This window comes from Heterodontus francisci, chromosome 32 (genome assembly GCF_036365525.1).
Source record: "Heterodontus francisci isolate sHetFra1 chromosome 32, sHetFra1.hap1, whole genome shotgun sequence".
Taxonomy (NCBI): Eukaryota; Metazoa; Chordata; class Chondrichthyes; order Heterodontiformes; family Heterodontidae; genus Heterodontus; species Heterodontus francisci.
In genome coordinates, this window is record NC_090402.1 from 2,287,611 (window position 1) to 2,358,884 (window position 71,274).

At 50.6% G+C, this 71,274-nt stretch overlaps 3 protein-coding genes across 14 annotated transcripts in view; 1 reads left to right on the top strand and 2 right to left on the bottom strand.

The window, feature by feature from the left end:
- vav2 (vav 2 guanine nucleotide exchange factor) overlaps positions 1–3,193 on the bottom strand; it is a 292,220-nt gene extending 289,027 nt beyond the window's left edge. For 6 of the 7 annotated variants that reach the window (XR_010968976.1, XM_068012004.1, XM_068012006.1 and 3 more), the window contains exon 1: positions 2,618–3,193. Coding sequence is in view for 5 of the 7 variants with exons in the window: in XM_068012004.1 (XP_067868105.1) it covers positions 2,618–2,821 (204 nt within the window). In the remaining 2 variants the exon portion in view is untranslated. Of the gene's footprint in view, positions 1–166; positions 188–2,617 lie in introns of those variants that run through there. The other variant, XM_068012007.1, reaches the window with a different exon arrangement.
- Positions 3,194–30,070: 26,877 nt separating this feature from the next.
- On the top strand, positions 30,071–40,036 carry LOC137347546 (putative uncharacterized protein BRD3OS). Its single transcript, XM_068012016.1, has one exon. The coding sequence runs from the start codon at positions 30,301–30,303 to the stop codon at positions 30,613–30,615; it is 315 nt and encodes a 104-aa protein (XP_067868117.1). The 5' UTR covers positions 30,071–30,300; the 3' UTR covers positions 30,616–40,036.
- Positions 40,037–43,538: 3,502 nt separating this feature from the next.
- Positions 43,539–71,274, bottom strand: part of LOC137347545 (bromodomain-containing protein 3-like) — a 78,468-nt gene continuing 50,732 nt past the window's right edge. For 4 of the 6 annotated variants that reach the window (XM_068012015.1, XM_068012009.1, XM_068012012.1 and 1 more), the window contains 4 exons: positions 65,997–66,289; positions 63,143–63,271; positions 49,461–49,589; positions 43,539–46,483 (listed from right to left, as the gene is read on the bottom strand). In XM_068012015.1, the coding sequence (XP_067868116.1) occupies positions 46,356–46,483; positions 49,461–49,589; positions 63,143–63,271; positions 65,997–66,289 (679 nt within the window). In that variant the 3' untranslated portion in view covers positions 43,539–46,355. The remainder of the gene's footprint in view (positions 46,484–49,460; positions 49,590–63,142; positions 63,272–65,996; positions 66,290–71,274) is intronic. The other 2 variants (XM_068012013.1, XM_068012014.1) reach the window with 2 other exon arrangements.

The following is a 71,274-nucleotide window of genomic DNA, read 5'->3' on the forward strand; positions in this document are numbered from 1 at the left end:
ATTCAGTGATCAAAACCAGGTCTGGGCTGGATCAACTAATTTGAGCCAGTGTGCGTTTGGTAAACAACAATCAGCTTCAATGGCGCTGGGCGATGGAGAAATCGCCACAACTCTTGCCCACTGTCCAGTGAGCCGGCTGGAGCGTGATGTATCTACTGATACTCACAGTCTAGGTAAACAGATGGAGTGAGTGGTCAGTTGGAGGAGGCCCTGTATCCCGAGCTGAAATGGAGGGAGGAAACAATCCCACTGTGCATTGACCCAATCACCGGAGACCTTTTACCAGTACCTCCCATCAAAGTGCTCCTGCGGAGCTCAGCTCCTAATCTTTGACCCTAGCCATCCCTGCTGCCAACCTGTCATCAGCTGTTCCCCATATCATCTGCAAATTCTCAGCAGAGGTCAAAACATCTCCCACAGCAGCTGGGCAGCAGGTCAGGCAAGAGCATAGGCGGCACCCTGGCAATCAGTCTCTCCTGAACTTTCAGCACCATCTTAATGACTCTCACTCCCAGCAAGTAGCAGCCAAGTTTAAACTTCCACCTTTCTCCTGTATTGATCCAAGTTTGCCACAGTGCCCTGATCAACCCAGCACAAGGCCTCAATCCCATAACAATGCTGCTCCCAAAACCTAGCCAACAGGACAACCACTGACTCTTCAGCCCCCAATATTGTCACACTTTTTTATTCATTCATAAGATGTGAGCATCACTGGCCAGGCCAGCATTTATTGCCCATCCCTAATTGCCCTTGAGAAGGTGGTGGTGAGCTGCCTTCTTGAACAGCTGCAGTTCATTTAGGGTAGGTACACCCACAGTGCTGTTAGGAAGGGAGTTCCAGGATTTTGACCCAGCGACTGAAGAAATAGAGATATAGTTCCAAGTCAGGATGATGTGTGACTTGGAGGGGAACTTGCAGGCGGTGGTGTTCCCATGTATCTGTTGCCCTTGTCCTTCTAGGTGGTAGAGGTTGAGTGTTTGGAAGGTACTGACATGGGTACAATCCAATTAGACTAGCAACATAACCCCAAGCGAGCAGGGCAAGTAAACGCTGCACTCACCAACCACAGAAAGCACTGTGAGAAAATCAATTTACTGCCACCCCCAGTGTTGAACAGTGTCAGACCTGTCCCCATCAGTACTGTACCCGTATTGTACAGTGACAGACCGTATCCCGGTGATATACAGTGACAGACCTATACCCCCATTTTATACAATGACATAGCTATCCCCCAGTACTGTACCCATTATCCAGTGACAGACAGATCCCCCAGTACTGTACCCCATTGTTATACTGCAACACACCTGTACCCAAATATCATATCTCCAAAACCCTAGGGACAGGTTCAGTGATGCTCCTGCTGATAAACCATCACATGACATTCATTGAGGCAAGATCAGGCTTTTTAGGAAAAGGCCACTGGGCCCAGAACCAATCCGACTGGATTATCAGTCACACATCTCCTCCTCTTCATCTTTATCTCCAGTTAACTGCTCTTTGAACTGAGAGGGCAAACATACATCGAGCTACACTTCATTACAGATGTGCTCAATCTGTCAGAATAGTGAGGTTACTGAACACCTCCCCCAACAGTACATCATTCCTCAATAGAGGGAGTCTTCCCCAGAATCCTATCTGATTTAGGGAGTACAAAGATAATGAAACTACTCCCAACTGTTCCACAGCGTGATGCATCACCAAACCAATAAACCCGCCCTTCAAACCTCCAATCAACAGCAGCTATTACAACTGACACATGAAAGAACCTTGGCAATCCCGTTACAGAGGGCAATCACTGAAAAACTGGTGGAATGCCCCAATTACAGTGCACCCCATAATAGATCACCCACCCATTCCAGAGCCCAGTTCCCCAATACAGTGCACCCCATAATAGATCATCTGCCCAATACAGTGCACCCCATAATAGATCACCCACCCATTCCAGAGCCCAGTTCCCCCAATACAGTGCACCCCATAATAGATCGTCTGCCCATTACAGAGCACTTGCTGCACATTACCGAGTGTCCCCCATTACAGCGAGCAGCCCCCATCACAGAGCATTATATATATTTTTTAAAACAAGCATTAAATGTCTTCTCCCAGTTTCAATCACCAGGTAACCAATTAACACAGGAGATGAAATGAAAATTAAATTCAGGCAATTACACAATACAAAGCACTTAACCAGGACCCTGCTCCCTTTAAACCAAAGCATTGGTGCATCAAAATGTAATCGACCACACTGATAATCGATGGGTCATTCACATTCCCAGAAGAGGCACCTGCCCAGTATCAGACTGAGCCACTGACACAGTGATTGGAGCATCACATCCCCAGATAGTTCATGGTACTGAATTCCTTTCAGTGAGCTGAGTATTGGTCAGTTGGCCATTTACTGTGGAAATAGGCTCCCTCCTTCCCAAATGATTCTTTCTCCAAATGATGATTCCTATTTCAAAGCCCATCAACGCGTGAATACTTGGGCTTTGGGTCACTCCTGTTTGCCCCAGGGAGCTGCTCTGAGCTCCTACTCTTTCACCTTGGGCTGCGTTGCCCAGAAACCACATCCCCCCCACCCCCACCCCCACATGTTGCCCCTTCCCCAGGCCACTCTTACCTGGGACATCTGTGGTCTGAAGTTGATGTCCTTGAGTTCGATGGATCCGGGGCTCAGGTTGTGCAGGAGTTGACACAATAACACGCCATCCCTCAGAGCCTGCGCCAGGTCAAACACCTGAGCCGCTGGCCACACCACCCGGTGATTGGGGGGCAACACCTTCGAGTCGATGAGCCAGCGCCCACACTGCCTCCATTCCTCCATCCTGTAGGCAGGGGAGTCAGCAGGAGTGAGGGGGCAGTGGGGTGAGGGAGAGGGCAGGGGTGAGCCCGGCTTGAAGCTCAGTGATTGGGGGTGTCCGGGAGTCCCTGCCGCTGAAGCGCTGCTCAGAGCCGGGGCTCAGGCTGGCGCTGGCCGGGGCGGGGGTCCGGGGGCCGGGGCGGGGACCCGGGGCTGTTCCCACAGACCCTGAGCGGGGAGAAAGCGGCCTCTCCAGCAGCGCGGAGCCGATACTCAGTCACTCCTTCCCCGGATACAATGTATCTGCGGCCGGCCGCTCTGTAACTTTGTATCCGAAGCAGACACTCGGTGGCAACGACTGATCGGCGGACACCAGCAAACAGCGCGGGGGCGCGCCGGAGGGCGCGTGTCCGCGGGGGGGGGGTGCGCGTGTCCGCGGGGTGAGCTGTGCGCGTGTCCGTGGCCAGTGCTTTGCTCTGATTTTACTCAATGGGAAGTTTAATCCGTGCGTTTCGCAGAGACAGAAAGGGCGGGCAGTTACAAAGAGGAGCTTTAGAACCACTGCTAATTCCTCAATACTATTAGAATGGTGACAGCACAGGAGCAGGCCATTCGGCCCGTCCTGTCTGTACCGGCTCTCTGCAAGAGTAATTCACCCAGTCCCACTCCCCCGCACTTTGCCTGTCGCCCTGTAAATGTTTCCTCTTCCGATATTTCTCCAACTGCCTTTGAAAAGGGCCGATTGAATCTGTCTCCAGCACACTATCAAGCAGTGCCTCCCACTTCCCAAACACTCACTGTGCTGTGTAAAAATGTGTTTTCCTCACACAAAAACAAGAAATGCTGGAATCACTCAGCAGGTCTGGCAGCATCTGTGGAAAGAGAAGCAGAGTTAACGTTTCGGGTCAGTGACCCTTCTTCATGTTTTCCTCATGTCGCCTCTGGTTCTTTTGCCAATCACCTTAAATTGGTGTCAATGGGAACAGTTTCTCCCTATCTGTTCTGTCCAGATGCTTCAAGAAGACTGGAAGAGCGATAGTGATAGGAGATTCAATAGAGGAATACACAGGCATTTCCGCCACCGGTATCAGACCCACCGGCCATCCATGTCTCCGCTTTAAAGACGTCTGCAAACGCGACATGAAGTCCTGTGACATTGATCACAAGTCGTGGGAGTCAGTTGCCAGTGATCGCCAGAGCTGGTGGACAGCCATAAAGGCAGGGCTAAAGTGTGGCGAATCGAAGAGACTTAGCAGTTGGCAGGAAAAAAGACAGAAGCGCAAGGGGAGAGCCAACTCTGTAACAGCCCCAACAACCAATTTTATCTGCAGCGCCTGTGGAAGAGTCTGTCACTCTAGAATTGGCGCTGCTTCACAAACCACTGTCCACCTCTAGGCACTTACCCACTGTCTCTCGAGACAAGGAGGCCAAAGAAGAAGACGACGTGAATCCAGAATGGGGTGGTTCCTCACTCGTGCCAGGGTCAAGGATGTCACTGAACGGCTGCAGAGCACGCTGAGAGGGGAGGGTGAACAGCCGGCAGTCGTGGTCCACATTGGTATCAACTACATAGGTAGGAAGAGGAATGTGGTTCTGCAGGCAGAGTTTGGAGAGCTAGGTAAGAAATTAACAAGCAGGACCTCAAAAGTAATAATCTCCGGATTACTCCCAGTCTCACACACAAGTGAGTATAGAAATAGGAGGATAGAACAGATGAATGCGTGGGTGGAAAGATGGTGCAGGAGGGAGGCCTTTAGATTCCTAAGACACCAGGGCCAGTTCTACGGGAGATGAGACCTATACAGGATGGACAGGTTGCATCTGAACAGAGCTGGGACAAATTTCCTTGTGGGGTGATTTACTAGTGCTATTGGGGAGGGTTTAAACTAACTTGGCAGGGGTATGGGCTCCAGGAGATAATACAAGAGAGGAACACCAAGGTGCACAGAGAATTGGGAGAGACTGATTGTGCTAGAGGAGGAAACAGTAAAGTATTAGGTGGGGTCAGAGTTAGATGGAAAGTAATAAAGTCTAAATTAGGATTATTGTGCATGTATGTGAATGGGCGGAGTGTGGTAAATAAGATTGGTGAGTTGCAGGTGCAGATAGTCACATGGAAATATGAAATTGTGGCGATAACGGAGATCTGGCTCAAAGAAGGGCAGGACTTGGTACTAAATATTCCCTGATACAAGGTGTTCAGGAAAGTAAGGAAGGAAGGAAAGGGGGAGGGGTGGCAGTATTGATTAAGGAGAACATTGTAGTGCTGGAGAGAACACAAGAACACAGTAAATAAGAGCAGGAGTAGACCATTTAGCCCATCGAGCCTGCTCCGCTATTCAATATGATCATCACTGATCTTCGGCTTCAACTCCATTTTCCTGCCTGCTCCCCATATCCCTTGATTCCCTGAGACACCAAAAATCTATCTATCCCAGACTTAAATGTATTCAATGATGGAGCATCCACAATCCTCTGGGGTAGAGAATTCCAAAGATTCACAATCCTTTGAGTGAAGTAATTTCTCCTCATCTCAGTCCGAAATGATTGGCCCCATATCCTGAGACCGTGCCCCCGTGTTTTAGATTCCCCGACCAGTCGAAACAATCTCTCAGCTTCTACCCTATCAAACCCTTTCAGAATCTTGTATGTCTCAATGAGATCACCTCTCATTCTTCTAAACTCCAGAGAATATCGGCCCAATTTACTCAGCCTCTCATCACAGGACAACCCCCTCATCCCAGGGACCAATTTAGTAAATCTTCACTGCACTGCCTCCAGAGCAAGTATATCCTTTCTTAAATATAGAGACCTAAACTGTGCACAGTATTCCAGGTGCAGTCTCACCAAAACCCTGTACAATTGTAGCAATACTTCCTTATTGCTGTACTCCAATCCCCTTGCAATAAAGGACAACATTGCCATTTACCTTCCTAATTGCTTGCTGTACCTGCATGCTAACTTTCTGTGTTCCTTATACAGGTGCACACAAGTCTCTTTAAACATCAACACTTACAAGTTTCACACCTTTAAAAAATATTCTGCTTGTCTATTCTTACGACCAAAATGAATAACTTCACACTTCCCTCCGTTATACTCCATCTGTCATCTTGTTGCCCACTCACTTAACCTGTCTATATCTCTTTGCAGACTCTCTATGTCCTCCCCACAACATACCTTTCCACATAGCTTTGTATCATCAGCAAACCTAGATATATTACTCTCCGTCTCTTCATCTAAGTCATTGATATAGAGTGTAAATAGCTGAGAACCCAGCACTGATCTTTGCGGCATTCCACTATTCACTGCCTGCAAACTGGAAAATGCCCTGTTTATGCCCACTCTTTGCTTCCTGTCTGTAACCAATACTCTATTCATGCTCTTATCTTACTCCCAACTCCCTGAGCCCTTATCCTGCCTATTAACCTATTGTGTGGCACCTTAATCGAATGCCTTTTTGAAATCCAGGTATACTACATCTACTGGTTCCTCCTTATCTACCCTACTAGCTACATCCTCAAAAACTCTAATAAATTTGTAAAACAGGATTTCCCTTTATTAAAACCACATTGATTTGTTCTATTCATGCTGTGCTTTTCTAAGTGTATTGTTAAGACTTCCTTAATAATAGATTCCAACATTTTCCCGACGACTGTTGTTAGTCTAACTGTCCTGTAGTTCCCTGTTTTCTCTCTCCCTCCTTTCTTGAAAAGCAGTGTAACATTTGCCAACTTTCAATCTGATGGGACCGTTCCCGAACATAAGGAATTTTGGAAAATCAAAGCTAACGCATCCACTATCGCTGTAGCTATCTCTTTTAGAACCCTAGGGTGTAGGCCATCAGTTCCTGGGGATTTGTCAGATTTTAGTCCCTTAAGTTTCTCCAACACTTCTACTCTGCTGATAATTTCCTTAAATTCCTCTCTCTTTTTTGGCCCCTAGGTTACCGTCTAAGTATCATCACCTCATTCCATGACAATATGAAAGGCACAATTCAACATGGTGGCTCCTCATCAGACCCCTTTCCTATCATGAGTGGCGTGAAACAGGGCTGTGTTCTTGCACCTACACTGTTTGGGATTTTCTTCTCCCTGCTGCTTTCACATGCGTTCAAGTCCTCTGAAGAAGGAATTTTCCTCCACACAAGATCAGGGGGCAGGTTGTTCAACCTTGCCCATCGAAGAGCGAAGTCCAAAGTACGGAAAGTCCTCATCAGGGAACTCCTCTTTGCTGACGATGCTGCTTTAACATCTCACACTGAAGAGTGCCTGCAGAGTCTCATCGACAGGTTTGCGGCTGCCTGCAATGAATTTGGCCTAACCATCAGCCTCAAGAAAACGAACATCATGGGACAGGACGTCAGAAATGCTCCATCCATCAACATTGGCGACCATGCTCTGGAAGTGGTTCAAGAGTTCACCTACCTAGGCTCAACTATCACCAGTAACCTGTCTCTAGATGCAGAAATCAACAAGCGCATGGGAAAGGCTTCCACTGCTATGTCCAGACTGGCCAAGAGAGTGTGGGAAAATGGCGCACTGACACGGAACACAAAAGTCCGAGTGTATCAAGCCTGTGCCCTCAGTACCTTGCTCTATGGCAGCAAGGACAACGTATGTCAGCCAAGAGTGACGTCTCAATTCATTCCATCTTCGCTGCCTCCGGCGAATACTTGGCATCAGGTGGCAGGACCGTATCTCCAACACAGAAGTCCTTGAGGCGGCCAACATCCCCAGCTTATACACACTACTGAGTCAGCGGCGCTTGAGATGGCTTGGCCATGTGAGCCACATGGATGATGGCAGGATCCCCAAGGACACATTGTACAGCGAGCTCGCCACTGGTATCAGACCCACCGGCCGTCCATGTCTCCGCTTTAAAGACGTCTGCAAACGCGACATAAAGTCCTGTGACATTGATCACAAGTCGTGGGGGTCAGTTGCCAGTGATCGCCAGAGCTGGCGGGCAGCCATAAAGGTGGGGCTAAAGCGTGGCGAGTCGAAAAGACTTAGTAGTTGGCAGGAAAAAAGACAAAAGCGCAAGGGGAGAGCCAAATGTGTAACAGCCCCGACAAACAAATTTTTCTGCATCACCTGTGGAAGAGTCTGTCACTCTAGAATTGGCCTTTTTAGCCACTCCAGGCAGTGCTCCACACATCACTGACCACCTCCAGGCGCTTACCCATTGTCTCTCGAGATAAGGACGCCAAAGAAGAAGAAGAAGGTTACCGTCTATTCCTGGTATAAAACTTGTGTCTTCGACTATGAAGACGGACTCAAAATATTTGTTCAATGCCTCTGCCATTTCCTCATTCCCCATGATAATTTCTCCTGTCTCTGCTTCCAAGGGACCAATGTTTACTTTAGCTACTCTCTTCCTTTTGATATACCAATAAAAGCTCTTACAATCTGTTCTTATATTACTGGCTAATTTACTCTCATATTCTACTTATTTTCCTTTTCTTTCAACTTTTTGGTGGCCCTTTGCTGGTTTCTAAAACAGTCCCAATCCTCAGACTTGCTACTATTTTTGCAACATTGTAAGCCACTTCTTTTAATCTAATACTAACCTTAATTTCCTTTGTAAGACACGGATAGGGTTTTCTTGCTTAGTTTTTGTTTTTAAATGGAATGTATTTTTGTTGAACATTTTGAATTGTTTCTTTAAAGGTTTCCAATTCTTCATTTACCACCATATCTTTTAGCCTATTTACCCAATTTACCTTAGCCAGTTCTCCCCTCATGCCTACGTAATTGGGTTTGTTTAAACTTAAGATTCTTGTTTGTGATTGGAGTATGTCACTTTCAAACTTAACATGAAATTCAATGATATTAAGATCACTATTTCCCAGTGGATCTTTTATTATGACATTACTAATTAACCCTGCTTCATTACACGATACTAGATCTAAGATAGCTTTATCCCTAGTTGATTCCACAACGTATTGTTCCAAGAAACTGTCCTGAAAACATTCTACAAACTCATATTCCAGACCACTCTTTCCAATTTCATTGTCCTGGTCTATATGAAAATTAAAGTCCCCCACAATTATTACATTGTCTTTGTTGCAAGCTCCAATAATTTCTTGTTTAATACTCTGTCCAATGGCATAACTACTGGTAGGGGCCCAACAAACTACTCCTACCAGTGTTTTCTGATTCTTGCTATTCCTTATTTCCACCCATATTGATTCTACTTCATGACCTTCTGAGGACGGATCCTTTCTCATTAATGTCGTTAAGTCCTTTACTATCAGTGCTACTCTTCCTCCTTTGCCATTCTGTCTTTCCAAAATATTGTGTATCCTAGAATATTTAACTCCCAACCTTGATCACCTTGTAACCATGTCTCTGTAATGGCAATTAGATCTAAGTTGTTTACCTTTATCTGAGCCACTTGTTCATCGATCTTATTGCAGGTGTTTCATGCATTGAGATAAAGAACATTTAATTTCATTTTTTCACTTCTATTCCCTGCAATGACCTTATTTGCTGATGTACAATTTTTGTTAAACTCTCTGTCCCTTCCTGTCCCATTCTCTTTACCCACAACACTATACTGTTCCGATGCCTCGACCTTCTCTTTGGATTTCCAAGTCTCCCTTCACCTGAAGACTACACCCACCACCCCCCTTAGTTCACAACCTCCTGTCTTATCTGCTAACGCACTCTTAAATTTGTATGCTCTGTCCCTTCCTGCCACACTCTGATTATCATTACTCTTACTGCTATCTTGCGCTTGCCTTCTCCTCTCTCTTTAAATGATCACATCTTCCCTCACTTGATCCCTTGCCCCCAATATTTAGTTTAAAGCCCTCTACCGCCCTAGTTATATGACTTGCCAGAGAGAGGATGTCAAGGACAGAATCTATTTGGCTAGAGCTGAGAAACAAAAAAGGCAAAAAGCAGGAAAGATGTAGAGGAACATATTTGCAAGGAAATTACAGAGAGATGCAGGAATTATAGAGTGGTTATAATGGGGGACTTTAATTATCTGAATATAAACTGAGATAATAGTAGTAAAGGGCAGGGAGGAGCAAGAGTTCTTAGAGTGTGTTTAGGAGAACTTTCTACAACAATATGTTTCCAGTCAAACGAGAAACGAGGCACTGCTAGACCTGGTCCTCGGGAATGAGGTGGGCCAAGTGGATCAAGTATCATAGAAACATAGAAAATAGGAGCAGGAGCAGGCCATTCGGCCCTTCAAGCCTGCTCCACCATGTGATCATCCAACTCAGTAAACTGTTCCGGCTTTCGCCCCATACCCTTTGATCCCTTTAGACCCAAGAGCTATATCTAACTCCTTTTTGAAAACATACAATGTTTTGGCCTCAACTGCTTTCTGTGGTAACGAATTCCACAGGCTCACCATTCTCTGGGAGAAGAAATTTCTCCTCATCTCAGTCCTGAAAGGTTTACCCCATATCCTGAGACGACGACCCCTGGTTCTGGACTCCCCCACCATCAGGAACATCCTTCCTGCATCTACCCTGTCAGGTCCTGTTAGAATTTTATAGGTATCAGAAGGGGAACATTTAGGGGACAGTGATCATTGTATCATAAGGTTTAGGCTGACTATGGAAAAGGACAAAGAACAATCCAGAGTAAAAATAATTAACTAGGGGAAAGCCAACTTCAATCGGGTAAGAATGAATCAGGCCCAGACAAACTGGAATCAAAGGTTGGCAGCCAAAATGATAACTGAACAATGGGCTGCCTTTAAAGAAGAGATAGTTGGGGCACAGTCAAGGTATATTTCCACGAAGGGGAAAGGTAGGGCAAACAAATCCAGAGTAAAGGCCTGCTACCTGACCTGAACCCGACGGGACCTAACAACATGTGTCGGGTTCGGGTCAGGTCCAGTCGCACTTCCGGGTCCAGCATTCGGGCTCGGGTCAGGTCAGGCCAGATTACACATGCTCTATCACCATCTCAGGTAAGTGACTCTAATGTTAATTTACTTTTTGGACTTTAAAGGTGGTTTTGTTACAGTTATTTTAAGCTTGTGCAGGTAAGGAACAAAGTGAAAAATGGAAGGTAAGTTAACTGATGGTCGGTCAGGCGCGGGAAAAAATGGAAGGACTCGGGCCGAGTTGCGCTCGGGCTTGGATGGGGTTCTGTTGGGCTCGGGTCGGGTCTCATTTGCAGACCCGAGCAGGCCTTTAATCCAGAGCTCTCTGGATGATGAAAGAGATAGAGATTAAGATGAAGAAGAAAAGGTGTGCTGATGACAGATGTCTGATGAATAATACAACCCAAGAACCAGGCTGAATATAGAAGGGTCAGCAGGGAAGTGAAAAAGCAAATAAGAGAAGCAAAGAGAGCGTATGAAGAGAGACTGGCAGCTAATATAAAAGGGAATCTAAAAGTCTTCTGTAGGCATATTAATACAAAGAACAAAGAACAGTACAGCACAGGAACAGGCCATTCGGCCCTCCAAGCCTGCACCGATCTTGATGCCTGCCTAAACTAAAACCTTCTGCACTTCCGGGGTCCGTATCCCTCTATTCCCATCCTATTCATGTATTTGTCAAGATGTCTCTTAAACGTCTCTATGGTACCTGCTTCCACCACCTCCCCCAGCAGCAAGTTCCAGGCACTCACCACCCTCTGTGTAAAGAACTTGCCTCACACATCCCCTCTAAACTTTTCCCCTCTCACCTTAAACCTATGTCCCCTAGTAACTGACTCTTTCACCCTGGGAAAAAGCTTCTGACTATCCACTCTGTCCATGCCACTCATAACTTTGTAAACCTCTATCATGTCGCCCCTCCACCTCCGTCATTCCAGTGAAAACAATCCGAGTTTATCCAACCTCTCCTCATAGCTAATGCCCTCCAGACCAGGCAACATCCTGGTAAACCTCTTCTGTACCCTCTCCAAAGCCTCCACGTCCTTCTGGTAGTGTGGCGACCAGAATTGCACGCAATATTCTAAGTGTGGCCTAACTAAAGTTCTGTACAGCTGCAGCATGACTTGCCAATTTTTATATTCTATGCTCCGACCGATGAAGGCAAGCATGCCGTATGCCTTCTTGACTACTTTATCCACCTGCGTTGCCACTTTCAGTGACCTGTGGACCTGTACGCCCAGATCTCTCTGCCTGTCAATACTCCTAAGGGTTTTGCCATTTACTGTATACTTCCCACCTGCATTAGACCTTCCAAAATGCATTACCTCACATTTGTCCAGATTAAACTCCATCTGCCATTTCTCTGCCCAAGTCTCCAACCGATCTATATCCTGCTGTATCCTCTGACAATCCTCATCACTGTCCGCAACTCCACCAACCTTTGTGTCATCCGCAAACTTACAAATCAGACCAGCTACATTTTCCTCCAAATCATTTATATATACTACAAACAGCAAAGGTCCCTAGTCACATCCCTCCATTCAGAAAAGCACCCTTCCACTGCTACCCTCTGTCTTCTATGACCGAGCCAGTTCTGTATCCATCTTGCCAGCTCACCTCTGATCCCGTGTGACTTCACCTTTTGTACCAGTCTGCCATGAGGGACCTTGTCAAAGGCTTTACTGAAGTCCATATAGATAACATCCACTGCCCTTCCTTCATCAATCATCTTCGTCACTTCCTCAAAAAACTCAATCAAATTAGTGAGACACGACCTCCCCTTCACAAAACCATGCTGCCTCTGGCTAATAAGTTTGTTTGTTTCCAAATGGGAGTAAATCCTGTCCCGAAGAATCCTCTCTAATAATTTCCCTACCACTGACGTAAGGCTCACCGGCCTATAATTTCCTGGATTATCCTTGCTACCCTTCTTAAACAAAGGAACAACATTGGCTATTCTCCAGTCCTCTGGGACCTCACCTGTAGCCAATGAGGATGCAAAGATTTCTGTCAAGGCCCCAGCAATTTCTTCCCTTGCCTCCCTCAGTATTCTGGGGTAGATCCCATCAGGCCCTGGGGACTTATCTACCTTAATGCTTTGCAAGGCACCCAACGCCTCCTCCTTTTTGATAATGAGATGACTGAGACTATCTACACTCCCTTCCCTAGGCTCATCATCCACCAAGTCCTTCTCTTTGGTGAATACTGATGCAAAGTACTCATTTAGTACCTTGCCCATTTCCTCTGGCTCCACACATAGATTCCCTTCTCTGTCCTTGAGTGGGCCAACCCTTTCCCTGGTTACCCTCTTGCTCTTTATATATGTATAAAAAGCCTTGGGATTTTCCTTAATCCTGTTTGCCAATGACTTTTCATGATCCCTTCTAGCCCTCCTGACTCCTTGCTTAAGTTCCTTCCTACTGTCTTTATATTCCTCAAGGGATTCGTCTGTTCCTAGCCTTCCAGCCCTTATGAATGCTTCCTTTTTCTTTTTGACGAGGCTCACAATATCCCGCGTTATCCAAGATTCCCGAAACTTGCCAAACTTATCCTTCTTCCTCACAGGAACATGTCAGTCACGGATTCTAATCAACTGACGATTGAAAGACTCCCACATGTCAGATGTTGATTTACCCTCAAACAGCCGCCCCCAATCTAAATTCTTCAGTTCCTGCCTAATATTGTTATAATTAGCCTTCCCCCAATTTAGCACCTTCACCCGAGGACTACTCTTATCCTTATCCACAAGTACCTTAAAACTTATGGAATTATGGTCACTGTTCTCGAAATGCTCCCCTACTGAAACTTTGACCACTTGGCCGGGCTCATTCCCCAATACCAGGTCCAGTACGGCCCCTTCCCTCATTGGACTATCTACATACTGTTTCAAGAAGTTCTCCTGGATGCTCCTTACAAATTCTGCCCCATCCAAGCACCTAGCACTACGTGAGTCCCAGTCAATCTAGAGGAAGTTAAAATCATCCAACACTACAACCCTGTTACCTTTACATCTTTCCAAAATAGTAAAAGAGTAGTAAAAGGAAGAATGGGGCCGATTAGGGACCAAAAAGGGGATTTACAAATGGAGAGAGGGGCATGGCTGAGGTAACAAATGAATACTCTGCATCTGTCTTTACCAAGGAAGACGATGCTGTGCGGTTCATAGTGAAAGAGGAGGTAATTCAGACACCTGAAGGGTTTAAAATTGATAAGGAGGAGGTATCGGGTAGGTAACATGATCAGCCATGATCGTATTGAATGGCGGTGCAGGCCCGAACAGCCGAATGGCCTACTCCTGCTCCTATTTTTCTATGTTCTATGGTAGGCTCGCTGTACTTAAAGTTGATAAGGCAGCAGGACTGGAAGATTTGCATCCAAGGATACTGAGAGTGGAAATTGCAGAGACACAGGCCATAATTTTCCAGTCTTCCTTCGATACAGGGGTGGTGCCAGAGGACTGGAGAATTGCAAATGTTACACCCTTGTTCAAAAAAGGTGCAACGATAAGCCCAGCAACTACAGGCCAGTCAGTTTAACCTCGGTGGGGAAGCTTTGAGAAACGATAATTCAGGACAAAATTAATAGTCACTTTGGAAAATGCTGGTTAATTAGGGAAAACCAGCATTGAAGGGCAAATCATGTTTAACTAACTTGCTGGAGTTTTTCGATGAGGTAAGAGAGAAGGTTGATCAGGGTAGTGCTGTTGATGTGGTGTACATGGACTTCCAAAAACATTTGATACAGTGCCGCACAACAGACTTGTGAGCAAAATCATAGCTCGTGGAATAAAAGGGACAGTAGCAATATGGATATGAAATTGGCTGTGCAACAGGAAACAGAGAGTAGTGGTAAATGGATGTTTTTTGGACTGGAGGAAAGTTTGTAGTGGAGTTCCCCAGGGGTCGGTGTTGGGACTCTTGCTGTTCCTGATATATATTAATGACCTTGAACTTGGTGTACAGGGCACAATTTCAAAATTTGTGGATGATACGAAACTTCGAAACATTGTGAACTGTGAGGAGGATAGTGTAGGCCTTCACAAGAAACATAGACTGGTTGGTGGAATGGGTGGACAAGTGGCAGATGAAACTTAATGCAGAGAAGTGTGAAGTGATTCATTTTGGTAGAAAGAATGTGGAGAGGCAGTATAAAATAAAGGGTGCAATTCTAAAGGAAGTGCAGGAGCAGAGAGACCTGAGTGTATATGTGCGTAAAAATCATTGAAGGTGGCAGGACAGGTTGAGGGAACGGTTAATAGAACATACAGTATCCTGGGCTTTATTAATAGGGGCATAGAGTACAAGAGCAAGGAAGTTATGTTAAACTTGTATAGAACACTAGTTCGGCCTCAACTGGAGTATTGTGTCCAGTTTTGGGCACTGCGCTTTCGGAAAGATGTGAAGGCATTAGAGAGGGTGCAGAAAAGATTCACAAGAATGGTTCCAGGGATGAGGAATTTCAGTTACATGGATAGATTGGAGAAGTTGGGACTATTTTCCTTGGAGGAGAAGGTTGTGAGGAGATTGATAGAGATGTTCAAAATCATGAGGGCTCTGGAAGGAGTAGATATGGGAAAACGGTTACCGTTGGTGGAAGGATCGAGAATCAGAGGGGACAAATTTAAGGTAATTGGCAAAAGAAGCAATGGAGACATGAAGAAAAACTTTTTCAGACAGCAAATGATTAAGGTCTGGAATGCACTGCCTGAGATTGTGGTGGAGGCAGGTTCAATCGAGGCAGTCAAGAGGGAATTGGATTGTTATCTGAAAAGGAAGAATATGCAGGGCCATGGAGAGAAGGTTGGGGAGTGGCACTAGTTAAATAGCACTTTCGGAGAGCCAGCACAGACACGATGGGCCAGATGGCCTCCTTCTGTATTGTAACGATTTTGTGATGTAACTGAAGTCTCACATCCCTGGAACTGTTCTCATAAATCTTTACTGCACCCTCTCTAAAGCCTTCACATCTTTCCTAAAATGTGGTGCTCAGAATTGGACACAATATTCCAGTTGAAGCCAAACTATTGTTCACCATAACTTCCTTGCTTTTGTACTCTATGCCTCTATTTGTAAAGCACAGGATCCTATATGCTTTATTATCTGCTCTCTCAACCTGCGGTGCCACCTTCAACAATTTGTGCACATATACCCCCAGGTCCCTCTACTCCTGCACCCCCTTTAGAATTGTATCCTTTATTTTATATTATCTCTCCCCTTCTTCCTACTAAAATGTATCACTTAACACTTCTCTGCATTAAATTTAATCTGTCATGTGTCCACCCATTCCACCAGCCTTGAAGTCCAGCACTATCCTCCCCACAGTTCATAACACTTCCAAATTTTGTATCATCTGCATAATTTGAAATATGCCCTGTACACCCAGATTTAGGTCATTAATATAGATCAAGAAAAGCAGGGATCCTAAGACCGACTCCTCGGGAACCCCACTATTTACTTTCCTCTAGTCCGAAATACAACCATTCATCACTACTCTCTGTTTCCTGTCACTCAGTCAATTTCATATCCAGGCTGCCACTGTCCCTTTTATTCCACAGGCTTCAACTTCGCTGACAAGCCTGTTATGTGGCACTTTATCAAATGCCTTTTGGAAGTCCATGTACACCACATCAACCACATTACCCTCATCAACCCTTTCCGTTACCTCATCAAAAAATTCAATCAAGTTCGTTAAACACAATTTGCCCTGAACAAATCCATTCTGGTTTTCCTTAATTAATCCCACTGTCCAAGTGACTGTGAATTTTGTCCTGATCATCGTTTCTAAAAGCTTTCCCACCAGCAAGGTTAAACCGACTGACCATTGCTAGCTCGATGTTTTAATCCCAATTCCCCGTATCCCTTAATGGCTGTACATCCTAAAATCTACCTCTTAAACACCGGACTTCAACACCATCCTTTTTAGATGCCCTTTTTTGACAATCAAGAGAGATTGCACTGGGTTGCCCCAGGGACATCTCATAAAACAATTATCTCCCCTTCTAACAGGGCACAACTAATAAAGAAATTCAGGTTGGACCTGGGGGTATACGTGCACAAATCATTGAAGGTGGCAGGGCAGGTTGAGAAAGTAGTTAAAAAAGCAGATGGAATCCTGGGCTTAATAAATAGAGGCATAGATTACAAAAACAAGGAAGTTATGGTGAACCTTTATCAAATACTGGTACAGACTCAACTGGAGTATTGTGTCCAATTCTGAGCACCACACTTTAGAAAGGATGTGAAGGCATTGGAAAGAGTGCAGAAAAGATTTATGAGAATAGTTCCGAGGATGAGAGACTTTAGTATCGTGGCTAGATTGGAGAAGCTGGGCTGTTCTCTTCAGAGAAAGTTGAGTGGAGGTTTGATAGAGGTGTTCAAAATCATGAGGGTCTAGACAGAGTAGATAGAGAGAAACTGTTCCCATTGGTGGAAGGATTGTGAACCAGAGGACACTGATTTAAGGTGATCAACAAAAGAAGCGACTGCGACATGAGGAAACACCTTTTATGCAGTGAATGGTTAGGATCTGGAATGCATCCTGAGAGTGTTCTGGAGACAGGTTCAAGTGCAACTTTCAAAAAGAGAACTGGGTAAGCACCTGAACAGGAAAGAATTGCAGGGCTCCGAGGAAAAGGCAGGGGAGTGGGACTAGCTGAGTTACTCTTGCAGAGAGCTGGCATAGACACGATGGGACAAATGGCCTCCTTTGTGCTGTAACCATTCTATGATTATATGAAATAAACATTTAATAAAACAATAGAACAAAATGAATTTGGCCTAACCATCAGCCTCAAGAAAACGAACATCATGGGGCAGGACGTCAGAAATGCTCCATCCATCAATATTGGCGACCACGCTCTGGAAGTGGTTCAAGAGTTCACCTACCTAGGCTCAACTATCACCAGTAACCTGTCTCTAGATGCAGAAATCAACAAACGCATGGGAAAGGCTTCCACTGCTATGTCCAGACTGGCCAAGAGAGTGTGGGAAAATGGCGCACTGACACGGAACACAAAAGTCCGCGTGTATCAAGCCTGTGTCCTCAGTACCTTGCTCTATGGCAGCGAGGCCTGGACAACGTATGTCAGCCAAGAGCGACGTCTCAATTCATTCCATCTTCGCTGCCTCCGGCGAATACTTGGCATCAGGTGGCAGGACCGTATCTCCAACACAGAAGTCCTCGAGGCGGCCAACATCCCCAGCTTATACACACTACTGAGTCAGCGGCGCTTGAGATGGCTTGGCCATGTGAGCCACATGGAAGATGGCAGGATCCCCAAAGGCACATTGTACAGCGAGCTCGTCACTGGTATCAGACCCACCGGCCGTCCATGTCTCCGCTTTAAAGACGTCTGCAAACGCGACATGAAGTCCTGTGACATTGATCACAAGTCGTGGGAGTCAGTTGCCAGCGTTTGCCAGAGCTGGTGGACAGCCATAAAGGCGGGGCTAAAGTGTGGCGAGTCGAAGAGACTTAGCAGTTGGCAGGGAAAAAGACAGAGGCGCAAGGGGAGAGCCAACTGTGTAACAGCCCCGACAAACAAATTTTTCTGCAACACCTGTGGAAGAGTCTGTCACTCTAGAATTGGCCTTCACAGCCACTCCAGGCGCTGCTCCACACACCACTGACCACCTCCAGGCGCTTACCCATTGTCTCTCGAGATAAGGAGGCCAAAGAAGAAAAAACAAAAGGGAACTTATAAAAGCTAAATTATACATAAAAGCGAAATACTGCTCTGCTGGAAATCTGAAATCAAAACAGAAAATGCTGGAATTACTCAGCAGGTCTGGCCGCATCTGCGGAGAGTGAAACAGAGTTAACAATTCAAGTCCGTGAACTTTCATCAGAACTGGAAAAAGTTAAAGATGTGACTGGTTTGAAGCCTAAGAGGCAGGGAAAGGAGGAAGGGAGGATTGAACAAAGGGGAAGGTTTGTGATAAGGTCGAGGGCCGAAGAGATTAAGTAACCATAGGGATGATGGTGCAAGGCAAAAGGGGGTGTGTTATGATCTCAGTGAGATCATTAACGTGAAAAATATGAGATATGAACCCCCAGACTAATTTAAAGAATTACACAACAAAATTTCATGTTTTAAGACTTTTATTATAACAACTAAACTAAAAGAAATCCCCATTAACTAAATAGTATTTTGTAAGTAGCTGATACCCCAAATTACAAAGAAAGGTATTTTCTTTACTTATTCGAACACTTGAAAACCTCGCATCACACTTATATGTTACACAATCCTCTTTGATACAGTTAAAAGTCCTAAAATCCTTCCAGTTGCAATGGATTGGATCTCTCAGACCTTTTCAAAATTAATATCCTCTCTGCTCACTTCTCTGAGCATTTCCAACCTGGATGTCCTCCTGGTCTTCTACTTGTCCACAAGCTTCAGCTTTCAAAACAGGTTAAAGTCTTCACAAAAAAAAAATGCTTTTCTCTCTCCACAGATGCTGCCAGACCTGCTGAGTGTTTCCAGCATTTCTTGTTTTTATTTCAGATTTCCAGCATCCGCAGTATTTTGCTTTTATTAAAGTCTTCACAGCCTTTCACTGTCTCAGGTTTCCAAGAGTAGGTGTCCCCTCTCTCTCTCAAGGCCACAACTGCTGTTTTTTTCTTACAGCCTGTCTGCCTTCAGAAAATCTGTCAAATTTATCTGGACTCAAAAGTCAGTAGCTTATTATCTTGTTCCAATATGCAAAGTCCAGAAGTCTGGTTTCACAGAGCCACCTGGACCTTCCATTGTTCCCAGGTGTTAACAGCTGCTTGGTACATTCGCATCTTCAGAATCGCTGACTCCGTTGATACAACACGAAGGTCTGGGAAGGCGAAACCCATTGTTCTCCCAGTGTTACCCCTACAGTCTTGTTTTTAAAAAATTCTTTGATCTATATTCTCTGTTGTCCTGGTAACCAAGATTTATGTCTTGTCCTTTTACAGAGTGGATATGAGGTCACCTGACTTTCCAGAGTCCATCTTAAACTTTTAAAAAATCATAATGTTTATAAACATAATCATGTTACAAAGTCCAGCATTCATAAGAGGGTGATAATAAGACAGGTAAAGAAACAAACGATGTATCTAGAGGAGGTGTAAACGGCAACTGCAGCATCATTACCAAAAGCTGCCATCCAAAAAAAAAAACACAAGACAAAGTGGGGGTAGAGGTTATGATCTGAAACTGTTGAACTCAATGTTGAGTCGAGGAGGCTATAAAGTGCCTGATTGAAAAATGAGGTGCTGTTCCTTGAGCTTCTTTGGAACAGAGAGATCAGAGTGGCAGTAGAATGGAGAATTAAAATGACAGGTGACTGGAGCTCAGGGTCATGCCTGCGGACTGAATGGAGATGCTTCACAAAGTTGTCACCCAATCTGCGTTCAGTCTCCCCTATTTAGAGAACACTACATTGTGAGCAGCGGAATGCAGCATACTAAATTGATATAAGTACAAGTAAATAGCTGTTCCACTTGCAATAAAGACTTGCATTTATATGGCACCTTTCACGACCACAGGACATCCCAAAGCGCTTTACAGTGAATGAAGTACTTTTGAAACATAGTTGCATCTCCTGTGCCTGCATAGAAAGGTGCCGTAGGAAAGCGGGAAGGTCTTGAGCATGACTGAGGAGTGGACCAGGGTGTCATGGAGGGAACGGTCCCTTCGGAATGCCGAAAGGGACGGGGAAGGGAAGATATGTTTGGTGGTGACATCACACTGGAGGTGACAAAATTGGTGAAGATTGAGCCATTAAATAGGGAGGCTGGTGGAATGGAAGGTGAGGACAATAGGACCCTATCATGGTTCTGGGAGGGAGGGGAAGGGGTGAGAGCAGAAATGCAGGAAATGGAACGGAGACGGTTGAGGGCCCCGTCAACCACAGTGGGGGAGAAATCACTGGTTGAGGAAAAGGAAGACATATTAGAAGCACTGTTATGGAAGGTTGTATCATCCTGAACAAATGTGTTAGAGATGGAGAAACTGGGAGAATGGAATCTAGTTCTTGCAGGAAATTGGATGTGAGGAAGTGTAGTCAAGGTAGTTGGGGAGTCCGTGGGCTTATAGTGAATGTTTGTTGATAGCCTATCCTCAGAAATGGAGTCAGAGAAGTCGAGGAAGGGAAAAGTCTGAGATGGACCATGTGAAGACAAGGGAAGAGTGGAGGAAAAGTTTATGGAACTTTCCAGTTCAGGGTGGGAGCAGGAAAAGGCATCAATACAGTCATCAATGTACTGGAAAAAGAGGTGAAGGAGAGGACCTCAGTAGGACTAGAACAAGGAATGTTCCACAAAAAGGCAGGCATAGGTAGGACCCATACGGATACCCAAAACAACACCTTTTATTTGGAGGAAGTGAGTTGAGTTAAAGGAGAAGTTGTTCAATGTGAGAACAACTTCAGCCAGGCAGAGGAGGGTGGTGGTGGATGGAGACTGGCTGTGCCTCTGTTCAAGAAAGAAACAGAGAGACCTCAGGCCGACCTGGTGGGGGATGGAGGTGTTGAGGGATTGGATACCACAAGCAATATTATTATTGTTTGATAAACACATGTGGTTTAAAAGAATAGGATATGCTGATAAGGTGAGATGAAATAGGGTGGGAGGAGGCTCATGTGGAGCAGAAACACCAGCACGGAGCAGATGGGTGAATGGCCTGATTCTGTGCTGTAAAATTCCATGTCATTCTATGTAATATGACATGCGTGTATAAGACAACCAAGTTTTCAGAAACTGACCTGCTGTTGTTTCCAGTATTTTGTGAGTCATTTCAAATTTTGGGTACAAGTCAGGTGCAGCTGGTAACTCTTCCCTCCCTCCACTCTCTCTTGAGTCAAAAGATTGTGGGTTTGAGGCCCACTTCATTTTGAGAATCCATATTCTACCCAAAGCAGGGAAATAGGTCTAATTGGATAACTGTTCCAAAAAGCTGGCACAGAAACGATGGCTTCCTTCAATGCTGTAAGACTCTGTGCATTGACCTCCTTCAAAACCTTAAAATTAGACCTAAATCTGCCTGCAAAGGTAGCCAGGAAAAATTCCACAGCACTATCTGAAAAGCAGTAACTCTCTCCTTGGCCACCATCTGAGGCTGAACCTGAATTTTTGCAACCTTGGCATCCTATTTGACCCTGAGCTGACCCCGTAATCCACACCATCACTAAAACCACATACTTCCATCTCCACAACATCGTTCGATTCCACTCCAGCCTCAGCTCATCTGCTGCTGAAACCTCAGACATGTGTTATGGACTGGTGGAAAGGGGTGTAGGTGGTTCTCACTGTTCACCTCCCAACTGACCGTAATTGTGTTTTATTAAAAATGATGCATTGCCCCAAGAGTCTTTTGGGTTAAATAAGCAGACAAATGACATGTTTTTTTGTAGGTTAACAAAAGATAACTATTGATTTTTTACACAATTTCCGAGATGGTCGCAACCTCACCCACCAACACATTCACACACACACACACACACACACACATACACAAGAATAGATAGATAGAGAGAAAAGAGTAGGATAGTTTAAAGTCCAAAGTGAGGTAAGTGTTTGTGGTTTACAGTAAACCTGTTGAATCTTCTTAGGTGGAAATACTTTTTAAAGGTGCAGGCCTGGGTGTTTGTAGTCTTGAACTTGTTGAGGTGTTCTATAGTTCTAGTTGTTACAACTCAGCACAAAGCTGGTGGTGTGGATGTTGTCACTTTCACAGATGTAGAGTCTTAAAGTCACATTGTGATGTCTCTGCTGTAATGGTTGTTCCGTTGTTGTTCAGCAGGTTTCTTCTTGCTTCACAGGATCGCTTGCACAGCCTCTGACTGGGCTGCTTTTCTAAAGGCGTTGGCTTGATCTCCCCTCTCTCTCCAGAGGGCTACCTTTTTAAGGTAAAAATCCATCACATTAGAGTTATTGTTAGGAGACACATTTCCCCTGGTGTGACCACACATGGGCCAGGATATGATAACCATGGCTATCGATTGACGTCTGATTGGGGACCATTCTGGTAAAAAAGATGCTGCTTCATACCCATTCATTTTGGTTTGGACTGTGAGTCAGCCATCTCCAGAATCCTTTGTTATTTATTTATTTTTTTTATTTAGAGATACAGCACTGAAACAGGCCCTTCAGCCCACCGAGTCTGTGCTGACCATCAACCACCCATTTATACTAATCCTACATTAATCCCATTACCCTCTCACATCCCCACCTTCCCCCTACCACCTACCGATACTAGGGGCAATTTACAATGGCCAATTTACCTATCAACCTTCAAGTCTTTGGCTGTGGGAGGAAACCAGAGCACCCGGCGAAAACCCACACAGTCACAGGGAGAACTTGCAAACTCCGCACAGGCAGTACCCAGAATCGAACCCGGGTCGCTGGAGCTGTGAGGCTGCGGTGCTAACCACTGCCCCACTGTGCCATTAGTTCATTAATGTCAATAAAAGTCATTAATATGCAATAGTGCTGTTTTCAGTTTCAGAAGAGTGCTTCCCAGAGCTATTTCAGACAAGGTTAACGAGGTTTATCTCAGTAGACAGGTTTGTTGATTTCCTGTACAGGAGGGGTCATGTGACCGATACTCCATTTTGACTGTGGTTTTGTTTAACAGTTGACTTTTTAAATTCATAATTCTTCCATTTCATTGTTTATTCCATCACGTTCCTTTCGTGCATAACACATGTCTTTGTAACCTCTCGACTTGACTATTCCAACACACTGCTGGCTGGTCTCCCATATTCTACTCACTGTAAACTTCAGCTCTTCCAAAAGCTGCTGCCTGTATTCTACCTCGCACCATGTCCTGTTCACTCATCACCCCTGTGCTCACTGACCTACTACGTTTCAATTTTAAAATTCTCAGCCCTGTTTGCAACTCCCTCCATGGCCTTACCTCTCCTTATCATTAAGCTCCTCCAGCCCTTTCTGATCTCTTGAGCAACTGCATTTTTAATCGTTCCACCATTGGCGGCCGTGCCTTCAGCTGCCTGGGCCCTAAGCTCTGGAATTCCCTCCCTAAACCTCTCCACCTCTCTCTCCTCCTTGAAGACACTCCTTCAAACCTGCCACTTTGACCAAGCTTTTTGTCATTTCTCCTAATATCTCCAAACTTCCTTCGACAGCACCTTCCAAACCTGTGACCTCTACCATCTGGAAGGACAAGGGCAGAAGGCGCATGGTAACACCACCACCTGCAAGTTCCCTTCCACACACCATCCTGACTTGGAACTACATCACCTTGATCAAATTTCCTCTCTACCTTCTCTTTACAGAAAACAGTCTCATAACTGAAGTCCCTCATGCCTGGAACCATTTTCGTAAATCTTTTCTGCATCCTCTCTAAAGCCTTCACAGAATCATTACAGTGCAGGAGGCCATTCAGCCCATCGTGTCCGCACCGGCTCTCCGAAAGAGCAATTCCCTCAGTTCCATTGCCCTGCCTTCTCCCTGTAACCCTGCACATTCTTCCTTTTCATATAACAGTCTAATTCCCTTTTGAATGCTTCAATTGAACCTGCCTCCACCACACTCTCAGGCAGCGCAGACCAGACCTTAACCACTCGCTGTGTGGAAAAGTTTTTCCTCATGTCACTTTTGCTTCTCTTACCAAAAACTTTAAATCTGTGCCTCTCGCTCTTGATCCTTTCCCAAGTGGAAACAGTTTCTCTCCAAAGAACCATAGAAAAAGTACAGCACAGGAGTGCTAACCACTGAGCCACTGTGCCGCCCATGATTGCCCTTGAGAAGATGGTGGTGAGCTGCCTTCTTGAACCGCTGCAGTCCATTTGGGGTAGGTATACCCACAGTGCTGTTCGGTAGGGAGTTCCAGGATTTTGACCCAGCGACAGTGAAACTTGCAGGTGGTGATGTTCCCATGCATCTGCTGCCCTTGTCCTTCTAGTTGGTAGAGGTCGCGGGTTTGGAAGGTGCTGTCTAAGGAGCCTTGGTGTGTTGCTGCAGTGCATCTTGTAGATGGTACACACTGCTGCCACTGCGCGTCAGTGGTGGAGGGAGTGAATGTTTGTGGATGGGGTGCCAATCAAGAGAGCTGCTTTGTCCTGGATGGTGTCGAGCTTCTTGAGTGTTGTTTGAGCTGCACCCATCTAGGCAAGTGGAGAGTATTCCATCACACTCCTGACTTGTGCCTTGTAGATGGTGGACAGGCTCTGGGGAGTCAGGAGGTGAGTTACTCGCCACAGGATTCCTCGCCTCTGACCTGCTCTTGTAGCCATGGTATTTATATGACTACTCCAGTTCAGTTTCTGGTCAATGGTAGCCCCTAGGATGTTGATAGTTGGGGAATTCAGCGATGGTAATGCCACTGAATGTCAAGGAGAGATGGTTAGATTCTCTCTTGTTGAAGATAGTCATTGCCTGGCACTTGTGTGGTGCGAATGTTACTTGCCACTTATCAGCCCAAGCCTGGATATTGTCCAGGTCTTGCTGCATTTCTACACGGACTGCTTCAGTATCTGAGGAGTTGCAAATGGTGCTGAATATTGTGCAATCATCAGCGAACATCCCCACTTCTGACCTTATGATTGAAGGAAGGTCATTGATGAAGCAGCTGAAGATGGTTGAGCCAAGGACACTACCTTGAGGAACTCCTGCAGTGATGTCCTGGAGCTCAGATGATTGACCTCCAACAACCACAACCATCTTCCTGTGCGCTGGGTATGACTCCAACCAGCGGAGAGTTGTCCCCCTGATTCCCATTGACTTCAGTTTTGCTAGGGCTCCTTGATGCCATACTCGGTCAAATGCTGCCTTGATGTCAAGGGCAGTCACTCTCACCTCACCTCTTGAGTTCAGCTCTTTTGTCCATGTTTGAACCAAGGCTGTAATGACTTCTATTGACTTTGTTGCGGTTAGATACAACTGAGTGTCTTGCTAGGCCATTTCAGAGGGCATGTAAGAGTTAACCACATTGCTATAGGTCTGGAGTCACATGTAGGCCAAATCAGGTAAGGACGGCAGATTTCCTTCCCTAAAGGACATTAGTGAACCAGATGGGTTTTTACAACAATCAACAATGGTTTCATGGCCATCATTAGACTAGCTTTTTTTAAAATTCCAGATATATTAATTGAATTCAAATTCCACCTTCTGCTGTGGTGGGATTCGAACCCATGTCCCCAGAGCAATACCCTGGGTCTCTGGGTTACTAGTCCAGTGACAATACCACTACGCCACCGCCTCCCCGGCCATTGTAATGTATGCCTTGATTTATAAAACCCAGGATCCTGTATGCCTTTTAAAACTCTTTCGTAACCTGTCCTGCCACCTTTAATGATTTGTGCACATATACCCCCAGGTCCCCCTGTTCCTGCACCACCTTTAGAATTGTACCCTTTATTTTATATTACCTCTCCTCATTCTTCCTACTAAAATGTATCACTTCACACTTTTCTGCATTAAATTTCATCTGCCACATGTCCGCCCATTCAACCAGCCTATGTTCTCCTGAAGTCTCTCACTATCCTCCTCACAGTTCACAATTCTTCCAAGTTTTGTGTCATCCGCAAAATTTGAAATTGTGCCCTGTACATTCAAATCTAGGTCATTAATATAGATCAAGAAAAGTTGTGGTCCTAGCACTGACCCCTGGGTAACCCCACTATATACCTTCCTTCAGTTCGAAATACTACTGTTTATCACTACTCTGTATTTCCTGTCACTCAGCCAATTTCATATCCATGTTGCCATTATCCCTTTTATTCAATGGGCTTCAGCTTTGCTGACAGGCCTGCTGTGCGGCACTTTATCAAATGACTTTTGAAAGTTCATGTTACACATCAACCGCATTACCCTCATCACCTCTCTCTGTTACCTCATCAAAAAACTCAAGCGAGTTAAACACAATTTGCCTGAACAAATCCACGTTGGATTTTCCTAATTAATCCACATTGGTCCATGTGACTGTTAATTTTGTCCTGAATTATCATTTCTAAAAGCTTTCCCACCACCAAGGTTAAACTGACTGGCCTGTAGTTGCTGGGTTTATCGTGACACCCTTGTTCAAAAATGGTGTAAGATTTGCAATTTTCCAGGCCTCTGGCACCACCCCTGTATCTAAGGAGGATTGAAAGATTATGGCCAGTCCCTCTGCAATTTCCACCCTTACTTCCCTCAGTATTCTCATATGCATCTCATCCGTTCCTGGTGACTTATCAACTTTAAGTACAGCCAGCCTATACAATACCTCCTCCGTATCAATTTTTAGCCCATTCAGTGTCTCAACTACCACTTCTTTCACTATGATGGGGAGATGGAGGCATAGTGGTACTGTCACAATCTAATAATCCAGAGACCTGGGTGAATGTCCTGGGGATATGGGATCAAATCCTGCCATGGCAGTTGGTGGAATGTAAATTCAATTAGTTAACAAAAATTCAATTAAGTAATAGAAATCTGGAATTGAAAGTTAGTTTCATGGCAGCATTACTGAGCTATCATTGATTGTTGTGTAAACCCCATCGGATTCACTAATGTCCTTTCGGGAAGGAAATCTGCCGTCCTCACCCGGTCTGGCCTACACGTGACTCCAGTCCCCAGCCATGTGGGTGACTTTTAACTGCCCTCTGAAATGGCCGAGCGAGACACTCTGTTGCCAAGAGCAATTCCAGATGGACAACAAATACTGGCCTCACCACGACGCCCACATCCCAGGAAAGAATAAAAAAAATCTTCTTCCTTGGTAAAGACAGATGTAAAGTATTAATTTAATACCTCAGCTCTGCCCTGCCTCCATGTGTAAATCCCCTTTCCGGTCCCTAATTCTCTCCACTCCTTTTAACATTTATATGCCTATTTAAAGAATCTTGCTCCGTGTCCCTTTCCACAGCTAATCTGAACCATTACTTTGGTCCCCTAAATATTCCCAGACTGGAATCATATCCAACATCCTGAACACCCTGGGTATTCTCTGCCCCTCTACCTCCTACTAGCCCAGTCCCTGAACACCCTGGGTATTCTCTGTCCCTTTCCCTCCTACTAGCCCAGTCCCTGAACACCCTGGGTATTCTCTGTCCCTTTCCCTCCTACTAGCCCAGTCCCTGAACACCCTGGGTATTCTCTGCCCCTCTACCTCCTACTAGCCCAGTCCCTGAACACCCTGGGTATTCTCTGCCCCTCTACCTCCTACTAGCCCAGTCCCTGAACACCCTGGGTATTCTCTGCCCCTCTACCTCCTACTAGCCCAGTCCCTGAACACCCTGGGTATTCTCTGCCCCTCTACCTCCTGCTAGCCCAGTCCCTGAACACCCTGGGTATTCTCTGCCCCTCTACCTCCTACTAGCCCAGTCCCTGAACACCCTGGGTATTCTCTCCCCCTCTACCTCCTACTAGTCCAGTCCCTGAACACCCTGGGTATTCTCTGCCCCTCTACCTCCTACTAGCCCAGTCCCTGAACACCCTGGGTATTCTCTGCCCCTCTACCTCCTACTAGCCCAGTCCCTGAAGACCCTGGGTATTCTCTGCCCCTCTACCTCCTACTAGCCCAGTCCCTGAACACCCTGGGTATTCTCTGCCCCTCTACCTCCTACTAGCCCAGTCCCTGAACACCCTGGGTGTTCTCTGTCCCTTTCCCTCCTACTAGCCCAGTCCCTGAACACCCTGGGTATTCTCTGCCCCTCTACCTCCTACTAGCCCAGTCCCTGAACACCCTGGGTATTCTCTGCCCCTCTACCTCCTACTAGCCCAGTCCCTGAACACCCTGGGTATTCTCTGTCCCTTTCCCTCCTACTAGCCCAGTCCCTGAACACCCTGGGTATTCTCTGCCCCTCTACCTCCTACTAGCCCAGTCCCTGAACACCCTGGGTATTCTCTGCCCCTCTACCTCCTACTAGCCCTGTCCCTGAACACCCTGGGTATTCTCTGCCCCTCTACCTCCTACTAGCCCAGTCCCTGAACACCCTGGGTATTCTCTGCCCCTCTACCTCCTACTAGCCCAGTCCCTGAACACCCTGGGTATTCTCTGCCCCTCTACCTCCTACTAGCCCAGTCCCTGAACACCCTGGGTATTCTCTGTCCCTTTCCCTCCTACTAGCCCAGTCCCTGAACACCCTGGGTATTCTCTGCCCCTCTACCTCCTACTAGCCCAGTCCCTGAAGACCCTGGGTATTCTCTGCCCCTCTACCTCCTACTAGCCCAGTCCCTGAACACCCTGGGTATTCTCTGTCCCTTTCCCTCCTACTAGCCCAGTCCCTGAACACCCTGGGTATTCTCTGCCCCTCTACCTCCTACTAGCCCAGTCCCTGAACACCCTGGGTATTCTCTGCCCCTCTACCTCCTACTAGCCCAGTCCCTGAACACCCTGGGTATTCTCTGCCCCTCTACCTCCTACTAGCCCAGTCCCTGAACACCCTGGGTATTCTCTGCCCCTCTACCTCCTACTAGCCCAGTCCCTGAACACCCTGGGTATTCTCTGCCCCTCTACCTCCTACTAGCCCAGTCCCTGAACACCCTGGGTATTCTCTGCCCCTCTACCTCCTGCTAGCCCAGTCCCTGAACACCCTGGGTATTCTCTGCCCCTCTACCTCCTGCTAGCCCAGTCCCTGAACACCCTGGGTATTCTCTGCCCCTCTACCTCCTACTAGCCCAGTCCCTGAACACCCTGGGTATTCTCTCCCCCTCTACCTCCTACTAGTCCAGTCCCTGAACACCCTGGGTATTCTCTGCCCCTCTACCTCCTACTAGCCCAGTCCCTGAACACCCTGGGTATTCTCTCCCCCTCTACCTCCTACTAGTCCAGTCCCTGAACACCCTGGGTATTCTCTGCCCCTCTACCTCCTACTAGCCCAGTCCCTGAACACCCTGGGTATTCTCTCCCCCTCTACCTCCTACTAGTCCAGTCCCTGAACACCCTGGGTATTCTCTGCCCCTCTACCTCCTACTAGCCCAGTCCCTGAACACCCTGGGTATTCTCTCCCCCTCTACCTCCTACTAGTCCAGTCCCTGAACACCCTGGGTATTCTCTGCCCCTCTACCTCCTACTAGCCCAGTCCCTGAACACCCTGGGTATTCTCTCCCCCTCTACCTCCTACTAGCCCAGTCCCTGAACACCCTGGGTATTCTCTGCCCCTCTACCTCCTGCTAGCCCAGTCCCTGAACACCCTGGGTATTCTCTGCCCCTCTACCTCCTACTAGCCCAGTCCCCACTGTAACTGCTCTATAATTCTTGCACCTCTCTGAAATTTCCTTCACACTCATTGGCGGCCTACCACCATCTCGGCGCTAGATAAATGAAAGCTGTTGTTGATACTCTGACCCCCGATCATTACCGAAGAAGGGTCACTGACCCGAAACGTTAACTCTGCTTCTCTTTCCACAGATGCTGCCAGACCTGCTGAGTGATTCCAGCATTTCTTGTTTTTGTTTCAGATTTCCAGCATCTGCAGTATTTTGCTTTTATCATTACCGGGACCTTTGCTGTTTACCGAGAGAGAGAAACGGGTTCAACAGCAGCGCGGCCGGGCCGGCGGTTGCCATGGTTCCCGGGCTCGGGTGTTTCCGGACGGGCCGGCGGTTGCCATGGTTCCCGGGCTCGGGTGTTTCCGGACGGGCCGGCGGTTGCCATGGTTCCCGGGCTCGGGTGTTTCCGGATGGGCCGGCGGTTGCCATGGTTCCCGGGCTCGAGCGCCGGGCGGGCCGGGTGAGGGATGAGCGGGGCAGTGGGCGGGCGGAGACCGCTGGCGGAAAAGGCCCTGTCCGAGGCCTACGCCCGGCTCCGCTACCGGGACACGTCGCTGCTGATCTGGGCGCAGCAGCAGCAGCAGCTGGAGCGGCGGGCGCTGGGCTCGGGCCCGGGGCCGGGGCCTGAGAGCTTCCTGGGCCGCAGCCAGAGCGTGTGGTACCGGCAGTTCGGCAACCAGCCCATCCTGGTCCGGGACAGGAGCAAACTGACCCCCGGACCCGGACCTGGACCCGGAGCCGGACCCGACCCAGCCCGATCCCGGATCTGCGCGCTGATGTGATCCGGATTCAGGACAACAGCCGGGACCGAGATCAACACCCGGAGTGATTCCAAATCCAGATCAACACCCAGAGTAACTACACCTGGATCAACACCCGGAGTGATTCCAAATCCAGATCAACACCCAGAGTAACTACATCCGGATCAACACCTGGAGTGATTCCAAATCCAGATCAACACCCGGAGTAACTACATCCGGATCAACACCTGGAGTGATTCCAAATCCAGATCAACACCCGGAGTAACTACATCCGGATCAACACCTGGAGTATCTACACCTGGATCAACACCCGGAGTAACTACATCCGGATCAACACCTGGAGTATCTACATCCGGATCAACACCTGGAGTGATTCCAAATCCAGATCAACACCCGGAGTAACTACATCCGGATCAACACCTGGAGTAACTACATCCGGATCAACACCTGGAGTGATTCCAAATCCAGATCAACACCCGGAGTAACTACATCCGGATCAACACCCGGAGTGATTCCAAATCCAGATCAACACCCAGAGTAACTACATCCGGATCAACACCCAGAGTAACTACATCCGGATCAACACCCAGAGTAACTACATCCGGATCAACACCTGGAGTGATTCCAAATCCAGATCAACACCCGGAGTAACTACATCCGGATCAACACCTGGAGTATCTACATCCGGATCAACACCTGGAGTGATTCCAAATCCAGATCAACACCCGGAGTAACTACATCCGGATCAACACCTGGAGTAACTACATCCGGATCAACACCTGGAGTGATTCCAAATCCAGATCAACACCCGGAGTAACTACATCCGGATCAACACCCGGAGTGATTCCAAATCCAGATCAACACCCAGAGTAACTACATCCGGATCAACACCCAGAGTAACTACATCCGGATCAACACCCAGAGTAACTACATCCGGATCAACACCTGGAGTAACTACATCTGGATCAACACCCGGAGTAACTACACCTGGATCAACACCCAGAGTAACTACATCCGGATCAACACCCGGAGTAACTACATCCGGATCAACACCTGGAGTAACTACATCTGGATCAACACCCGGAGTAACTACACCTGGATCAACACCCAGAGTAACTACATCCGGATCAACACCCGGAGTGATTCCAAATCCAGATCAACACCCAGAGTAACTACATCCGGATCAACACCCAGAGTAACTACATCCGGATCAACACCCGGAGTGATTCCAAATCCAGATCAACACCCAGAGTAACTACATCCGGATCAACACCCAGAGTAAGTACATCCGGATCAACACCCGGAGTAACTACATCCGGATCAACACCCAGAGTAACTACATCTGGATCAACACCCGAAGTGATTCCAAATCCAGATCAACACCCGGAGTAACTACACCTGGATCAACATCCAGATTAACTACATCCGGATCAACACCCGGAGTGATTCCAAATCCAGATCAACACCCGGAGTAACTACACCTGGATCAACACCCAGAGTAACTACATCCGGATCAACACCCGAGTGATTCCAAATCCGGATCAACACCCGGAGTAACTACATCCGGATCAACACCCGGAGTGATTCCAAATCCGGATCAACACCCGGAGTAACTACATCCGGATCAACACCCGGAGTGATTCCAAATCCAGATCAACACCCGGAGTAACTACACCTGGATCAACACCCAGAGTAACTACATCCGGATCAACACCCGAGTGATTCCAAATCCAGATCAACACCCAGAGTAACTACATCCGGATCAACACCCGGAGTGATTCCAAATCCAGATCAACACCCGGAGTAACTACATCCGGATCAACACCCAGAGTAACTACATCCGGATCAACACCCGGAGTGATTCCAAATCCAGATCAACACCCAGAGTAACTACATCCAGATCAACACCCAGAGTAACTACATCCGGATCAACACCCAGAGTAACTACATCCGGATCAACACCCAGAGTAACTACATCCGGATCAACACCCGGAGTAACTACACCTGGATCAACACCCAGAGTAACTACATCCGGATCAACACCCAGAGTAACTACATCCGGATCAACACCTGGAGTAACTACATCTGGATCAACACCCGGAGTAACTACATCTGGATCAACACCCGGAGTAACTACACCTGGATCAACACCCAGAGTAACTACACCTGGATCAACACCCAGAGTAACTACATCCGGATCAACACCTGGAGTAACTACATCTGGATCAACACCCGGAGTAACTACACCTGGATCAACACCCAGAGTAACTACATCCGGATCAACACCCGGAGTGATTCCAAATCCAGATCAACACCCAGAGTAACAACATCCGGATCAACACCCAGAGTAACTACATCCGGATCAACACCCGGAGTGATTCCAAATCCAGATCAACACCCAGAGTAACTACATCCGGATCAACACCCAGAGTAACTACATCCGGATCAACACCCGGAGTAACTACATCCGGATCAACACCCGGAGTAACTACATCCGGATCAACACCCAGAGTAACTACAACTGGATCAACACCCGAAGTGATTCCAAATCCAGATCAACACCCGGAGTAACTACACCTGGATCAACACCCAGAGTAACTACATCCGGATCAACACCCAGAGTAACTACATCCGGATCAACACCTGGAGTAACTACATCTGGATCAACACGCGGAGTAACTACACCTGGATCAACACCCAGAGTAACTACATCCGGATCAACACCTGGAGTAACTACATCTGGATCAACACCCGGAGTAACTACACCTGGATCAACACCCAGAGTAACTACATCCGGATCAACTCCCAGAGTAACTACATCCGGATCAACACCCGGAGTGATTCCAAATCCAGATCAACACCCAGAGTAACTACTTCCGGATCAACACCCAGAGTAACTACACCCGGATCAACACCCGGAGTAACTACATCCGGATCAACACCCAGAGTAACGACATCTGGATCAACACCCGAAGTGATTCCAAATCCAGATCAACACCCGGAGTAACTACACCTGGATCAACACCCAGATTAACTACATCCGGATCAACAACGGAGTGATTCCAAATCCAGATCAACACCCGGAGTAACTACACCTGGATCAACACCCAGAGTAACTACATCCGGATCAACACCCGAGTGATTCCAAATCCGGATCAACACCCGGAGTAACTACATCCGGATCAACACCCGGAGTGATTCCAAATCCGGATCAACACCCAGAGTAACTACATCCGGATCAACACCCGGAGTGATTCCAATACCGGATCAACACCCGGAGTAACTACACCTGGATCAACACCCAGAGTAACTACATCCAGATCAACACCCGGAGTGATTCCACATCCGGATCAACACCCGGAGTAACGACACATCCGGATCAACACCCGGAGTGATTCCAAATCCGGATCAACACCCGGAGTAACTACACCTGGATCAACACCCAGAGTAACTACATCTGGATCAACACCCGGAGTGATTCCAAATCTGGATCAACACCCGGAGTGATTCCAAATCCGGATCAACATCCGGAGTGATTCCAAATCCGGATCAACACCCGGAGTAACTACATCCGGATCAACACCCGGAGTGATTCCAATACCGGATCAACACCCGGAGTAACTACACCTGGATCAACACCCAGAGTAACTACATCCGGATCAACACCCGGAGTGATTCCACATCCGGATCAACACCCGGAGTAACGACACATCCGGATCAACACCCGGAGTGATTCCAAATCCGGATCAACACCCGGAGTAACTACACCTGGATCAACACCCAGAGTAACTACATCTGGATCAACACCCGGAGTGATTCCAAATCCGGATCAACATCCGGAGTAACAGCATGTCTGGATGAACAGCCGGAGTAACTACATCCGGATCAACACCCGGAGCGATTCCACATCCAGATCAACACCCGGAGTAACTCTGCATTGAGACCAGGCCCCAGCAGAAGTCACTCTTTGAATGTTCAGCAGATCCATTGTGCAAAATTAAAGCAGTTGAAACAAAGCCACAGCTAATTGTGAGGAGTGACATTTCAAATACAATTGCAGCTGGTGTGAGGGCTTTAAAGCAACTTACACTGAATGTTCCTCACTCCCTGTGCTCATCCTCCCAGGAACAATGATTGATTTATTTATTGATTGATTTATTTATTGATTAATGCTGAAAGCCTGGGTTAGAACAAAATCTGCAACAGAAAACACTTGTTAGGGAAGTCTGGCCTGAAACATGAAACTGTCTTCTGTCTTTCAGATGTAGGCTGTTCACGTCAGGAGATCAAACTACATTGGGCCCCAGAGCACAAACAAACTCTGTTGGAGAGTTTTGTGTAACTTTTTTTTTAAAGTGACAGTATTTATGGTGATATATTAGAGTGGAATTACAGTATTTAACAAGTGTGTTTAACACTATTACTCCTTTCTGGACAAAACCCTGCTTTTAGTTCTAATGATGTTTACTTATGCAGCACTGACAAATTTCCTCACAAATAATTCACACAGTGAACTACTTGCAATTCTGGCCTCTTGCACATCTGTGCTTTCAGCTAACCTTGGCTCTAACCTCTGGAATTCCCTCACTAAACTTTTCTGTCTCTCCACCTCGCTCCCCTCCTTTAAGATGGTCCTTAAAACATACCTCTTTGATGAAGCTCTTAGTCACCTGTCCTAATATCTCCTTATGTGGCTCAGTGTCAGATTGTATTTGAGAACTCTCCTGCACCCAGTAACGTTTTGCTATGATAAGGTGCAGTGTAAACATATGTTGATGTTTTTTGAAATTCTATAAGTTCTGTCACCAATTGTGACAGCCCTGCAGCCCCAGCAATATCACAAACCAAGATTACTTTGTGTGCAATAGCTTCATCAGTTTAGCTGAAACTATGGGCTTAATGGCAACATGATATCTGACAGATGAGATTACACAGAATGTTCAGCACAGAACAGGCCATTTGGCCCAACTGCTCGATGTTGGTGTTCCTGTTCCATACAAGCCTCCTCCCACCCCCTCTCCATCTCACCCTATCACCATATCCTTCTATTCCTTTCTCCCTCATGTGTTTATTCAACTTCCCCTTAAATGTATCGATACTATTCACCTCAACCACTCCCTGTGTTGCGAGTTCCACATTCTCACCACTCTCTGGGTGAAGAAGTTTCTCTTAAATTCCTGATTAGTTTTATTTGTGGCTATCATATTTTGATGACCTCTAGTTTTAGTTTCTCCAACAAGTAGAAACAGCTTCTCTATGTCTGCCCTTCATAAGATGGCTACAAGATGATTCATTGGAAGAATCTGTCAGCCAGTCCTCTAATGTCAAAGACTTGCAGGTTGATAGGTTAATTGGCCATTATAAATTGCCCCTAGTATAGGAAGGTGGTAGGGAAATATAGGGAAGGTGGGGATATGGGATTAGTGTAGGATTAGTATAAATGGGTGGTTGATGGTCGGCACAGACTCGGTGGGTCGGAGGGCCTGTTTCAGTGCTGTATCTCTAAACTAAACTAATCCAATATCCAAACCAGCCCGGTACTGGAATCACAGAATGTTACAGCACTGAAGCCCATTTGGCCCTTCATGCCTGTGCCGTAGATTTTTATTTCTCTTTTAAAAGCTGTGCTTGTTTCTGCTGCCCACTGTTGTTTCTGGTCTGGCATTCCATGATGTAACAACTCCTGTATAACAAGACATTCTAATCTCTTCCCTTATCCTTTTGGTAATGATCTTAAATTTATACCCTCCACTGACTGACTCACTGGAGCTTTTCTTTCCTGGTTTATCTAATCAAAAAATCCCCTATAAATCCCCTTTATCAGAATCTCCTCCAGCTTCTTGTCTTTAATGGAAAGAGCTCCAGCAATTAAGGTCCCTCATCCCATAAATCACAGTGAATCTCTGCATGGCCTTGCCATCCTTCCTCAAGTGAAGAACCCAGAACTGAACACAATATTCTAACTGGCCTCATCAATGATTTGTACACATGTAACACTCTGCTTTTGTGCTCTGGATCCCTGTTTTATCCTTCGTGAGGTGAGTTACTCTGGGGTCTGACCAGAGCTCTGTACAGCTGTGACATAACTTCCACCCCTTTGTATTCCAGCCCTTGAGATAAAGGCCGATATTTATTTTCCTTTCAAATTTTATCTTTGTACCTGTTCACCGGCTTTTATTGATTTCTTTACTTGGCCCCCTAAATCTCTCTGCTTCTCCACAGCTCCCAGCTTCTCCCCATTGGGTGATCTTTCTTAGGTGCAAAGTGGGTGACTTCACATCCCCACATTGAACTCCAGCTGCCAGATTTGCTGAATCACTTAATCTATAAATGACCCTTTGCAACTTTTTGCCCCCATCTAAACTATTTAATGTGCCACCTAACTTGCTGTCATTAGTCAACTTGGATATAGATCTCTAATCCTTCATCTGAGGCACTGATAAACATAGTGAAAAGCTAATATCCCAGTATGGAGCCCTGGGGAACACAACTAGTCACATCCTGTCATCAGAAAACATTCTCTTTATTCCCAGTCTCTGTCTCCAAACTCCCAACCAATTCCCTAGCGTGTCGAAAGGAACGCACAAAGTTAACATGTAGGTGCAGCAGCCTATTAGGAAGGCAAATGGCATGTTGGCCTTTATTGCAAGGGAATTGGAGTACAGGAATAAAGAAGTTTTACTAAAATTGTACAGGGTTTTGGTGAGACCGCACCTGGATTACTGTGTGCAATTTTGGTCTCCACATTTAAGAAAGGATATACTTGCACTGGAGGCAGTGCAGTGAAGATTTACTAAATTGGTCCCTGGGATGAGGGGGTTGTCCTGTGATGAGAGGCTGAGTAAATTGGGCCGATATTCTCTGGAGTTTAGAATAATGAGAGGCGATCTAATTCAGACACAAGATTCTGAAAGGGTTTGATAGGGTAGAAGCTGAGAGATTGTTTCCACTGGTCGGGGAATCTAGAACACGGGGACACAGTCTCAGGATAAGGGGCCAATCATTCAGGACTGAGATGAGGAGAAATTACTTCACTCAAAGGATTGTGAATCTTTGGAATTCTCTCCCCCAGAGGGTTGTGGATGCCCCATCGTTGAATACATTTAAGGCTGGGATAGATAGATTTTTGGTCTTGCAGGGAATCAAGGGATATGGGGAGCAGGCAGGAAAGTGGAGTTGAAGCCCAAGATCAGCCATGATCGTATTGAATGGCGGAGCAGGCTCAATGGGCCATGTGGTCTACTTCTGCACCTATTTCTTGTGCTTTTGTGAAAGGATAACATAGGATTTTTTAATAAAAAGCTTTATTAATTTATGCTGCAGTGTCTATCTGAACCCATAACACTCTGTTCCTCCTCTTTTAACAGGTTATGTATATATACAGTGTTCCCCCTCCTGGTTCCTCCTTTCACCACACATTCTCCCTGTTAAATTTCCTTACACTTCTCTCTTCTCAATCTGCTATCCTATGGCCTGAGGTCACTTACAGTCCCCTTCAGTTATTCTCTGTTGATACTGGGCTCACCTTGATTGAAACATATAAGGTCCTGAAGGGTCTTGACAGGGTGTATGTGGAAAGGATGTTTCCCTTCATGGAAGAATCTAGAACTAGGGGTCACTGTTTAAAAATAAGGGGTCGCCCATTTAAGGCAGAGATGAGGAGAAATTTGTTCGCTCAGAGGGTCGTGAGTCTTTGGAATTCTGCGGCACAGTGGTTAGCACCGCAGCCTCACAGCTCCAGGGACCCGGGTTCGATTCTGGGTACTGCCTGTGCGGAGTTTGCAAGTTCTCCCTGTGTCTGCGTGGGTTTCCTCCGGGTGCTCCGGTTTCCTCCCACATGCCAAAGACTTGCAGATTGATAGGTTAATTGGCCATTATAAATTGCCCCTAGTATAGGTAGGTGGTAGGGAAATATATAGGGACAGGTGGGGATGTGATAGGAATATGGGATTAGTGTAGGATTAGTATAAATGGGTGGTTGATGGTCGGCACAGACTCGGTGGGCCGAAGGGCCTGTTTCAGTGCTGTATCTCTAAACTAAACTAAAAGGCAGTGGAAACAGAGTCTCTGAATATTTTTAAGGCAGAGGGAGATAGATTCTTGATGAGCAAGGAGGTGAAAGGTGGAAATGTGGAGTAATCAGTTAGCCATTAACTTATTGAATGACGAAGCAGGCTCAAGGGGTCAAGTGGCCTATTCCTGCTCCTGCTCCTAATTCCTGTGTTCATATGCACCTACACCAATATCCAGATCTACCTATGGTTCTGCTCATGATTAACTCATCGTTGAGCCTCTACCTCAACAGCAGGGTGGAAGCACCTTCATCACACGGCCTGTAGTAGTTCAAGATGAAGTCTCATCACCACCTTCTCAAGGGGCAACTAGGGATGGGCAATAAATGCCAGCCTTGCCAGTGATGCCTACATCCCAAGAATGAACCACTAAGGATTAGCTCCTCGAAGGTAGATCTGTCACTCCATTGCGGATAACGTTGCTGATTTTTAAAAAATTCATTCATGGGATGTGGGTGTCACTGGCCAGGCCAGCATTTATTGCTCATCCATAATTGCCCTTGAGAAGGTGGTGGTGAGCTGCCTTCTTGAACTGCTGCAGTCCATGTGGGGTAGGTACACCCACAGTGCTATTCGGAAGGGAGTTCCAGGATTTTGACCCAGTGACAGTGAAGGAACGGCGATATAGTTCCAAGTCAGGATTGTGTGTGACTTGGAGGGGAACTTGTAGGTGGTGGTGTTCCCATGCATCTGCTGCTCTTGTCCTTCTGGGTGGTAGAGGTCACGGGTTTGGAAGGTTATTAATCTAAGTGTTAGAGTGGTCTCCAAAGCAGCAGGAAGCTGAGCTAAAGCAAAATACTGCGGATGTTGGAAATCTGAAATAAAAACTGAAAATGCTGGAAATAGCAGGTCTGGCAGAATCTGTGGAGAAAAAAAAGAGTTAATCTTTCGGGTCTGTGTGACTTTTCATCATAAGCTGAGCAGTTCTGTGCTGATATCTGCAATGGTCGAGTGAGGGTGGGGACCCAGGCCATGCCTGTACCTAAGCTGTGTGAGTTTAGTCAAGTACTCTCCTGTACCCAGTACCCCAGCCCTACTGACTCCCTGTTCCATACACAATTACCCATGTATTTGATATTTTCTTTTTCACCATACAGCTCCTTGACCCTCCTCTGCTTTCCCTTTTTTTTTCTCAGTTCTAGATCAGAACTCTGGGACTCCTCCCTATTCTACAACCTACAGATCTGTAAAAACCAAATTGGTCATTGCAACATGCTGAGCTACGTTGTAACCTGGTCCTATCCTGCCGTCAGCTCCTCACCTGAGCTTGTCCATATGAATCAGAGATCAGAGAGCAAAAGACTTGATGTCCAGATGTACTGATTTTGCAATGAAAGGGTTAATGAGCAGCTCACCAGGAATTAGACAGATATCTGACCTCTTCGCTTCCAGGATAAAACTGAAACTGATGTAAATTGGATGACTGTGAATGATTAATGAAATCGCCATCATTAATTCTACCCCTACCATCAATGCTTTCCACTCGAGAACGTGGTTGGCAGACGTCCCCTAACTCGGGTTGATTGAGAAACACTCCTTAACTCAGTCCATGCTGTTTAGTTTAGTTTAGAGATACAGCACTGAAACAGGCCCATCGAGTCTGTGCCGACCATCAACCACCCATTTATACTAATCCTACACTAATCCCATATTCCTACCACATCCCCACCGGTCCCTATATTTTCCCTACCACCTACCTATACTAGGAGCAATTTCTAATGGCCAATTTATCTATCAACCTGCAAGTCTTTGGCATGTGGGAGGAAACCGGAGCACCCGGAGGAAACCCACGCAGACACAGGGAGTGTTACAAACAGGTGGTTAATTTTTTTTTTAGAATCAATTTCTCTCTTTCCAACAACCTGTCTGCAAGCAGATTTTGATTGAATTTTCCTCCCTTGAGCCCTGACTTGGAAAGGACTGCAACAACACTCTTGTTAAAGTTAAAACAAAGAAGTAGGATTTATTAACACACATTCAAACTTGGGAGGGGGATTAACTTCGCAACGCACGCTCAAACATATAAGGAAAGGTAAAGGCATCAAAAGGGCAGGACATTTACCAAATAGAAAATAACTGCAAACTAGCAGGGATTTCAGTTGAAAATAGAATCCGTTTTTTAATTAACAGAAAATCCAAAGCTGGAGTGAACCAACTGGAAATAGCAAGTGGGGGTAGGAGTAGTTGGAAACCTCTTCTCATACACTTTTTTCTTCTTGCACTTTTGGAGAATAGCTGAGACAACTTAACTTCTGATGTCACCCTTTTTGACAAAGAGAAAACTGGCAGAGAGTATATTTTCTTGCTGTTTTGCAGACTGTGGCTTCTTCTTGAAGGAAGGCCTCAGAGAAGTGATATCCAGCTTCAAGTCAGCCGTGTTTTTGAATGAGCTGTTCCCTCGGCTGATCCTGTTCCAAATCCAGGCAGGCTGAAGGGGGTGGCTTCTGGCTCATGTGGCCGGATCCCTTGAAGGAGCTGTCCCACCTCCTGTTGGTGAAGTGATCTCCCTCCTCCATTTTAACAAGTGGAGAATAGCAATTGAAAATAACACCCAAGCGCACAAAAATACAATTTACAGTTGGTCTCATCTGTTCACAACATATGGTCTGATGTGGGTTAGGCAAGTCATCACAGCCAGTTACAATAGAGCCTCATAAGAAATGTCATAAAAATTCCAGGAATCCCAGGGCTCTCTGTGCCAATGTCCCAGCACCAGAAATGCGAAGAAAACAAAGGGATTCCTCTGACAGCAGGGCAGATTGTTCCTGCAGGACAGTCTCTCACCCCCTTTTCATTGAGGACAGTCTCTCACTCCCTTTTCATTGAGGACAGTCTCTCACCCCCTTTTCCTTCAGGACAGTCTCTCACCCCCTTTTCCTTCAGGACAGTCTCTCACCCCCTTTTCATTGAGGACAGTCTCTCACTCCCTTTTCATTGAGGACAGTCTCTCACTCCCTTTTCATTGAGGACAGTCTCTCACCCCCTTTTCCTGCAGGACAGTGTCTCCCCCCCCGCCACCGACCATTCCTGCAGGAGAGAGACTCCCCCCCCTTTCTGGGTTGAGGTGCGTCGGGGGAACCAGAAACACTCTGGGTCAGAGTGCTTTGTTTCAAGAATTTCCATTCTTTATGCAAAATTTTGAGTTTGATATTTCTCTCCACAAGTCTGAGGAACAAAGCATTAAAAGTTGTCAAAAGGTAAATGAATCGGATATTTAGCCATCTACAGCGTAACACATTTGAGCGATTCAGGCTGGGTTGACGCACCACTCACCCAAGTGTCTGCGCCCACAGTACTGACCCTCCAACAGTGCAGCGCTCCCTGTTATTAGGGTCAGTACTGAGGGAGCACTGCACCGTCGGAGGGTCAGTACTGAGGGAGCGCTGCACCGTCGGAGGGTCAGTACTGAGGGAGCGCTGCACCGTCGGAGTGTCAGTAAAGAGGGAGCGCCGCACCGATGGAGGGTCAGTACTGAGGGAGCGCCGCACTGTTGGAGGGTCAGTACTGAGGGAGCGCCGCACCGTTGGAGGGTCAGTACTGAGGGAGCGCTGCACCGTCGGAGTGTCAGTAGAGGGAGCGCCGCACCGATGGAGGGTCAGTACTGAGGGAGCGCCGCACTGTTGGAGGGTCAGTACCGAAGGAGCGCCGCACTGTCGGAGGGTCAGTACCGAGGGAACACTTCAATGTTGAAGGTGCTGTTTGTTGGATGAGATGTTAAATCAAGGTACCATCTGCCCTTTCAAGTGAATATAAAAAGTCCCATGGTCCCATTTCAGAGGACTGGAGTTCTCCTCAGTGCCCTGGGCCAATATTTATCCCTCGACCAATGTCAGGAAAACCGACGAGCTGGTCATTGTTACATGGCTGCAAGTGGGAGTTTGCTGTGTTTTAATTGGCTTTGGGGCTTCTGAGCTGATAAAGCTGCTATCGAAATGCAAGATCTTCCTTCTATAATGTTCCTGGAATCTGGAATGGCTGTAGCTGCTTCAAAATCTGCATAAAATCCATAAGGGAAAAAAAACACGACAAAAACATTTTAAAAGTTCAATGGAGTCACGCAAGTCTCTAAGGTTTCCAACAGCATCAGGTTAATGCCAAGTAGTTCATGTTTATAATGAATTCAAGATTAATAGGCTAAAATCTGCAGAACCAACACGAACCCCAGTCATTCCTATTTACAGCATTCCTCATTGATTTGATTTTTTTGATTTAGAGATACAGCACTGAAACAGGCCCTTCGGCCCACCGAGTCTGTGCCGACCATTAACCACCCATTTATACTAATCCTACACTAATCCCATATTCCTACCACATCCTCATCTGTCCCTATATTTCCCTACCATCTATCTATACTAGGGGCAATTTATAATGGCCAATTTACCTATCAACCTGCAAGTCTTTTGGCTGTGGGAGGAAACCGGAGCTCCCGGAGGAAACCCACGCAGACACAGGGAGAACTTGCAAACTCCACACAGGCAGTACCCAGAATTGAACCTGGGTCGCTGGAGCTGTGAGGCTGTGGTGCTAACCACTGCGCTGCCCCCTTCATCCATTCACCTTCATCCCAGCCTTAAACTGATAAGAGACAGAGCTGCAAAGACCAAGGAAAGTGGATGGAAAGGGTTTTAAAAAAAGAGACTGAGATAGTGCCATAAGGGACCAATCCAGAGAGCAGGAGTTGAATGGCCAAGGCTGGGGAGAGTAGCAGCTGAGTGACAAGGGATGGGTAGTAATTGCAGCCCACAGGATCACTCTGGATCAGATGAGGCCATGTAGGGATTTTAAAACGATGGTGGGAGTCTTGAAGTCAATTCATTTAGACACAGGAAACAAGGGGACAGAGAGCAGGCAGTGAGAGAGTTACTACATACGTTTGCACTTTTGGATTTTATTATGAAAGCTCTGATCCTCACAATGTGAACCTCACATCATTCCCTCTTCAATGTCAACAACTAAAGAAACAAAATAATAAAAGGTCACATGATATTGAGTAGGTTTAGTTTCTATCAGGCCGCCAGTGCTGACACATTGCTTCATACAATAAGCAATCACTACATCAACTTATACCTAACAGTTCCTATCAACAGAATTTAAAATTATAATTGTAAACAGCATTAAAAAATATTCAGATTTACTGAAAGCCACATGCACAATACATAAAAGGTGTGTTTCAGAGAAGGAAAAATTAAAGAACCCAAGGAAGCCTGGTGTAATGGTTAAGTTTGTGTCCAGGTCCCAGCACAGTTTCTGGTCCCCTGTAACCACGAGAATGGCTGTTAAAAGTTCAGCAACTCAGCTCTTAATCCATCTACACTGCAGCATTGTTGAGATTGTGTTGCCAAAAAAAAAATTGAAGTATTGAAAAATACATTTGAACCAACGAAGGAAATCAGGAATTGATCAATAAATTGAGCAAGACTAGTAAACAAGGAAGATTACAGCAAAGCAGTCATTATATTAGCAAGCTAAAAGGCCACAATCAGGAACCAAATGAGCAATCAGTAACTGTGAGAGAAAGCGCTTGCAGACTATAATGGAGGGAGAGGGGAACTCACAGTCAGTAAACGAGGGAGGGGGAGCTCGTGGTCAGTAAACGAGGGAGAGGGGAGCTCGCGGTCAGTAAGCGAGGGAGAGGGGAGCTCGCGGTCAGTAATCGAGGGAGAGGGGAGCTCGCGGTCAGTAATCGAGGGAGAGGGGAGCTCGCGGTCATTAATCGAGGGAGAGGGGAGCTCGCGGTCAGTAAGCGAGGGAGAGGGGAGCTCGCGGTCAGTAATCGAGGGAGGGGAGCTCGCGGTCAGTAATCGAGGGAGAGGGGAGCTCGCGGTCAGTAATCGAGGGAGAGGGGAGCTCGCGGTCAGTAATCGAGGGAGAGGGGAGCTCGCGGTCAGTAATCGAGGTAGAGGGGAGCCCGCGGTCAGTAATCGAGGGAGAGGGGAGCCCGCGGTCAGTAATCGAGGGAGGGGAGCTCGCGGTCAGTAATCGAGGGAGAGGGGAGCTCGCGGTCAGTAATCGAGGGAGAGGGGAGCTCGCGGTCAGTAATCGAGGGAGAGGGGAGCTCGCGGTCAGTAATCGAGGGAGAGGGGAGCTCGCGGTCAGTAATCGAGGGAGAGGGGAGCTCACGGTCAGTAATCGAGGGAGAGGGGAGCTCACGGTCAGTAATCGAGGGAGAGGGGAGCTCACGGTCAGTAATCGAGGGAGAGGGGAGCTCACGGTCAGTAATCGAGGGAGAGGGGAGCTCACGGTCAGTAATCGAGGGAGAGGGGAGCTCACGGTCAGTAATCGAGGGAGAGGGGAGCTCACGGTCAGTAATCGAGGGAGAGGGGAGCTCACGGTCAGTAATCGAGGGAGAGGGGAGCTCACGGTCAGTAATCGAGGGAGAGGGGAGCTCACGGTCAGTAATCGAGGGAGAGGGGAGCTCACGGTCAGTATGAGAGAGTGGGGAGCTCACGGTCAGTAATCGAGGGAGAGGAGAGCCTGCGGTCAGTATCCGAGGGAGAGGGGATCCCGTGGTCAGTAATCGAGGGAGAGGGGAGCTCACGGTCAGTAAGCGAGGGAGAGGGGAGCTCACGGTCAGTAAGCGAGGGACAGGGGAGCTCACGGTCAGTAAGCGAGGGAGAGGGGAGCTCACGGTCAGTAAGCGAGGGAGAGGGGAGCTCGCGGTCAGTAATCGAGGGAGAGGGGAGCTCGCGGTCAGTAATCGAGGAAGAGGGGAGCTCACAGTCAGTATGAGAGAGTGGGGAGAACGCGATCAGTAATCGAGGGAGAGGGGAGCTCGCGGTCAGTAATCGAGGGAGAGGGGAGCTCGCGGTCAGTAATCGAGGGAGAGGGGAGCTCGCGGTCAGTAATCGAGGGAGAGGGGAGCTCACGGTCAGTATGAGAGAGTGGGGAGAACGCGATCACAATTTGTCCTGTCCACCGAGACGTCATCATCTCCAGAATCTCTGAGCTTCAGTGCTCATCTCCGATTAAAATGAAGCATTCATAGGGATAACAATGAAAAATACTGGAGATGTTCCATCCAACTTTCAGGACACTCAGAATCACCCATAAATGGATTGGATAAAAAGAAAACCATGATTTCAAGTCTCTTTCAGTCTTAAAACAACTCCCTACACCAACCCCTGTCTTGTTTAATTCTGAGAGTGGATAACCCAAAATTTTAACGCTTCCTCTGTACAATGAATGCGCTTCCCTGTCCATTCCTCCCATCACCCTAAATAAAACGACAAAAATCCTTAAACAGTACAGATCAAAATAAGTAAATACAGAGCACCCAAAGTGACACAGTGCCCGGCGCATGCACTGGCAGTACAAATAGGTGATGAATGTTGCACATCATGGGCCACACACACTAATGGAATCCTGCATGACATCTTCCCATTGGTCCCGAGCTGGTTTATTTGTCCAGGATGTCAATAAATTAGGTATATACACATGCACTCACTCAGTCAGTCGCTCATATGCACTCACTCTCAGTCGTACACACTCATATGGTTGTATGCTGGATGAATGATCATCGAAGGAATGTGTTTGTCAAGGTCTGCTCGTTAGGGTGAGTCATTAAAAATAAAACAGCACAGCCTTCAAATCTGGTGAGGTAAGGTTCAGGTTGTGCTGGCTGGGAGCAGGACGAGACCTCTGTGCCTGAACTGTGCATTGAGAGCCGGGATTGAAAGGCAGCTCCGGAGTTTATTCAGATTCACTCGTGTCTGAGGAGCTGGAGCCGCTGGAGCTGGTGCTGCCCGAGTCAGAGGATGAACTGCTGCTGCCGCTGAGTCGAGAGGGACCCCCTCCCTGTCTGGGGTCTGACTTCTCCACTGTGAGTAAAAACACCCGACAGTTATAGAGCGAAAACACTGCAACTGTATTTGAATTTCATTCTCAGGATGTGCGCATCACTGGCAAGGCCATCACTTACTGCCCATCCCTACTGCCCCACAGTAGGCAGTGAGCCACCCTCGCTTTGAACCACTGCAGTCCATGTGGTGAAGGAACTCCCACAGTGCTGTTACATTGGGACCTCCAGGATTTTTACAAAGTGGCATAGACAAAACAAGTCCATTTGGCCCATCGTGTCTGTGCTGGCTCTTTGAAAGAGCGATCCAATTAGCCACACCCCTCCCCCTGCTCTTTCCCCACAACCATGCAATTTTTTTCCATTCGAGTATTTATCCAATTCCCTTTTGAAAGTTACTATTGAATCTGCTTCCACAGCCCTTTCAGGCAGCACATTCCAGGTCACAACAACTCACTGTGTAAAAAAAACATTCTCCTCATCTCCCCCTCTGGTTCTTTTGCTAATTATCTTCAATCTGTGTCCCTCTGGTTACCGACCCTCCTGCCACTGGAAACAGTTTCATATTTACTCTATCAAAACCCTTCATAATTTTGAATACCTCTATTAAATCACCCTTTAACCATCACTGCTCTACAGAAAACCCATACTTCTGTAGCAAAAGCAAAATAATGAAGATGGTGGAAATCTGAAATAAAAACAGAAATGCTGAAAATATTCAGCAGGTCAAGCAACATCTGTGAAGAGAAAAACAGTAAATATTTCAGACCTGAACTGTTAACTCTGCTTCTCTCTCCACAGGTGCTGCCAAACCTGCTGAATATTTCCAGCATTTCTGTTTTTATTATATCCCAGCTTCAGTAGTCTCTACATAACTGAAGCTCAACAACTCTGGTACCATGGCAGAGAGGGAGGAACTCAAGAAATTTACAATCACCAGGGAAGTAGTACTGAGCAAATTGTTGGAGCTGCGGGCTGCGAAGTCCCCGGGTCCTGATGGATTTCATCCTAGGGTCCTGAAAGAAGTGCGTAGTGAGATAGATGATGCGTAGTTTTAATTTTCCAAAAGTCCCTAGATTCAGGGAAGGTTCCATTAGATTGGAAAATAGCAAATGTAATTCCTTTATTCAAAAAGGGAGGGAGACAGAAAGCAGGAAACTACAGGACAGCTAGCTTAACATCTGTCACAGGGAAAATGTTAGAAGCTATTATTAAAGACGTTATAGCAGGGCACTTAGTAAAATTCAAGGTCATCAGGCACAGTCAACATGGTTTTGTGAAAGGGAAATCATGTTTAACCAATTTATTGGAGTTCTTTGAAGGAGTAACACTTGCTGTGGATAGTGGGGAACCAGTGGATGTATTGTATTTAGATTTCCAGATGGCATTTGATAAAGTGCCACATCAAAGGTTATTACAGAAAATAAAAGCTCATGGTGTAGGGGGTAACATATTGGTATGGATAGAAGATTGGCTAGCTAACAGGAAACAGAGAGTAGGCATAAATGGGTCATTTTCTGGTTGGCAAGATGTAACGAGTGGTGTGCCACAGGGATCTGTGTTGGGGCCTCAACTTTTTACAATTTATATTAATGACTTAGATGAAGAGACCAAAGGTATGGTTGCTAAATTTGTTGATGACACAAAGATAGGTAGGAAAGTAAGTTGTGAAGAGGACATAAGGGGGCTACAAAGGGATATAGATAGGTTAAGTGAGTGGGCAAAGACCTGGCAAATGGAGTATAATGTGGGAAAATGTGAAATTGTCCATTTTGACAGGAAGAATAAAGAAGCATATTATCTAAATGGTGAGAGATTGCAGAGCTCTGAGATGCAGAAGGATCTGGGTGTCCTCGTGCATGAATCGCAAAAGGTTCGTATGCAGGTATAAGCACGTAATTTGGAAAGCTAATAGAATATTATCTTTTATCGTGAGGGGAATTGAACACAAAAGTAGGGAGGTTATGCTTCAGCTGTACAGGGCATTGGTGAGACCACATCTGGAGTATTGTGTACAGTACTGGTCTCCTTATTTAAGGAAGGATGTAAATAGTTCAGAGAAGACTAGGACCTGGAATGGGTGCGTTGTCTTATGAGGAAAAGTCAGACAGGCTAGGCTTGTCTCCGCTAGAGTTTAGAAGAGTAAGAGGCGACTTGATTGAAACATGAAAGATTCTGAGGGATCGTGACAGGGTGGATGTGGAAAGGATGTTTTCCCTTGTGGGAGAATCTAGAACAAGGGGTTACTATTTAAAAATAACACAGATGAGGAGAAATATTTTCTGAGGGTCGAGATTCTTTGTAACTCTCTTCGTCAAAACGCAGTGGAAGCAGAGTTTTTGAATAGTGTTAAGGCAGAGGGAGATAGATTCTTGATAAGCAAGGGACAGATGAACAGTGGTAGGCGGGAATGTGGAGTTGAGGTTACAATCAGATCAGCCATGATCTTGTTGAATGGTGGAGCAGGCTACTCCTGCTCCTAATTCCGATGTTCATAAGGCAATGGGCAGTCGGGTGTATATTACTCTTTAAGTTCCTCGCTTCTGCTCAGCCGTGCCAGAGGACACAGGGAACTGCTCCCAACCCTGTGCTGTTGCTATTTGTGGTCTGGCCACTAGAGTGTGTGCATGAGCTGCCTGGTGAGACTCTCCCCCCCCAGACTGCTCCTCATCTCAACATCCCTCAGCCCCCTCCCAATGAGCATGAATTGGAGATTCCAATCTCTGTCCCTCCACTCCAACAAGGTTCATCACTGCCTGACGAGTCTTTGAACAACTACCGGGAACATTAGGCACAGGAGGAGGCCATTCAGCCCCTTGAGCCTGTTACACAGGAACAGGAGGCCATTCAGCCCCTTGAGCCTACTATATGATTTAATTGGATTATGGCTGATCTGAATTTTAACTCCATATCCCTTGATACCCTTACTCAACAAAACTGTAGAGGTTGTTGTTGGCTTGATGCTAGTGACCCTCAATGGCTGTGGATGGAGCCTTCACCTTTTTTGTTGGGTTTCTTGCTGTGATTGAGCTGCCCGCTCATGTCATGCAAACGTTTCTCCAGCTCCTTTTTCTTCTCCAGAGCAAGCTCCTCCTTCGTTTTCCCCACACTTTTCTTCGATGATGCAGCTAAATCACAACAGGTCAAGAATTAAATGAAGCAAACTCAACAAATTCATTAAACCCACCGATTCACAATCCACTTTGCCACAAAATACAATTCTTCTGTTCAGCTGAGTCAGAGGGTCATTGCTTCGAATCCCACTCCAGAAAGTTTGAGCCCATGACCCAGATCGACACTCACTTTTCAGTCATGAGGGAGGGCCGCACTGTTGGGGGGGGGGGGGTCAGTTGTGAGGGAGGGCCGCACTGTCAGGGGGTCAGTTGTGAGGGAGGGCCGCACTGACGGGGGGGGGGCAGTCGTGAGGGAGGGCCGCACTGTGGGAGGGGCAGTCGTGAGGGAGGGCCGCACTGTCGGGGGGGTCGATCCTGAGGGAGGGCCGCACTGTCGGGGGGGTCAGTCCTGAGGGAGGGCCGCACTGTCGGGGGGGTCAGTCCTGAGGGAGGGCCGCACTGTCGGGGGGGTCAGTCATGAGGGAGGGCCGCACTGTCGAGGGGGTCAGTCGTGAGGGAGGGCCGCACTGTCGAGGGGGTCAGTCGTGAGGGAGGGCCGCACTGTCGGGGGGGTCAGTTGTGAGGGAGGGCCGCACTGTCGGGGAGGTCAGTCCTGAGGGAGGGCCGCACTTTCGGGGGGTCAGTCGTGAGGGAGGGCCGCACTGTCCGGGGGTCAGTCGTGAGGGAGGGCCACACTGTCGGGGGGGGCAGTCGTGAGGGAGGGCCGCACTGTCGGTGAGTCTGTCGTGAGGGAGGGCCGCACTGTCGGGGGGTCTGTCGTGAGGGAGGGCCGCACTGTCGGGGGGGGCAGTCGTGAGGGAGGGCCGCACTGTCGGGGGGTCAGTTGTGAGGGAGGGCCGCACTGTCGGGGGGTCAGTCGTGAGGGAGGGCCGCACTGTCGGGGGGGTCAGTCGTGAGGGAGTGCCGCACTGTCGGGGGGTCAATCCAGAGGGAGGGCTGCACTGTCGGGGGGTCAGTAGTGAGGGAGGGCCGCACTGTCGGGGGGTCAGTCGTGAGGGAGGGCCGCACTGTCGGGGGGTCAGTCGTGAGGGAGGGCCGCACTGTCGGGGGGGGTCAGTCGTGAGGGAGTGTCGCACTGTCGGGGGGTCAATCCAGAGGGAGGGTCGTACTGTGGGAGGGGCAGTCGTGAGGGAGCATTGCACTGCTGGAAGAGCAGTACAAAGGCAGTGCTGCCCTTTTGGAAGTGCCACCTTTTTTGGATGAGATGTTCAATCAAGGCTCCGTCTACCTGTTCTTGTTGAAATGGGCATGAGTGGAACAAATCTGAGTGTGGGATATCTGCTGATACCATCGCAATTTTGACCTTAGCTAACTTCACATTTCAAGGATATGGAGGAGAGTCTGGTGCAGTGGATACGGTGATTGTAGAACTGACCCAGAGCTCGCAAGATCAAATCCCATCAGACAAATTAATTAATCGGGTAAATTATGAGTGGAACAAAAATAAGAGACAATGGAAGATGGACTGCTGTAAAAATCAGACAAGTCTGGTTCACATTGTCCTCTTTGATGTTAATATTACTCTCAGAAGCTCGAGCACGCCAGTCAGTTCCACAAGGCAACTTGGAGAAGAAAATGGGCAGGACCCACAGCCTTGATTCCAATTTGGAAACCCGCAGCACCCTCACCCGGCTCTCACTCCTTAAACAGCTGACTCACACTTATCATCCAGACACACACATGAAAAATGGGGAGTCAGTGTGTGTGGAACCCCTACCCCAGTGAGAGTCAGTGTGTGTGGAACCCCTACCCCAGTGAGAGTCAGTGTGTGTGGGACCCGTACCCCAGTGAGAGTCAGTGTGTGTGGGACCCATACCCCAGTGAGAGTCAGTGTGTGTGGAACCCGTACCCCAGTGAGAGTCAGTGTGTGTCGGACCCGTACCCCAGTGACAGTCAGTGTGTGTGGGACCCGTACCCCAGTGAGAGTCAGTGTGTGTTGGACCTGTACCCCAGTGAGAGTCAGTGTGTGTGGAACCCGTACCCCAGTGAGAGTCAGTGTGTGTGGAACCCGTACCCCAGTGAGAGTCAGTGTGTGTGGAACCCGTACCCCAGTGAGAGTCAGTGTGTGTGGGACCCGTACCCCAGTGAGAGTCAGTGTGTGTGGAACCCGTACCCCAGTGAGAGTCAGTGTGTGTGGGACCCGTACCCCAGTGAGAGTCAGTGTGTGTGGGACCCGTACCCCAGTGAGAGTCAGCGTGTGTGGAACCCGTACCCCAGTGAGAGTCAGTGTGTGTGGAACCCGTACCGCAGTGAGTGTCAGTGTGTGTGGGACCCGTACCCCAGTGAGAGTCAGTGTGTGTGGGACCCGTACCCCAGTGAGAGTCAGTGTGTGTCGGACCCGTACCCCAGTGAGTGTCAGTGTGTGTGGGACCCGTACCCCAGTGAGAGTCAGTGTGTGTCGGACCCGTACCCCAGTGAGAGTCAGTGTGTGTGGGACCCATACCCCAGTGAGAGTCAGTGTGTGTGAACCCGTACCCCAGTGAGGCTCAGTGTGTGTGAACCCGTACCCCAGTGAGAGTCAGTGTGTGTGGAACCCGTACCCCAGTGAGGGTCAGTGTGTGTGGGACCCATACCCCAGTGAGAGTCAGTGTGTGTGAACCCGTACCCCAGTGAGGGTCAGTGCGTGTGGGACCCATACCCCAGTGAGAGTCAGTGTGTGTGGAACCCGTACCCCAGTGAGGGTCAGTGCGTGTGGGACCCATACCCCAGTGAGAGTCAGTGTGTGTGGAACCCGTACCCCAGTGAGAGTCAGTGTGTGTGGGACCCGTACCCCAGTGAGAGTCAGTGTATGTGGAACCCGTACCCCAGTGAGAGTCAGTGTGTGTGGGACCCGTACCCCAGTGAGAGTGAGTGTATGGGGAACCCGTACCCCAGTGAGAGTCAGTGTGTGTGGGACCCGTACCCCAGTGAGAGTCAGTGTGTGTGGAACCCGTACCCCAGTGAGTGTCAGTGTGTGTGAACCCGTACCCCAGTGAGTGTCAGTGTGTGTGAACCCGTACCCCAGTGAGAGTCAGTGTGTGTGGAACCCGTACCCCAGTGAGGGTCAGTGTGTGTGGGACCCATACCCCAGTGAGAGTCAGTGTGTGTGGAACCCGTACCCCAGTGAGGGTCAGTGTGTGTGAACCCGTACCCCAGTGAGGGTCAGTGGGTGTGGGACCCATACCCCAGTGAGAGTCAGTGTGTGTGGAACCCGTACCCCAGTGAGGGTCAGTGCGTGTGGGACCCGTACCCCAGTGAGAGTCAGTGTGTGTGGAACCCGTACCCCAGTGAGAGTCAGTGTGTGTGAACCCGTACCCCAGTGAGAGTCAGTGTGTGTGGGACCCGTACCCCAGTGAGAGTCAGTGTGTGTGGGACCCGTACCCCAGTGAGAGTCAGTGTGTGTGGGACCCGTACCCCAGTGAGAGTCAGTGTGTGTGGAACCCGTACCCCAGTGAGGGTCAGTGCGTGTGGGACCCGTACCCCAGTGAGAGTCAGTGTGTGTGGGACCCGTACCCCAGTGAGAGTCAGTGTGTGTGGAACCCGTACCCCAGTGAGGGTCAGTGCGTGTGGAACCCGTACCCCAGTGAGAGTCAGTGTGTGTCAGAGATATGAAATTATCAGAGCGAGATGGATTAAAAGCTCGATTATTGTGCCCTAGCAAAATCTGAACACTGGTGATTGACACAGACAGGACTGAAAAGTGTGACAGAGAAGACAAATGTTGGAAAGGAATGGTTTTTAAACAGACCTCCCTTGGCATTTCTCACAGGCAGCTCTAATGTGTAGTTTGGGGCGACCCTGGCCTGGCCTTTGAGCCCATTGCTGTTAGATTCAATGCTCACGTAGCAGCTGCTACTTCAGACTCCTCACTCAGCTCAGGAGCAGTTGCAGCTGCTGGTAAATTTCTGGCACAGGTCACAAGTATTGATTTAAAAAAAAAATAAAGTTATATCTCTTTAACAGTGTTAGCTGAACCGCATAATAACTTGAGAAAAGAAAGACTTTCATTTCTATAGCACCTTTCATGGCTTCAGGACATCGCAAGCGTTTTCCAGCCAATGCAATACTTTAAAATATCGTCAGTGTTGTAATGTAGGAAACACAGCAGACAATCTGCACACAGCAAGCTCCCACAAACAGGAATGTGATAATGGCCAGCTAAGCAGTTAGAGTGATGTTGGTAGACCAATAAATATTGGCTCGGACTTCTCAGAACTGACCCAGCGACAGTGCAGCGCCCCCTCAGTACTGACCCTGCGACAGTGCAACGCTCCCGCAGTACTGACCCTCCGACAGTGCAACGCTCCCGCAGTACTGACCCAGCAACAGTGCAGCGCTCCCTCAGTACTGACCCTGCGACACTCCCTCAGTACTGACCCTGCGACAGTGCAACGCTCCCTCAGTACTGACCCTGCGACAGTGCAACGCTCCCGCAGTACTGACCCAGCAACAGTGCAGCGCTCCCTCAGTACTGACCCTGCGACACTCCCTCAGTACTGACCCTGCGACAGTGCAACGCTCCCGCAGTACTGACCCAGCAACAGTGCAGCGCTCCCTCAGTACTGACCCTGCGACACTCCCTCAGTACTGACCCAGCAACAGTGCAGCGCTCCCTCAGTACTGACCCTGCGACACTCCCTCAGTACTGACCCTGCGACAGTGCAACGCTCCCTCAGTACTGACCCTCCGACAGTGCAGCGCTCCCTCAGTGCTGACCCTCCCAACAGTGCAGCGCTCCCTCAGTACTGCCCGTCCGACAGTGCAGCGCTCCCTCAGTACTGACCCTCCGACAGTGCGGCGCTCCCTCAGTACTGACCCAGTGACAGTGCGGCGCTCCCTCAGTACTGACCCTGCGACAGTGCAGCGCTCCCTCAGTACTGACCCTGCGACAGTGCAGCGCTCCCTCAGTACTGACCCTGCGACAGTGCAGCGCTCCCTCAGTACTGACCCTGCGACAGTGCAGTGCTCCCTCAGTACTGACCCTCCGACAGTGCAGCGCTCCCTCAGTACTGACCCTCCGACAGTGCAGTGCTCCCTCAGTACTGACCCTGCGACAGTGCAACGCTCCCTCAGTACTGACCCTGCGACAGTGCGGCGCTCCCTCAGTACTGACCCTCCAACAGTGCAGCGCTCTCTCAGTACTGACCCTCCGACAGTGCAGCACTCCCTCAGTACTGACCCTCCGACAGTGCAGCACTCCCTCAGTACTGACCCTGCAACAGTGCGGCGCTCCCTCAGTACTGACCCAGTGACAGTGCGGCGCTCCCTCAGTACTGACCCAGTGACAGTGCGGCTCCCCCAGTGCTGCCCCTCCGACAGTGCAGCAGTACCTCATACTGCCCGTCCGACGGTGCAGCGCTCCCTCAGTACTGACCCTCCAACAGTGCGGCGCTCCCTCAGTACTGACCCTCCGACAGTGCAGCGCTCACTCAGTACTGACCCTGCGACAGTGCGGCGCTCCCTCAGGACTGACCCTGCGACAGTGCGGCGCTCCCCCAGGACTGACCCTCCGACAGTGCAGCGCCCCCTCAGTACTGACCCTGCGACAGTGCAGCGCTCCCTCAGTACTGACCTTCCGACAGTGCAGCGCTCCCTCAGTACTGACCCTCCGACAGTGCAGCGCTCCCTCAGTACTGACCCAGCAACAGTGCGGCGCTCCCTCAGTACTGACCCTCCGACAGTGCAACTCACTCAGTACTGCCCGTCCGACAGTGCAGCACTCCCTCAGTACTGACCCTGCAACAGTGCGGCGCTCCGTCAGTACTGACCCAGTGACAGTGCGGCGCTCCCTCAGTACTGACCCAGTGACAGTGCGGCTCCCCCAGTGCTGCCCCTCCGACAGTGCAGCGGTACCTCAGACTGCCCGTCCGACAGTGCAGCGCTCCCTCAGTACTGACCCTCCGACAGTGCGGCGCTCCCTCAGTACTGACCCTCCGACAGTGCAGCGCTCACTCAGTACTGACCCTGCGACAGTGCGGCGCTCACTCAGTACTGACCCTGCGACAGTGCGGCGCTCCCTCAGTACTGACCCTGCGACAGTGCAACGCTCCCTCAGTACTGACCCTGCGACAGTGCAACGCTCCCGCAGTACTGACCCTCCGACAGTGCAGTGCTCCCTCAGTACTGACCCAGCAACAGTGCAGCGATCCCTCAGCACTGATCCTCCGACAGTGCAGCGCTCCCTCAGTACTGACCCTGCGACAGTGCAACGCTCCCTCAGTACTGACCCTCCGACAGTGCAGCGCTCCCTCAGTACTGACCCTGCGACAGTGCAACGCTCCCTCAGTACTGACCCTCCGACAGTGCGGCGCTCCCTCAGTACTGACCCTCCGACAGTGCAGCGCTCCCTCAGGACTGACCCTGCGACAGTGCAGCGCCCCCTCAGTACTGACCCTGCGACAGTGCAACGCTCCCGCAGTACTGACCCAGCAACAGTGCAGCGCTCCCTCAGTACTGACCCTGCGACACTCCCTCAGTACTGACCCTGCGACAGTGCAACGCTCCCTCAGTACTGACCCTGCGACAGTGCAACGCTCCCGCAGTACTGACCCAGCAACAGTGCAGCGCTCCCTCAGTACTGACCCTGCGACACTCCCTCAGTACTGACCCTGCGACAGTGCAACGCTCCCGCAGTACTGACCCAGCAACAGTGCAGCGCTCCCTCAGTACTGACCCTGCGACACTCCCTCAGTACTGACCCAGCAACAGTGCAGCGCTCCCTCAGTACTGACCCTGCGACACTCCCTCAGTACTGATCCTGCGACAGTGCAACGCTCCCTCAGTACTGACCCTCCGACAGTGCAGCGCTCCCTCAGTGCTGACCCTCCCAACAGTGCAGCGCTCCCTCAGTACTGCCCGTCCGACAGTGCAGCGCTCCCTCAGTACTGACCCTCCGACAGTGCGGCGCTCCCTCAGTACTGACCCTCCGACAGTGCGGCGCTCTCTCAGTACTGACCCTGCGACAGTGCAGCGCTCCCTCAGTACTGACCCTCCGACAGTGCAGCGCTCCCTCAGTACTGACTCTGCAACAGTGCGGCGCACCCTCAGTACTGACCCTCCAACAGTGCAGCGCTCCCTCAGTACTGACCCTCCGACAGTGCAGCGCTGCCTCAGTATTTACCCTCCGACGGTGCAGTGCTCCCTCAGTACTGACCCTCCAACAGTGCAGCGCTCCCTCAGTACTGACCCTCCGACAGTGCAGCTCCCTCAGTACTGACCCTGCGACAGTGCCGCGCTCCCTCAGTACTGACCCTCCGACAGTGCGGCGCTCCCTCAGTACTGACCCTCCGACAGTGCAGCGCTCCCTCAGTACTGACCCTGCGACAGTGCAGCGCTCCCTCAGTACTGACCCTGCAACAGTGCGGCGCTCCCTCAGTACTGACCCTCCGACAGTGCAGCGCTCCCTCAGTACTGACCCTCCGACAGTGCAGCTCCCTCAGGACTGACCCTGCAACAGTGCAGCGCTCCCTCAGTACTGACCCTCCGACAGTGCAGCTCCCTCAGTACTGACCCTGCAACAGTGCAGCGCTCCCTCAGTACTGACCCTCCAACAGTGCAGCGCTCCCTCAGTACTGACCCTCCGACAGTGCCGCGCTCCCTCAGTACTGACCCTGCAACAGTGCAGCGCTCCCTCAGTACTGACCCTCCGACAGTGCAGCGCTCCCTCAGTACTGACCCTCCGACAGTGCAGCTCCCTCAGTACTGACCCTCCGACAGTGCAGCTCCCTCAGTACTGACCCTGCGACAGTGCCGCGCTCCCTCAGTGCTGACCCTCCGACAGTGCGACGCTCCCTCAGTACTGACCCTCCGACAGTGCAGCGCTCCCTCAGTACTGACCCTCCGACAGTGCAGCTCCCTCAGTACTGACCCTGCGACAGTGCCGCGCTCCCTCAGTACTGACCCTCCGACAGTGCGGCGCTCCCTCAGTACTGACCCTCCGACAGTGCAGCGCTCCCTCAGTACTGACCCTCCGACAGTGCAGCGCTCCCTCAGTACTGACCCTCCGACAGTGCAGCGCTCCCTCAGTACTGACCCTCCGACAGTGCAGCGCTCCCTCAGTACTGACACTGCAACAGTGCAGCACTCCCTCTGTACTGACCCTGCGGCACTCCCTCAGTACTGACCCTCCGACAGTGCAGCGCTCCCTCAGTACTGACCCTCCGACAGTGCAGCGCTCCCTCAGTACTGACCCTCCGACAGTGCAGCGCTCCCTCAGTACTGACCCTCCAACAGTGCAGCGCTCCCTTAGTTCTGACCCTGCGACAGTGCAGCACTCCCTCAGTACTGACCCTGCAACAGTGCGGCGCACCCTCAGTACTGACCCTCCAACAGTGCAGCGCTCCCTCAGTACTGACCCTCCGACAGTGCAGCGCTCACAGTACTGACCCTCCGACAGTGCTGCGCTCCCTCAGTACTGACCCTCCAACAGTGCAGCGCTCCCTCAGTACTGACCCTCCAACAGTGCAGCACTCACTCAGTACTGACCCTCCGACAGTGCGGCGCTCCCTCAGTACTGACCCTCCAACAGTGCAGCGCTCCCTCAGTACTGACCCTCCGACAGTGCAGCACTCCCTCAGTACTGACCCTCTGACAGTGCAGCGCAACCTCAGTACTGACCCAGTGACAGTGCGGCTCCCGCAGTGCTGCCCCTCCGACAGTGCAGCGGTCCCTCAGTACTGACCCTCCGACAGTGCAGCACTCCCTCAGTACTGACCCTGCGACAGTGCGGCGCTCCCTCAGTACTGACCCTGCGACAGTGCGGCGCTCCCTCAGTACTGACCCTGCGACAGTGCGGCGCTCCCTCAGTACTGACCCTGTGACAGTGCGGCGCTCCCTCAGTACTGACCCTGCAACAGTGCGGCGCTCCCTCAGTACTGACCATGCGACAGTGCAGCGCTCCCTCAGTACTGACCCTCCGACAGTGCAGCACTCCCTCAGTACTTACCCTCCGACAGTGCAGCCCTCCCTCAGTACTGACCCTGCAACAGTGCGGCGCTCCTTCAGTACTGACCCAGTGACTGTGCGGCGCTCCCTCAGTACTGACCCAGTGATAGTGCTGCCCCTCCGACAGTGCAGCGGTCCCCCAGTACTGACCCTCCAACAGTGCAGCGCTCCCTCAGTACTGACCCTGCAACAGTGCGGCGCTCCCTCAGTACTGATCCTCCGACAGTGCACGACTCCCTCAGTACTGACCCTGTAACAGTGCAGCGCTCCCTCAGTACTGACCCTGCGACAGTGCAGCGATCCCTCAGCACTGATCCTCCGACAGTGCAGCGCTCCCTCAGTGCTGACCCTCCCAACAGTGCAGCGCTCCCTCAGTGCTGACCCTCCCAACAGTGCAGCGCTCCCTCAGTACTGACCCTCCGACAGTGCGGCACTCCCTCAGTACTGACCCTCCGACAGTGCGGCACTCCCTCAGCACTGATCCTCCGACAGTGCACGACTCCCTCAGTACTGACCCTGTAACAGTGCAGCGCTCCCTCAGTACTGACCCTCCAACATTGCGGCGCTCCCTCAGTACTGACCCAGTGACAGTGCGGCGCTCCCTCAGTACTGATCCTCCGACAGTGCACGACTCCCTCAGTACTGACCCTGTGACAGTGCAGCGCTCCCTCAGTACTGACCCTGCGACAGTGCAGCGATCCCTCAGCACTGATCCTCCGACAGTGCACGACTCCCTCAGTACTGACCCTGTAACAGTGCAGCGCCCCCTCAGTACTGACCCTCCAACATTGCGGCACTCCCTCAGCACTGATCCTCCGACAGTGCACGACTCCCTCAGTACTGACCCTGTAACAGTGCAGCGCTCCCTCAGTACTGACCCTGCGACAGTGCAGCGATCCCTCAGTACTGACCCTCCGACAGTGCGGCGCTCCCTCAGTACTGCCCGTCCGACAGTACAGCGCTCCCTCAGTACTGACCCTCCGACAGTGCGGCGCTCCCTCAGTACTGACCCTCCGACAGTGCGGCGCTCTCTCAGTACTGACCCTGCGACAGTGCAGCGCTCCCTCAGTACTGACCCTGCAACAGTGCAGCGCTCCCTCAGTACTGACCCTCCGACAGTGCAGCGCTCCCTCAGTACTGACCCTCCGACAGTGCAGCTCCCTCAGTACTGACCCTGCGACAGTGCCGCGCTCCCTCAGTACTGACCCTCCGACAGTGCGACGCTCCCTCAGTACTGACCCTCCGACAGTGCAGCGCTCCCTCAGTACTGACCCTCCGACAGTGCAGCTCCCTCAGTACTGACCCTGCGACAGTGCCGCGCTCCCTCAGTACTGACCCTCCGACAGTGCCGCGCTCCCTCAGTACTGACCCTCCGACAGTGCAGCGCTCCCTCAGTACTGACCCTCCGACAGTGCAGCGCTCCCTCAGTACTGACCCTCCGACAGTGCAGCGCTCCCTCAGTACTGACCCTCCGACAGTGCAGCGCTCCCTCAGTACTGACCCTCCGACAGTGCAGCGCTCCCTCAGTACTGACCCTCCGACAGTGCAGCGCTCCCTTAGTACTGACCCTGCGACAGTGCAGCACTCCCTCTGTACTGACCCTGCGGCACTCCCTCAGTACTGACCCTCCGACAGTGCAGCACTCCCTCAGTACTGACCCTCCGACAGTGCAGCGCTCCCTTAGTACTGACCCTGCGACAGTGCAGCACTCCCTCAGTACTGACCCTGCAACAGTGCGGCGCTCCCTCAGTACTGACCCTGCAACAGTGCGGCGCACCCTCAGTACTGACCCTCCGACAGTGCAGCGCTCCCTCAGTACTGACCCTCCGACAGTGCAGCGCTCCCTCAGTACTGACCCTCCGACAGTGCAGCGCTCCCTCAGTACTGACCCTCCGACAGTGCAGCGCTCCCTCAGTACTGACCCTCCGACAGTGCTGCGCTCACTCAGTACTGACCCTCCGACAGTGCGGCGCTCCCTCAGTACTGACCCTCCAACAGTGCAGCGCTCCCTCAGTACTGACCCTCCAACAGTGCAGCACTCACTCAGTACTGACCCTCCGACAGTGCGGCGCTCCCTCAGTACTGACCCTCCAACAGTGCAGCGCTCTCTCAGTACTGACCCTCCGACAGTGCAGCACTCCCTCAGTACTGACCCTCCGACAGTGCAGCACTCCCTCAGTACTGACCCTCTGACAGTGCAGCGCAACCTCAGTACTGACCCAGTGAAAGTGCGGCTCCCGCAGTGCTGCCCCTCCGACAGTGCAGCGGTCCCTCAGTACTGACCCTCCGACAGTGCAGCACTCCCTCAGTACTGACCCTGCGACAGTGCGGCGCTCCCTCAGTACTGACCCTGCGACAGTGCGGCGCTCCCTCAGTACTGACCCTGCGACAGTGCGGCGCTCCCTCAGTACTGACCCTGCGACAGTGCGGCGCTCCCTCAGTACTGACCCTGCGACAGTGCGGCGCTCCCTCAGTACTGACCCTGCGACAGTGCGGCGCTCCCTCAGTACTGACCCTGCGACAGTGCGGCGCTCCCTCAGTACTGACCCTGCGACAGTGCGGCGCTCCCTCAGTACTGACCCTGCGACAGTGCGGCGCTCCCTCAGTACTGACCCTGCGACAGTGCGGCGCTCCCTCAGTACTGACCCTGCGACAGTGCGGCGCTCCCTCAGTACTGACCCTGCGACAGTGCGGCGCTCCCTCAGTACTGACCCTGCGACAGTGCGGCGCTCCCTCAGTACTGACCCTGCGACAGTGCGGCGCTCCCTCAGTACTGACCCTGCGACAGTGCGGCGCTCCCTCAGTACTGACCATGCGACAGTGCAGCGCTCCCTCAGTACTGACCCTCCGACAGTGCAGCACTCCCTCAGTACTTACCCTCCGACAGTGCAGCCCTCCCTCAGTACTGACCCTGCAACAGTGCGGCGCTCCCTCAGTACTGACCCAGTGACTGTGCGGCGCTCCCTCAGTACTGACCCTGCGACAGTGCGGCGCTCCCTCAGTACTGACCATGCGACAGTGCAGCGCTCCCTCAGTACTGACCCTGCAACAGTGCGGCGCTCCCTCAGTACTGACCCAGTGACTGTGCGGCGTTCCCTCAGTACTGACCCTGCGACAGTGCGGCGCTCCCTCAGTACTGACCATGCGACAGTGCAGCGCTCCCTCAGTACTGACCCTCCGACAGTGCAGCACTCCCTCAGTACTTACCCTCCGACAGTGCAGCCCTCCCTCAGTACTGACCCTGCAACAGTGCGGCGCTTCCTCAGTACTGACCCAGTGACTGTGCGGCGCTCCCTCAGTACTGACCCTGCGACAGTGCGGCGCTCCCTCAGTACTGACCCTGCAACAGTGCGGCGCTCCCTCAGTACTGACCCTGCAACAGTGCGGCGCTCCCTCAGTACTGACCCAGTGACTGTGCGGCGCTCCCTCAGTACTGACCCAGTGACAGTACTGACCCTCCAACAGTGCAGCCCTCCCTCAGTACTGACCCTGCAACAGTGCGGCGCTCCCTCAGTACTGACCCAGTGACTGTGCGGCGCTCCCTCAGTACTGACCCTGCGACAGTGCGGCGCTCCCTCAGTACTGACCATGCGACAGTGCAGCGCTCCCTCAGTACTGACCCTGCAACAGTGCGGCGCTCCCTCAGTACTGACCCAGTGACTGTGCGGCGCTCCCTCAGTACTGACCCAGTGACAGTGCTGCCCCTCCGACAGTGCAGCCCTCCCTCAGTACTGACCCTGCAACAGTGCGGCGCTCCCTCAGTACTGACCCAGTGACAGTACTGACCCTCCAACAGTGCAGCGCTCCCTCAGTACTGACCCTGCGACAGTGCGGCGCTCCCTCAGTACTGACCATGCGACAGTGCAGCGCTCCCTCAGTACTGACCCTGCAACAGTGCGGCGCTCCCTCAGTACTGACCCAGTGACTGTGCGGCGCTCCCTCAGTACTGACCCAGTGACAGTGCTGCCCCTCCGACAGTGCAGCCCTCCCTCAGTACTGACCCTGCAACAGTGCGGCGCTCCCTCAGTACTGACCCAGTGACAGTACTGACCCTCCAACAGTGCAGCGCTCCCTCAGTACTGACCCTGCAACAGTGCGGCGCTCCCTCAGTACTGACCCAGTGACAGTGCGGCGCTCCCTCAGTACTGACCCAGTGACAGTGCGGCTCCCCCAGTGCTGCCCCTCCAACAGTGCTGCACTCCTTCAGTACTGCAGTGAACGTCAGCCTGAATTCTGAGCTCGAGTCGGAGTGGGGCTTGAACCCAGGACTTTGAGTCAGGCGCAAGTGCTATAAACTGAGCCACAGCTGACACCTAAAAATGTATAGAATTTAATTTATTGGAGAGTTGGAATTGACCTGAGTATACTGAAAGAGACAGGAGGCCCTCACTTGGGTCAATATTCAAAGAGGGCAGCAAGCCAGATCTGGGAAAATATCAGCTCAATACAATAAGGAATCAATAGCCACTCCCTATCAGACCACTTGGACAGAGAAGGTGTGATCTGATGTTAATTGAAACTGTCAACTTGGCTTCTGCCAAAGACCAGTCTGAGCAAACTGGTTGAATTTTCTTTGGAGGAAGCTGAGGTTGATGGAGGTTGGTAACCCGGTTCACGTTGTATACCTGGTAATGGGGGCCGGTTACTACTGGAGTCCCACAGGGATCGGTGTTGGGGCTGCTGCTCTTCATCTCTACCACTGAACATGTCAGGGGAACTGTCTGCAAGTTTGCGGTTGAAACAAAGATAATGACCTTCGATGAGAAAAATAAGATTACAAGCAGATCCAGACGCACAGGTGAACAGGCCCATGTCTTGCAGCTACAACAGATTAATGTAACGTTACATGCGTGTGCACAAACACAAATTATCAATATAATGTTACACACATGTGCACAACACGCAGGCTATCAATATAATGCTACAAGCTGCCAAGCAGGTGAAAGGCTCAGGTGTCACAGTACATGAATCTCCACCAGTGCCACAAGGCTACTTGAACGCCAGATTATGTTGACAGGACAATTAAATACAAAAAAATTACATAATTTTCCTTTCACTCATTCTTGGGATGTGGGCGTCACTGGCAAAGCCAGTGTTTATTGCCCTGAGAAGGTGGTTGTGGACCTCACCCTGAATGTTTGACACAACTGTGTAGCTTGCTGGGTCACTTCACAGAGCAGCTAAGAGTCAACCACGTTGGTGTGGGACTGGAGTCACATATAGTCCCAGACTGGGTAAGGACGGCAGGTTTCCTTTCCTAAAGAACATCAGTGACCCGGTTGGGTTTTTACGACAAATCTGACAGTTTCATGGTCCCAGATTTTTATTTCCAACTTTTAAATCCTCAAACTGCTCTGATGGAATCTGATCTCAAGTTCTCTCGATTATTAGTGGAATAACAGAACCACGACACTCCCATAGCTATTTGTGGAGCAATTTAATGAGGGCTCATCTGGAATGGTGCCCAGTTTAGTTTAGTTTAGTTTAGAGATACAGCACTGAAACAGGCCCTTCGGCCCACCGAGTCTGTGCCGACCATCAACCACCCATTTATACTAATCCTACACTAATCCCATATTCCTACCACATCCCCACCTATCCCTATATATTTCCCTACCACCTACCTATACTAGGGGCAATTTATAATGGCCAATTAACCTATCAACCTGCAAGTCTTTGGCTATGGGAGGAAACCGGAGCACCCGGAGGAAACCCACGCAGACACAGGGAGAACTTGCAAACTCCACACAGGCAGTACCCAGAATCGAACCCGGGTCCCTGGAGCTGTGAGGCTGCGGTGCTAACCACTGCGCCGCCCTCAATCTCCTCACATGACAACTGAGAGATAAATCCCGTAAAAGTTTCAGAGGAGGCCAGGATACAATGCCAGGGGCTTAACTCCAGGACTGGGGCAGGTGGCGATGTCCTACAGAAGTCACATTAACAGTGCAGGACAGGCTCGATGGACCAGGTGCCCGTTTCCACCCAATGTCCATGGCACAGCCTGTGGGGGCAGCAGGGGGGGGACTTGGGTCATGATCTGGGGGCTCCACGACACTACAAAATCAGACACAGACACAAAACAGAAAGCCCATGAATCCAGATCAAACCCTACCCAAACACCCCCAGCTCCCGTTCTGGGAAGCCCCTAACCCACTGCCCTGAACTACCTGTCTTGTCAGCAGCCCTTTATCATCTGGTGCTCCCACATGGCCATAAAATGGACTGCACTCTGCTAACCGATTCTGGAAAATACCTGGACAGTCACATCAAAAACAACAGGTAACTAAAGCAAACCTTTCTAAATTTCACCATGCATTTGTGTCCCAACTATTGTGCAATCAGTTACAACATTCCATTAACACTCACCACATGTATTTACTGAGAAAGAAACAATGAACATAAACTCAAAGCAGGTTCAATAACTTTCTAATAAAAGCCAAATACTGAGGAATCAGGAAATCAAAACAAAGTGCTGAAAATGCTCAGCAGGTCTGGCATCTGTGGAGAGAGTAACAGTTAACGTTTCAGGTCAATAACCTTTCATCAGAACTAACAGAGGTTAGAAATGTAATAGACTTTGAACAAGTGGGGGTGGGGGGGGGGGGGGGGGCGAGGTGAGGAGAAGAAGAACAAAATGCGTTGTCTAACACTGTCTCTGGACAAATGGTTTCTCTTTTACTACGGAAATTATTACTCCCTTTGCCTTTTGTTCCATGATACCTTTGTCATTTAATCACTCCTGCCCTCTGCCCAATCAGACCTTCCCTTTTGTTCCTCTTCCACCTCCACCCCCATCCCGCCCACCCTTTTCACTTATCCAAAATCGATTACATTTCTAAACTTTTCTGATAAACCAAATCTGATGAAAGTTCACTGACCTGAAACGTTAACTCTGTTTCTCTCCCCACAGATGCTGCCTGACCTGCTGTGTATTTGCAGCACTTTCAATAACATTATCTTTAAGCTTGTTGCAAGACTCCTCTCTCAGCCCACTGTTTCCTCTGTCATTCTGTTTGGTGGTTATAGTGAGACAGCATCAGCCCCAGACCGAGCAGAAAATAGTAGGCTCGGTGCTGAGTTAGTGCTGTCAATCAGGTCAATGAGTCAGGGTGCTGCAACCAATCTCAGCAGCCTCTGTGTCAGGTGGGAAAGGAGGGGAAAGTCAGAGCTCCCTGGCCTGTCTGTGCTGCAGTGACTCTGGTGTTTGTTAATGTGATGCATGAGGACAGGATTTGATGTCCACTGCCGCTCACTGATGAGTGACACATTGAAAATGGTGACTGAATGAAGCTGAGGAGCTTTCTCCTGGAACCTCATCCCTTTCAGAGGAGATTGAGTGAAACACACGACCATGGAAGTTAAACACACATGCTCCAGGGTAATATTACAAGTTCCAAACACACCCAATGCACATTGTGATGTTATGATTCCCCACTGTGAATGATCCATGTGTAGTATTACAAGCCCCAAACTTACTATATGGTTTTCTTTGTTTTTTCTGTAAACAAGATTTGACGTATCGTTCCAGCTCTCGTAGAGTCGTGGGCTTCAATGTTTCAAAGTCTATTTCAATCTCATCAGGGTTGGAGTCCCTAAGTGAGGGCTCCCTCGACTGAATGATGTGCACCACCCGACCCAGTTTTTCACCTGGCAGCTTGTTGATGTCGAGGCTCAGCTGACGTTTCTCGTCATAGGACATTGGCTGAGCTTCTTCCTCCTCTTCGGAGTCACAAACCAGAGTGGTCAGCTTCGCAGCCTTCTTCAGGGGTCTGGACACAAGGAAGTGACAGAAATATTCCAGGCGAAAGGAAGAACAAACTTGCATTGAAAGAGCAACAGCTCACATCCTCAGCACACATACCAAACAAGTTACTCTGCAAATGCAGTCACTGCCAATCATTCATTACAGTTAAAGGGTCAAACCCAGGGGTGGAACAGGAAAGGTGGGGTATCAGGGAGAGGATGGGGGTACAGGGTCAATGGAGAGACAGCGAAGAACATAAAATAAAAATGAGGAAGCTAAGAGTAAGAAAGGAAGTTGGGGGGAATTTATCACACAATGGGGTAGCCGAATTGTGTTTCTAAAGTTCCCAGGAACAGACACTGAAGTTGATAGACGACATGAGGTTTGGAGAATATTTGATGTGTTTTTAGATATACAATAAGCTGAGGGAGGTGGGGAGAAGGTGGGGTTGAGGGGAGGTGGGGAGAAGGTGGGGTTGAGGGGAGGTGGGGAGAAGGTGGGGTTGAGGGGAGGTGGGGAGGAGGTGGGGTTGAGGGGAGGTGGGGAGAAGGTGGGGTTGAGGGGAGGTGGGGAGGAGGTGGGGTTGAGGGAGGTGGGGAGGAGGTGGGGTGGAGGGAGGAGGTGGGGTTGAGGGGAGGTGGGGAGGAGGTGGGGTTGAGGGGAGGTGGGGAGGAGGTGGGGTTGAGGGAGGTGGGGAGGAGGTGGGGTGGAGGGAGGTGGGGAGGAGGTGGGGTGGAGGAAGGTGGGGAGAAGGTGGGGTGGAGGGAGGTGGGGAGAAGGTGGGGTGGAGGGAGGTGGGGTGGAGGGAGGTGGGGAGGAGGGAGGTGGGGAGGAGGGAGGTGGGGAGGAGGGAGGTGGGGAGGAGGGAGGTGGGGAGGAGGGAGGTGGGGAGGAGGGAGGTGGGGAGGAGGGAGGTGGGGAGGAGGGAGGTGGGGAGGAGGGAGGTGGGGAGGAGGGAGGTGGGGAGGAGGGAGGTGGGGAGGAGGGAGGTGGGGAGGTGGGGAGGAGGGAGGTGGGGAGGAGGGAGGTGGGGAGGAGGGAGGTGGGGAGGAGGGAGGTGGGGAGGAGGGAGGTGGGGAGGAGGGAGGTGGGGAGGAGGGAGGTGGGGAGGAGGTGGGAGGTGGGGAGGAGGTGGGATTGAGGCAGGTGGGGAGGAGGTGCGGTTGAGGGAAATGGGGAGGTGGGGTTGAGGGAGGTGGGGAGAAGGTGGGTTTGAGGGAGGTGGGGAGATGGTGGGGTTGAGGGGAGAAGGTGGGGTTGAGGGAGGTGGGGAGAAGGTGGGGTTGAGGGAGGTGGGGAGAAGGTGGGGAGAAGGAGGGGTTGAGGGAGGTGGGGAGGTAAGGTTGAGGGAGGTGGGGATAAGGTGGGGTTGAGGGAGGTGGGGAGAAGGTGGGGTTGAGGGAGGTGGGGAGAAGGTGGGGTTGAGGGAGGTGGGGAGAAGGTGGGGTTGAGGGAGGTGGGGAGAAGGTGGGGTTGAGGGAGGTGGGGAGGAGGTGGGGTTGAGGGAGGTGGGGAGGAGGTGGGGTTGAGGGAGGTGGGGAGGAGGGAGGTGGGGAGGAGGGAGGTGGGGAGGAGGGAGGTGGGGAGGAGGGAGGTGGGGAGGAGGGAGGTGGGGAGGAGGGAGGTGGGGTTGAGGGAGGTGGGGTTGAGGGAGGTGGGGTTGAGGGAGGTGGGGTTGAGGGAGGTGGGGTTGAGGGAGGTGGGGTTGAGGGAGGTGGGGTTGAGGGAGGTGGGGTTGAGGGAGGTGGGGTTGAGGGAGGTGGGGTTGAGGGAGGTGGGGTTGAGGGAGGTGGGGTTGAGGGAGGTGGGGTTGAGGGAGGTGGGGTTGAGGGAGGTGGGGTTGAGGGAGGTGGGGTTGAGGGAGGTGGGGTTGAGGGAGGTGGGGTTGAGGGAGGTGGGGTTGAGGGAGGTGGGGTTGAGGGAGGTGGGGTTGAGGGAGGTGGGGTTGAGGGAGGTGGGGTTGAGGGAGGTGGGGTTGAGGGAGGTGGGGTTGAGGGAGGTGGGGTTGAGGGAGGTGGGGTTGAGGGAGGTGGGGTTGAGGGAGGTGGGGTTGAGGGAGGTGGGGTTGTGGGAGGTGGGGTTGAGGGAGGTGGGGTTGAGGGAGGTGGGGTTGAGGGAGGTGGGGTTGAGGGAGGTGGGGTTGAGGGAGGTGGGGTTGAGGGAGGTGGGGTTGAGGGAGGTGGGGTTGAGGGAGGTGGGGTTGAGGGAGGTGGGGTTGAGGGAGGTGGGGTTGAGGGAGGTGGGGTTGAGGGAGGTGGGGTTGAGGGAGGTGGGGAGGAGGTGGGGTTGAGGGAGGTGGGGAGAAGGTGGGGTTGAGGGGAGGTGGGGAGGAGGTGGGGTTGAGGGGAGGTGGGGAGAAGGTGGGGTTGAGGGGAGGTGGGGAGGAGGTGGGGTTGAGGGGAGGTGGGGAGAAGGTGGGGTTGAGGGGAGGTGGGGAGGAGGTGGGGTTGAGGGAGGTGGGGAGGAGGTGGGGTGGAGGGAGGTGGGGAGAAGGTGGGGTTGAGGGGAGGTGGGGAGGAGGTGGGGTTGAGGGGAGGTGGGGAGGAGGTGGGGTTGAGGGAGGTGGGGAGGAGGTGGGGTGGAGGGAGGTGGGGAGGAGGTGGGGTGGAGGAAGGTGGGGAGAAGGTGGGGTGGAGGGAGGTGGGGAGAAGGTGGGGTGGAGGGAGGTGGGGTGGAGGGAGGTGGGGTGGAGGGAGGTGGGGAGGAGGGAGGTGGGGAGGAGGGAGGTGGGGAGGAGGGAGGTGGGGAGGAGGGAGGTGGGGAGGAGGGAGGTGGGGAGGAGGGAGGTGGGGAGGAGGGAGGTGGGGAGGAGGGAGGTGGGGAGGAGGGAGGTGGGGAGGAGGGAGGTGGGGAGGAGGGAGGTGGGGAGGTGGGGAGGAGGGAGGTGGGGAGGAGGGAGGTGGGGAGGAGGGAGGTGGGGAGGAGGGAGGTGGGGAGGAGGGAGGTGGGGAGGAGGGAGGTGGGGAGGAGGTGGGAGGTGGGGAGGAGGTGGGATTGAGGCAGGTGGGGAGGAGGTGCGGTTGAGGGAAATGGGGAGGTGGGGTTGAGGGAGGTGGGGAGAAGGTGGGTTTGAGGGAGGTGGGGAGATGGTGGGGTTGAGGGGAGAAGGTGGGGTTGAGGGAGGTGGGGAGAAGGTGGGGAGAAGGAGGGGTTGAGGGAGGTGGGGAGGTAAGGTTGAGGGAGGTGGGGATAAGGTGGGGTTGAGGGAGGTGGGGAGAAGGTGGGGTTGAGGGAGGTGGGGAGAAGGTGGGGTTGAGGGAGGTGGGGAGAAGGTGGGGTTGAGGGAGGTGGGGAGAAGGTGGGGTTGAGGGAGGTGGGGAGGAGGTGGGGTTGAGGGAGGTGGGGAGGAGGTGGGGTTGAGGGAGGTGGGGAGGAGGGAGGTGGGGAGGAGGGAGGTGGGGAGGAGGGAGGTGGGGAGGAGGGAGGTGGGGAGGAGGGAGGTGGGGAGGAGGGAGGTGGGGAGGAGGGAGGTGGGGAGGAGGGAGGTGGGGTTGAGGGAGGTGGGGTTGAGGGAGGTGGGGTTGAGGGAGGTGGGGTTGAGGGAGGTGGGGTTGAGGGAGGTGGGGTTGAGGGAGGTGGGGTTGAGGGAGGTGGGGTTGAGGGAGGTGGGGTTGAGGGAGGTGGGGTTGAGGGAGGTGGGGTTGAGGGAGGTGGGGTTGAGGGAGGTGGGGTTGAGGGAGGTGGGGTTGAGGGAGGTGGGGTTGAGGGAGGTGGGGTTGAGGGAGGTGGGGTTGAGGGAGGTGGGGTTGAGGGAGGTGGGGTTGAGGGAGGTGGGGTTGAGGGAGGTGGGGTTGAGGGAGGTGGGGTTGAGGGAGGTGGGGTTGAGGGAGGTGGGGTTGAGGGAGGTGGGGTTGAGGGAGGTGGGGTTGAGGGAGGTGGGGTTGAGGGAGGTGGGGTTGAGGGAGGTGGGGTTGAGGGAGGTGGGGTTGAGGGAGGTGGGGTTGAGGGAGGTGGGGTTGAGGGAGGTGGGGTTGAGGGAGGTGGGGTTGAGGGAGGTGGGGTTGAGGGAGGTGGGGAGGAGGTGGGGTTGAGGGAGGTGGGGAGGAGGTGGGGTTGAGGGAGGTGGGGAGGAGGTGGGGTTGAGGGAGGTGGGGTTGAGGGAGGTGGGGTTGAGGGAGGTGGGGAGGAGGTGGGGTTGAGGGAGGTGGGGAGGAGGTGGGGTTGAGGGAGGTGGGGAGGAGGTGGGGTTGAGGGAGGTGGGGAGGAGGTGGGGTTGAGGGAGGTGGGGAGGAGGGAGGTGGGGAGGAGGGAGGTGGGGAGGAGGGAGGTGGGGAGGAGGGAGGTGGGGAGGAGGGAGGTGGGGAGGAGGGAGGTGGGGAGGAGGTGGGTAGGAGGTGGGATTGAGGCAGGTGGGGAGGAGGTGCGGTTGAGGGAAATGGGGAGAAGGTGGGGTTGAGGGAGGTGGGGAGAAGGTGGGTTTGAGGGAGGTGGGGAGATGGTGGGGTTGAGGGGAGGTGGGGTTGAGGGGAGGTGGGGAGAAGGTGGGGTTGAGGGAGGTGGGGAGAAGGTGGGGTTGAGGGAGGTGGGGAGAAGGAGGGGTTGAGGGAGGTGGGGAGGTAAGGTTGAGGGAGGTGGGGATAAGGTGGGGTTGAGGGAGGTGGGGAGAAGGTGGGGTTGAGGGAGGTGGGGAGAAGGTGGGGTTGAGGGAGGTGGGGAGAGGGTGGGGTTGAGGGAGGTGGGGGGGAGGTGGGGTTGAGGGAGGTGGGGTTGAGGGAGGTGGGGAGGAGGTGGGGTTGAGGGAGGTGGGGAGGAGGTGGGGAGGAGGTGGGGTTGAGGGAGGTGGGGTTGAGGGAGGTGGGGTTGAGGGAGGTGGGGTTGAGGGAGGTGGGGTTGAGGGAGGTGGGGTTGAGGGAGGTGGGGTTGAGGGAGGTGGGGTTGAGGGAGGTGGGGTTGAGGGAGGTGGGGTTGAGGGAGGTGGGGTTGAGGGAGGTGGGGTTGAGGGAGGTGGGGTTGAGGGAGGTGGGGTTGAGGGAGGTGGGGTTGAGGGAGGTGGGAGGAGGTGGGGTTGAG

Coding starts and splice junctions, on each gene's coding strand:
- LOC137347546 (XM_068012016.1), top strand. CDS start 30,301: ATGAGCGGGGCAGTGGGCGGGCGGAGACCGCTGGCGGAAAAGGCCCTG.